The sequence below is a fragment of the Hordeum vulgare genome, chromosome 1H (assembly GCF_904849725.1).
Source record: "Hordeum vulgare subsp. vulgare chromosome 1H, MorexV3_pseudomolecules_assembly, whole genome shotgun sequence".
NCBI classification, from domain to species: Eukaryota; Viridiplantae; Streptophyta; class Magnoliopsida; order Poales; family Poaceae; genus Hordeum; species Hordeum vulgare.
Window position 1 is genome coordinate 27,714,909 of NC_058518.1, and position 72,089 is coordinate 27,786,997.

A 72,089-nucleotide genomic window follows, 5' to 3' on the forward strand; every position below is an offset into this window, starting at 1 on the left:
AGCAGAAGAGCTTTCCACCGCTTTTCCATTGGAGTCCTTTTCTCTCGAGTTCTGCTCAACACTCAGATGGCCGATGATGTCCTCTACTGAGAACTCACGCCTCTGATGTTTCAGAGTAGTAGCAAAGTTCCTCCAGGAATTAGGGAGCTTAGCAATTATACAGCCTGCGACAAACTTGCCCGGCAAATTGCACTTAAGAACCTCAAGTTCCTTAGCTATGCATATTATCTCATGAGCTTGTTCCAATACAGAACGGTTGTCAACCATCTTGTAATCATGGAACTGCTCCATAACATACATCTCACTCCCAGCATCGGTGGCCCCGAATTTAGATTCGAGCGCCTCCCACAAGTCCTTGGCAACATGCATATGTAAATATGCATCAACCAGCTTATCTCCGATCACGCTAATGACTGCTCCAAGGAATAGGACGGTGGCCTCCTTAAACATCTTCTCTTGTTCAGGAGTGATAGTTTCCGTAGGAGTGACACTGGCTATCCAGAACACGTTCATAGCCGTGAGCCATAAGGTGGTTCTCGTTTGCCAACTCTTGAAAAAAGTACCGGCAAACTTATCCGGTTTCAGTGCAGCAGCAAAACCATTACTCGAAAAATTCCTACAGATATTAGGTTTTTGGATTGTTGAGTAAATAGGCAATTTTCCGAATACATTAATCCACAAAATAATAACTAGCATGGCATTGACTAGACTAATGACATACTGATCTTGAGCTAACCTAGCACATACTATGCATATAGTGGATGCATCTATGCAAACAAGTAGTACTGCTAGGATAAATACGAACATGAGGATAAACGAGTCATACCCTCCAATCGGCCAGTTGGCCGTAGCAGCGGCGGCGGCGGCGGCAGTATCCTCTGCCGTCTTCTTCTCGGCTTCCTCGCGGAGACGATCAGCTTCGCTTGGTGAAGACATGGCGATGACGAGGGCGACGTGGACGTAGACGAAGCAGACGGACGGAGGCGAGCAGTCGCGTGATCGCTCCCTAAAAACCTAATCGCCCCTCTCCCGTACAGAAACTGGAGAGGCGAGGTTTCGGAGGCCTGCTCTCCCGTCGACCGTGTACGCGGTAAACGGGACGGAGTCGCCGGCGGCAGCAGCAGTAGTCAAGGAACGAAGGCGTGAGGCAGATGTGATCTGATTCTCGTGACGGCTAGGGTAGGCGATCGCGTGCTTATAAAGGCGGCTGGGTGGAGAGACGTGGGCTTGGCCCACGTCCGAGTCGGTGACAGCCACGATCCGACGTCTCGGATCGTTCCTTGTCCGTTACGTATTCTCCGTTCTTGACCGGCAAAAATAAGCGCGTAGGTATGAGCTCGGCTCGGCTCATTCCCGCAACCCGCGTCGCGTCGCGTCGCGTCGGGACGAGGCGGGCGGCGGAGGAGGAGTGCGCGAGGGCACCTTCTCTTCTCACTCTCCAATAGCATGTGGAAGAGAGACCCTTATAAAGGGGTCCAAACTCTCCTCCACTAGCGGGGTGGGACTAAACTCCCACCACCTTGTCATGCCACCACCTACATGGGCCCTTGTAGATTTTTCTGAAATTCTCTAATGGGCCTAAGGCCCACCTCCAAATTTCAACAATCCCCCACCAGATCTCAAGGGCACATCGTGTTCCCTCGTTCCAATCACTGTTTTAATATACCAGTATTTCTGTGAAGACCTATTAAGGTTGAGCTTCACCTAGAACAAGTAGCTACACTCCTTTACAACTGAACAATGGACTATGCCTTGAATTGTCAGCTTGGCGTAAAAGAGCTTCACCACAAGTCTTACTAGTACTAGACTGCCGAAGGTGACCCCTCGGGTGGAGCATATTAGTCACACTCCTGGCCTATTCATGAGTTTACTAGAGATCACCCAAACCTCATAGACTGTGACCAGCAGTCAAGCTCATATAGGTGTGTTCCTCCAAAGATCGCTCTGTAGGACAGCATCTTGCTTACATGTAAGCTTTAGAACACATTAATACAGTAGTCATCCTACCATACAGTATCCGAGAGTATTGCATCTCCAACGGAGTGGGTTAGTAAAGTTACTCTCCTCAGTTCACCACTGGCTTGTTTTCCCAGGTCCTACTTCACGGGATCTCCGATCATATAGGTTGGGTTACTACCATGGCAACTCATGTGGGTCTCATACCCATCTCCCTCGATGCACTATCTATCACAACACGTGATAGCCCTTTAATAAAGGGATCTGCCAGATTCTTAGCCGTTTGGATATAATCCAACGCTATCACTCCGGAGTTTCTCAAACGTCTGACAGACTTCAATCTCATTCTTATATGTTTGTTGGACTTCATATTGTCCTTTGAACTCTTCACTTTAACAATAACCATCTGATTATCGCAGTTCATAAGGATAGCCGGAACCGGCTTCTCAACCACAGGCAAGTCCATCAAAAGATCTCGAAGAAATTCTGCTTCGACACCAGATGTGTCTAATGCTGTTAATTCTGCTTCCATTGTCGATCTTGTTAAGATCGTTTGCTTGCAAGACTTCCAGGAAACAGCACCACCCCCAAGAGTAAACATATACCCAGTAGTGGCCTTCATCTCATCAGCATCAGAGATCCAATTCGCATCACTATACCCTTCAAGTACCGATGGGAATCCCGTATAGTGAAGCCCGTGGTTGACAGTACCTTTCAAGTAGCGCATAATTCTTTCAACAGCACGCCAATGAACATCGCCCGGGTTTGCAACAAACCGGCTAAGTTTGCTCATAGCAAACGCGATGTCAGGCCTCGTTGCGCTAGCTAGGTACATAAGTGAACCGATAATTTGAGAGAATCTCAATTGATCTATAGCTGTGCCTTTAAACTTTCGAATAAGCACACTAGGATCATATGGTGTTTGACAAATTTTGCAGTCTGAATATCCAAAGCGACTCAAAATCTTATCAACATAGTGGGATTGCAGAAGTGTAATCCCACCCTCATCATCTCTCAACAGCTTGATGTTCAAGATAACATCAGCCACCCCAAGGTCCTTCATCTCAAAGTTTTGAGACAGAAAAGACTTAACCTCCTCAATTACTTTGAGGTTGGTTCCAAATATCAGTATGTCATCAACATACAAGCACAATATAACTCCTTCGCCCCCACCATGGCGATAGTATACACATTTGTCAGCTTCATTAACAACGAAGCCAACAGATGTCAGAGTTGTATTAAACTTCTCATGCCATTGCTTAGGTGCTTGTCTCACACCATATAAAGATTTCAGCAACTTACACACCTTTCCTTCCTGACCTTCTATCACAAAGCCATCTGGCTGTTGCATATAGATTTCCTCATTTAGCTCTCCATTCAGGAAAGCCGTCTTAACGTCCATTTGATGAACGAGAAGACCATGAGAGGCCGCCAATGAGAGTAGTACTCTAATGGTGGTCAGTCTAGCCACAGGTGAATAAGTATCGAAGAAATCTTCCTCTTCTTTCTGGGCATAGCCCTTGGCCACAAGCCTAGCCTTGTACTTTTCAATCGTACCATCGGGCCTAAGCTTCTTTTTGAACACCCACTTGCATCCCAATGGTTTGCAACCATAGGGACGATCAGTGATTTCCCATGTCCCGTTAGCCATGATGGAATCCATCTCGCTACGGACCGCAGCTTTCCAGTAATCAGCATCTGGAGAAGCATACGCTTCTGAAATAGAAGTGGGATTATCATCCACGAGGTATACGAAGAAATCATCACCAAAGGTCTTTGCAGTCCTTTGTCTCTTGCCCCTACCACGGGCTTCCTCGTCATCCTCCTCAGGATTTTCATCATGTGTTTGTTCATAATATTTCATAGGAATGGCAGGCTCAGGAGTTATCTCAGATTCCTGTCTAGAAGTGCTTTGCATATCTTTCATGGGAAATATATCCTCAAAGAATGTAGCATCCCTCGACTCCATTATTGTACCGACCTTCACGTCAGGTACCTCAGATTTCACTACTAGAAATCTATAGCCTACGCTATTCTTAGCGTATCCCAAATTAACGCAATCCACAGTCTTTGGTCCAAGCTTACGCTTCTTGGGGATCGGTACATTGACTTTCGCCAAGCAGCCCCAAGTACGTAAGTACGAGAGTGTCGTCCTTCTCTTCGACCACTCCTCGTAGGGAGTGACCTCATTATCTTTTGTAGGAACTTTATTCAGGACATGACACGCGGTCAATATAGCCTCCCCCCACCATGCCTTGGATAAACCCGATGTATCTAACATGGCGTTAACCAAATCAGTTAGAGTACAGTTTTTCCGCTCGGCAACCCCGTTTGACTGGGGTGAATAGGGAGGCGTCCTCTCATGAATAATGCCGTGTTCCGCACAAAATGAATCAAATTCGTTTGAGAAGTACTCTCCACCACGATCAGACCGGACTCGTTTAATTTTCTTTTCAAGTTGATTCTCAACTTCTGCCTTATAGATTTTAAAGTAGTGTAGAGCCTCATCTTTAGTATTTAACAAATACACATAGCAAAATCTAGTGGAATCATCTATCAATGTCATGAAGTATTTCTTTCCACCTTTAGTCAACACACCATTCATCTCACAAAGATCAGAATGTATGAGTTCTAATGGTGCCAAGTGTCTCTCCTCTGCAGCCTTGTGAGGCTTGCGAGGTTGCTTTGCTTGCACACACGAGTGGCACTTAGAACCTTTGGCTAAAGTGAAAGTTGGGATTAAATTCAGTTTTGCTAGCCGCGACATAACACCGAAACTTATGTGACAAAGACGTGAATGCCAAACTTCAGATTCATTAACACTCGAATGAATATTGTTCACGACTTTATTACAAAAATCTGCTAGAGAAAGGCGGAACAGACCTCCGCATTCATAACCTTTTCCAACGAAAAGTCCATATTTCGTAACTACTACTTTATTAGACTCGAACACCAACTTAAACCCTTCTCTACACAGAAGGGAGCCACTAACGAGATTCTTCTTGATGGCGGGGACATGCTGCACGTTCTTCAGCTGCACGATCCTTCCCGAAGTAAACTTCAGATCGACCGTGCCAACACCAAGAACAGAAGCACTCGCGCCATTCCCCATCAATACGGACCCGCGACCGGTGGCCTGATAAGAAGAGAACAATGACAAGTCAGCACACACATGAATATTTGCACCCGTGTCCACCCACCAATCGGTGGACTGACAAACTGTAAACACAGTAAGTAAATTACCGTACCCAGATGCACCACTTTCATTGTTGCCCACAATCATGTTTGCAGACTTGGAGTCCTGCGCCGGCTTCTTGTACTTGTTTGGGCATTTGTTCGCCCAATGTTCCTCTGAACCACAAGTATAGCAGCCATCTCCCTTCTTATTCTTCTTGAAGGGCTTCTTCCCCTTCTTCTTGAAGTCGGTATTCTGTTGGACAGAGTTCTTTCCCTTGGGCTTGTGAGAATTGAAGTTCCTCTGATGTACCATATTGGCAGCAGAAGAGCTTTCCACCGCTTTTCCATTGGAGTCCTTTGCTCTCGGGTTCTGCTCAACACTCAGATGGCCGATGATGTCCTCTACTGAGAACTCACGCCTCTGATGTTTCAGAGTAGTAGCAAAGTTCCTCCAGGAATTAGGGAGCTTAGCAATTATACAGCCCGCGACAAACTTGCCCGGCAAATTGCACTTAAGAACCTCAAGTTCCTTAGCTATGCATATTATCTCATGAGCTTGTTCCAATACAGAACGGTTGTCAACCATCTTGTAATCGTGGAACTGCTCCATAACATACATCTCACTCCCAGCATCGGTGGCCCCGAATTTAGATTCGAGCGCCTCCTACAAGTCCTTGGCAACATGCATATGTAAATATGCATCAACCAGCTTATCTCCGATCACGCTAATGACTGCTCCAAGGAATAGGACGGTGGCCTCCTTAAACATCTTCTCCTGTTCAGGAGTGATAGTTTCCGTAGGAGTGACACCGGCTATCCAGAACACGTTCATAGCCGTGAGCCATAAGGTGGTTCTCGTTTGCCAATGCTTGAAAAAAGTACCGGTAAACTTATCCGGTTTCAGTGCAACAGCAAAATCATTACTCGAAAAAATCCTACAGATATTAGGTTTTTGGATTGTTGAGTAAATAGGCAATTTTCCGAGTACATTAATCCACAAAATAATAACTAGCATGGCATTGACTAGACTAATGACATACTGATCTTGAGCTAACCTAGCACATACTACGCATATAGTGGATGCATCTATGCAAACAAGTAGTACTGCAAGGATAAATACGAACATGAGGATAAACGAGTCATACCCTCCAATCGGCCAGTTGGCCGTAGCAGCAGCGGCGGCGGCGGCAGTATCCTATCCCAAAAACCTAATCGCCCCTCTCCCGTACAGGAACTGGAGAGGCGAGGTTTCGGAGGCCTGCTCTCCCGTCGACTGTGTACGCGGTAAACGGAACGGAGTCGCCGGCGGCAGCAGCAGTAGTCAAGGAACGAAGGCGTGAAGCAGATGTGATCTGATTCTCGTGACGGCTAGGGTAGGCGATCGCGTGCTTATAAAGGCGGCTGGGTGGAGAGACGTGGGCTTGGCCCACGTCCGAGTCGGTGACAGCCACGATCCGACGTCTCGGATCGTTCCTTGTCCGTTACGTATTCTCCGTTCTTGACCGGCAAAAATAAGCGCGTAGGTATGAGCTCGGCTCGGCTCATTCCCGCAACCCGCGTCGCGTCGCGTCGCGTCGGGACGAGGCGGGCGGCGGAGGAGGAGTGCGCGAGGGCACCTTCTCTTCTCACTCTCCAATAGCATGTGGAAGAGAGACCCTTATAAAGGGGTCCAAACTCTCCTCCACTAGCGGGGTGGGACTAAACTCCCACCACCTTGTCATGCCACCACCTACATGGGCCCTTGTAGATTTTTCTGAAATTCTCTAATGGGCCTAAGGCCCACCTCCAAATTTCAACAATCCCCCACCAGATCTCAAGGGCACATCGTGTTCCCTCGTTCCAATCACTGTTTTAATATACCAGTATTTCTGTGAAGACCTATTAAGGTTGAGCTTCACCTAGAACAAGTAGCTACACTCCTTTACAACTGAACAATGGACTATGCCTTGAATTGTCAGCTTGGCGTAAAAGAGCTTCACCACAAGTCTTACTAGTACTAGACTGCCGAAGGTGATCCCTCGGGTGGAGCATATTAGTCACACTCCTGGCCTATTCATGAGTTTACTAGAGATCACCCAAACCTCATAGACTGTGACCAGCAGTCAAGCTCATATAGGTGTGTTCCTCCAAAGATCGCTCTGTAGGACAGCATCTTGCTTACATGTAAGCTTTAGAACACATTAATACAGTAGTCATCCTACCATACAGTATCCGAGAGTATTGCATCTCCAACGGAGTGGGTTAGTAAAGTTACTCTCCTCAGTTCACCACTGGCTTGTTTTCCCAGGTCCTACTTCACGGGATCTCCGATCATATAGGTTGGGTTACTACCATGGCAACTCATGTGGGTCTCATACCCATCTCCCTCGATGCACTATCTATCACAACACGTGATAGCCCTTTAATAAAGGGATCTGCCAGATTCTTAGCCGTTTGGATATAATCCAACGCTATCACTCCGGAGTTTCTCAAACGTCTGACAGACTTCAATCTCATTCTTATATGTTTGTTGGACTTCATATTGTCCTTTGAACTCTTCACTTTAACAATAACCATCTGATTATCGCAGTTCATAAGGATAGCCGGAACCGGCTTCTCAACCACAGGCAAGTCCATCAAAAGATCTCGAAGAAATTCTGCTTCGACACCAGATGTGTCTAATGCTGTTAATTCTGCTTCCATTGTCGATCTTGTTAAGATCGTTTGCTTGCAAGACTTCCAGGAAACAGCACCACCCCCAAGAGTAAACATATACCCAGTAGTGGCCTTCATCTCATCAGCATCAGAGATCCAATTCGCATCACTATACCCTTCAAGTACCGATGGGAATCCCGTATAGTGAAGCCCGTGGTTGACAGTACCTTTCAAGTAGCGCATAATTCTTTCAACAGCACGCCAATGAACATCGCCCGGGTTTGCAACAAACCGGCTAAGTTTGCTCATAGCAAACGCGATGTCAGGCCTCGTTGCGCTAGCTAGGTACATAAGTGAACCGATAATTTGAGAGAATCTCAATTGATCTATAGCTGTGCCTTTAAACTTTCGAATAAGCACACTAGGATCATATGGTGTTTGACAAATTTTGCAGTCTGAATATCCAAAGCGACTCAAAATCTTATCAACATAGTGGGATTGCAGAAGTGTAATCCCACCCTCATCATCTCTCAACAGCTTGATGTTCAAGATAACATCAGCCACCCCAAGGTCCTTCATCTCAAAGTTTTGAGACAGAAAAGACTTAACCTCCTCAATTACTTTGAGGTTGGTTCCAAATATCAGTATGTCATCAACATACAAGCACAATATAACTCCTTCGCCCCCACCATGGCGATAGTATACACATTTGTCAGCTTCATTAACAACGAAGCCAACAGATGTCAGAGTTGTATTAAACTTCTCATGCCATTGCTTAGGTGCTTGTCTCACACCATATAAAGATTTCAGCAACTTACACACCTTTCCTTCCTGACCTTCTATCACAAAGCCATCTGGCTGTTGCATATAGATTTCCTCATTTAGCTCTCCATTCAGGAAAGCCGTCTTAACGTCCATTTGATGAACGAGAAGACCATGAGAGGCCGCCAATGAGAGTAGTACTCTAATGGTGGTCAGTCTAGCCACAGGTGAATAAGTATCGAAGAAATCTTCCTCTTCTTTCTGGGCATAGCCCTTGGCCACAAGCCTAGCCTTGTACTTTTCAATCGTACCATCGGGCCTAAGCTTCTTTTTGAACACCCACTTGCATCCCACTCTTATAAAGGGGTCCAAACTCTCCTCCACTAGCGGGGTGGGACTAAACTCCCACCACCTTGTCATGCCACCACCTACATGGGCCCTTGTAGATTTTTCTGAAATTCTCTAATGGGCCTAAGGCCCACCTCCAAATTTCAACAGAAACTTGGAAGGTGTTCAGAATCAGAACGCCATCATCATCATCATCATCAACAGGGCAGCCGCACATGCTTGTGTCCATGTCCACCGACCCTATCAAGAAGCACAAACACAAGGAGACACATCAGCAGGTGACCAAAAGGGAGCAGAGCCAACATGAAGACAGGTCACTCAGAATTAATTTGTTCTTCTTCGTCGATGATTACAGGTGACTTGACACTCTTCTCCTCCTTTATTATGGTTTCATAGTTTTGTACTGACAGCAGAACAAGTTAAGTGTCTATCGACGGCCTCACCTGTGGGTCCAGTGGCATGTTCTTATAATTTATTTTCAAATTACTTTGCTTATGAGCTCTCACAGTACATCATCAGAGTGTTGGATCAGACAATGGCAATGCTCCTTTATGCCATGATATTATTACCTTGGGGCTAACAAAAGGCATCACCAAGCATATTGATGATGCAACCTTTTCAACTTGCCTACACTTTTACCATAAAAACTTTGCAAACTGATCCAAAATGGAGCCTTTTCAGTTCAGAAAGGAATCGATGCGAAGCACGGATGGTGGAAATTTACAAGAGCAAAAAGCAGAGCTCTCACCATGTTTGTCTTTGCCGATGCCGTGATGCTGTAGTAGCCGTTGTTCTGCTGCCCGTAGCCGTGGCCATTGTACCCGCCGCCGCCGGCGGTAATGCCTCCAGCGCCGGATGAGGTGGTGGCGTTGTCCTTTGGCAGGCGGTAGGCGAGCTCGTACACCGGCGTGCCGTCGGGCTTGAAGAGCCCGTAGTTGCGCTCCGACGAGGGGCCGGGCTTCATGTTTTCGTTGAAGAGCGCGAACATGTAGACGCGCAGCGCCCCGTCCGGACGCAGCGGCGTACCCTTGCCCTCGCCCACTAGCCGCATCACGTTGCCATTGTACCTTGCGGCGTTCCGCGGCGTCGCGCCGGTCTCGTTGCTGTCGCCGGCCGACGGCCACCCGGTCTCCGACACACGCACCTCCACCGCGCGCGCCACCACGCGGTTGGTCGCCGCGATCGCGTGGTACACGGCGTCCACCTGTGCCACCAGCATGTTGGGGTAGCGTAGCCCGGAGGATGGGTCCGGGACGCCGCCGTGGCCGGGCTCGAGCAGGGCGTACTCGAGCTCCACGCCGGCGGGGTCCTCGGCGTAGGCGAAGTAGGGGTAGGCGTTGACAAGGAACGGCGAGCCAGTGCGGGCATGGAAGTCGAGGATCGGGCAGAGCACCGGGAGGAGGTCCTTGCGGAAGTAGGCCGACGAGGGCGGGTAGGAGGTGGCGAGCACGCCGAGGTTGTGCGCGGTGGTGACTGCGACCTGCTTGTCGAGGCCGAGCTGCACGAGCGCGTCGTGGATGCACTGCATGGCCGGGAGCAGCGAGGGCGGAGCTGTTGGCGCCCGTGAGCACCTCGTTGCCGACGGCGAGGACGGCGATCTTGGTGGCCGGGAGCGCCGGCTGGATGACGGAGCGGACCCAGGAGGAGGCGCCGGAGGGGGTGGAGACGGTGGCGAGGCACTCGTCGGGGACGCCGACGACGAGCTCGATGCCCGTGTTGGCGAAGGAGCGGAGGGTGGCCGGGTCGGCGTCGTAGAGGCGGACGCGGCCGACGCCCAGGCCGGCGAGGAGCTGCAGGGCCGAGGCCGTCGGCGGGAGGTTGTTCCCCACCCGTCCATAGTTGATGCCCAGCAGCGCCGACGGCGTCGCCACGGGCGTGGCCGGCAGAAGGAGCACGAGCATTAGGAGGAGCAGCGGCATTGTCTTGTCACGGCAATGCACGTGTGCTGCGCGCGCGAGCGAGGTGGAGTACGACGGTAGAGCCGGAGTGAGTGAGATTGTGATGAGTGACTCTACTACCGGAGTGAGTTGGAGTCAGGGGTTTGGCTTGCAGTGGCTTCCTATAGAAATCATCTGCCCAGCCGGCCGTCAATCACAGCAAAAGCAGCCCGTTGTTTTTGTGCACTTGAATTCTCAGTGCCAGCATCATACCGGAGAGCCCACAATAATGCTATAAGTATTTACTAGTAAAAAAGGGCCCGTGCGTTGCAACGAGAGAAAAAAAAATACCACACGCTTTTAAACTTTTTATAATCATTTTGATTTATAAAAAAATAGTAAGCTAACTAACTAATGTAGTCTGTCCTATCCTATTTTGTTGAGAAATCAAACCGTCCGTTGTTACTTCCACCATGACTAGTAACAGTGCACGTGCAACGCACGTGTAATCATAAGTTCAATGTTTTGATTATTCAAATTGATTTGTCTATCACAACGGTTGCTACAATAACATGTCAGGTTTTTATAACATTTGGTCTAAACTGAAATTTATAACAATTTAAAAGGAATTTCTGTTTAGCAAACGCCCTTCTCTGTAGCTAGATGTTTTCACGTCGGCATCTCATTGCCTCGGAAGTGTCCCTCCCTGTTATGACCGGTACAACGTACCAACGGAGGAGACCCAATGGGCAGGGTTAATTACGGGCTTAGCCCAAGTTATCTTACCTATCTTAGAGTCCAAGTTATATTAGAGTCCAAGTTATCTAGGGTTTAGTGGAGGATGTCCTCCTATATAAACACATGTACCCCTTCGATATTAGGCAGACAATAAACAGTATATTCTGTTGTCGTCTCCCTCAGGAGACGAGAGCCCCAAACCCTAGCCGCCTCTCTCTCTCTCTCTCTCACGCCGCGACGGCGCCCAACCGCCGGCGCCGGCGTCCCCAACCTCGCAGCCCGCACTTCCACCCCTACAACCTACGTCCGAGACCTGGTAGAACCCTAGCTATACCAGTTTGGTATCAGGTAGCTTGGGTTCGATGAGTTTGTCGGACCTTCCCACCACCACCGCCGCCGCCACCACCGCCTTCCCCGCCACCTCACAGCAGCCGCCGCCGCCGCACCACTCACCACCGTCGGCCACCTCAGGTCCGGCCGCCTCCGGTCCCGCGGCCCTAGCGGCCGAACCCGCCCCCGTCCTCTCCCCGGCGGAGATGTCCTCGGCGATCCGCGACCTCAACCTGGCGGTCTCGAACCTCCGGACTTTCCTCCAGGCTCCGTACGCAACCCCGCCACCACCGCCTCCGCCGGCGGCGCCCTTCGCGCCACCGCCCCCGGCGACTGTCGTGCCCCAGGGCTTGCCGATCACCCAGGTCCGGTGGCTGCCGTCGCCGTCCCCGCTACCGACGTGGATTGACACGTCGACCTATACGACGGCGCCACTACAGCCGACGGTGTTGCAGCCACCCGCCCCCACCTTCGGGGGGTTCGGCGGATACACTGATCCGTACGCCGGGAGCTCCGTGGTGCCGCAGCACTCTCCTTCCGCCGCGCTGGGTCGTCACGAGGGCACCTACGCGGCCTCGCCACACGTGCAGCAGCCACCCCGCTTCACCAAGCTGGAGTTCGCCACCTACGACGGCACCGTCGACCCCCTGAACTGGCTCAATCAGTGCGACCCGTTTTTCAGGGGGCAGCGGACCATGGCGTCCGACCGCACGTGGATCGCCTCCTACCACCTCCGTGGCGCCGCCCAAACTTGGTACTACGCCCTCGAGCAGGACGAGGGCGGGATGCCTTCGTGGGAGCGCTTTTGCGACCTGTGTCTCCTCCGGTTCGGCCCCCCCATACGTGGGAGCCGCTTGGCCGAGCCCGGTGGCCTTCCTTTCACCACCTCGGTGCAGGACTTCGCCGACCGCTTCCAGACGTTGGCCTGCCATGCGCCTGACGTCACGGCTCGCCAACGCGCCGAGCTCTTCGTCGGCGGCCTTCCCGACCACAGCCGCATCGACGTCGAGATGCGCGACCCCGGCCAGGACCTGCAGATGGCCATGTATTACGCACGCGCGTACGAGCAGTGCGCCAACGCCCTGCAGCAGGCGTTCCCGGGCCGCGGCACGCGTCCCCCGACCCGCCCCGCCCCGGCGGCCGCCACCCCGACACGCCCCGCCCTACCGGCCGCTACTGCGGCTGCCCCCGCGCCGACACGCACCTTCCGGCGCTTGACGTCGGCCGAGCAGCTTGAGCGGCGCCACAAGGGCCTGTGCTTCAACTGCGACGAGCCGTATGCGTCGGGTCATACGTGCGCCCGCTTGTTCTACTTGGAGACCGTCGACGACGCGGAGGTGGAGGCCCTCACCGCGGAGCTCGACGCCACCACACACTCCGAGGCCGGCGTCACGACCTACGGGCCGGTCGACGCGACTGCCTTCGTCGTCTCCCTTCATGCCATGGCTGGCATCAAGACGGCAAAGACGATGCTGCTTCCGGTGACGATCAACGGGCCACGCTCGTGGACACGGGTTCGACGCACAACTTCCTGTCCGGGCACGCCATGCGCCGCCTCGCACTCCAACCGGCGGGCTCGGAGAAGTTCAGCGTCATCGTCGCCAACGGGGACCGCCTTGCTTGCCAGGGTGTGGCGCGGCAGGTTCCCGTGCTCATCGGCGACGAGCCGTTCTCCATCGACTACGTCAGCATCGACCTGGGCTGCTACGACTTCATCCTCGGCATCGACTTCCTGTCCACTCTCGGCCCCATCCTTTGGGACCTCGATGTGGTGTCCCTCATCTTCTGGCGCGAGGGCGGCCGTCGCGTTCAGTGGACAGGCATCGGTGGCTCCGGCGCCGTGACTCCACAGCTCCAGTTGATGGCGTCCGCACTGGACGAGGCGCATTCCCTCCTGGCCGACCTCCTGCAGCAGCACAGCGACATCTCCGACGAGCCACAGGGCCTCCCTCCCGTGCGGCCCTGTGACCACCGCATCCACCTGCTGCCGGACACGACACCTGTAGCCGTGCGTCCGTACCGGTATCCTCAGCTGCAGAAAGACGAGCTCGAGCGTCAGGTGGCGGTCATGCTCGCGCAGGGCATCATACGGATTTCGACATCGCCGTTCTCCGCCCCGGTGCTCCTTGTGCGCAAGCCCGACGGCACATGGCGCTTCTGCATCGACTACCGCGCCCTCAACGCCCTGACGTCCAAGGACAAGTTCCCCATCCCCATCGTGGATGAGCTCTTGGACGAGCTACACGGAGCGCGCTTCTTCACCAAGCTCTACCTTCGCTCGGGCTACCATCAGGTGCGCATGCACCCTGACAACATCGAGAAGACAGCGTTCCGCACTCACCATGGCCACTTCGAGTTCCCGGTGATGTCGTTCGGCCTCTCCAATGCGCCGGCGACCTTCCAGGCCCTGATGAACGACGTGCTCAGCCCATACTTGCGCCGCTTTGTGCTTGTTTTCTTTAATGACATTCTCATCTACAGTGCATCTTGGGCGGAGCATCTACAACATGTGGCCATCATCTTCAACGAGCTTCGAGCGCATCGTCTTCACCTCAAGCGCTCGAAGTGCTCGTTCGGCACGACCTCCGTCGCGTACCTGAGGCACGTCATCTTAGCGGACGGGGTAGCGATGGACGCGGACAAGGTCGCCGCCGTCGCCGCGTGGCCGATCCCGCGGTCACCGCGGGCGCTCCGCGGCTTCTTGGGCCTCGCCGGCTACTACCGGAAGTACATCCGGGACTTCGGCCTCATCGCCGCGCCACTGACGCGTCTCCTTCGACGCGACGCCTTCTCCTCGGACGAGGAGGCGACTACGGCATTAGAGGCTCTCCAGCGGGCGCTCACGACGGGACCCGTCCTCCAGATGTCGGACTTTGATATGCCGTTCATCGTGGACTGCGACGCCTCTGGCATCGGCTTCGGCGCCGTCCTTCACCAGGGCGAGGGACCGCTCGCCTTCTTCAGCCGCCCCTTCGCCGCTCGACATCACAAGCTCGCAGCCTACGAGCGCGAGCTTATTGGGCTGGTTCAGGAGGTGCGCCACTGGCGGCCTTATCTTTGGGGCCGGTCATTCCATGTGCGCACGAACCACTACAGCCTCAAGTTCTTGCTGGACCAGCGCCTCTCCACAGTTCCGCAACACCAGTGGATCAGCAAGCTCTTTGGCTTCGACTTCACCGTTGAGTACCGCCCCAGCCGTCTCAACACGGTCGCCGACGCCTTGTCCCGCCGCGACACTGAGGATGTCGCGGACGACGTCGCCATGGCTGGCACTATCATGTTCATTCGCTCCGGGCCATCTTTCGCCTTCATCAACGACATTCGTCGGGCAACTTCGACGGCCGTGGACGCCCAGGGCCTGCGCCAGCGCCTTGACGCCGGCGAGCTGGGCGCGCCCTGGCGCTTGGACGAGGGGCTACTCCTACATGGCCGCCGCATCTTCGTGCCCGACCATGGCGACCTGCGCTACCAGGTCCTGACCTTGGCGCACTCTGCAAGGCACGAGGGCGTGCAGAAGACTCTCCATCGTCTCCGTGCTGATTTTTACATCCCCGGTGATGGTGCGATGCTCCGCGACTGGGTGCGGTCGTGCGTGACGTGCCAGCGGAACAAGACGGAGACACTACGACCCGCGGGTCTACTGCAGCCGCTGGACGTACCCTCCCAGGTGTGGGCGGATATTTCCATGGACTTCATCGAGGGCCTTCCCAAGGTGGGCGGCAAGTCCGTCATCCTCACGGTGGTTGACCGCTTCTTCAAGTACGCGCACTTCATCGCCCTGGGTCATCCATATACAGCCGCCTCCGTGGCGCGGGCCTTCTTCGACGGCATCGTCCGCCTCCACGGTTTTCTGTCGTCCATCGTCAGCGATCGTGATCCCGTGTTCACGGGACATGTCTGGCGGGATCTCTTTCGACTGGCGGGCGTGAAGCTCCGCATGAGCACGGCGTTCCACCCTCAGACAGACGGCCAATCCGAGGTGGTCAACAAGGTGATCGCCATGTACCTGCGCTGTGTTACTGGTGATCGTCCACGAGCTTGGGTGGACTGGTTGGCGTGGGCAGAGTACTGCTACAACACCTCCTATCACTCCGCCCTGCGCACCACGCCTTTCGAGGTGGTCTACGGGCGCCCACCTCCGGCGATGCTCCCTTACGAGCCGGGGACGGCTCGGTCCGAGACGGCGGGCGACTTACTCCGCACCCGCGACGACATTCTGGCTGAGGCACGCGAGCATCTTCTCCAAGCACAGCAGCTGGCTCGGAAGTACTACGATGCTCATCATCGCGAGGCAGAGTTCGCGGTGGGCGATTGGGTGTGGCAGCGCCTCCTCCACAAGACCACGCAGTCTCTGGACCCGCGCTCCAAGCGCAAATTGGGACCTCGCTACGCCGATCCCTTTCGTGTGCTGGAGCGTGTCGGCACACTCGCATACCGCTTGGAGCTGCCAGCTGGTTCTCGCCTCCACGACGTCTTCCATGTCGGCTTACTGAAGGCCTACCGCGGGGACCCTCCTGCAGCGACACCGGCCCTTCCTCCTACTTCGGATGGCCGCCTCCTTCCAGCTTCCGCACAGGTGGCGAAGGTGCTACAGGCGCAGCAGCCTCGCGGCGTCTGGCATGTCTTGGTACAATAGACCGGCCTGCCAGAGGAGGAAGCGACTTGGGAGAAGCTCGACGATTTCCGCCAGCAGTTTCCAGATGTTCAGCTCGAGGACGAGCTGTTTGAGAAGGCGGGGAGAGATGTTATGACCGGTACAACATACCAACGGAGGAGGCCCAATGGGCAGGGTTAATTACGGGCTTAGCCCAAGTTATCTTACCTATCTTAGAGTCCAAGTTATATTAGAGTCCAAGTTAGAGTCCAAGTTATCTAGGGTTTAGTGAAGGTTGTCCTCCTATATAAACACATGTACCCCTTCGATATTAGGCAGACAATAAACAGTATATTCTGTTGTCGTCTCCCTCAGGAGACGAGAGCCCCAAACCCTAGCCGCCTCTCTCTCTCTCTCTCTCACGCCGCGACGGCGCCCAACCGCCGGCGCCGGCGTCCCCAACCTCGCAGCCCGCACTTCCACCCCTACAACCTACGTCCGAGACCTGGTAGAACCCTAGCTCTACCACTCCCATCATGGATCGTTTCCTATGTGGCACTCCTCTTTATGCCCCTTGCATCCCCTTTGATTTTTGGACATGTTGGTATCTTTCTTCAGTGCCACGTGGAGCTCTACCTCCCGCATCGCACCAACAACAAATTGGGTGTCACCAAGAGATTTGCTCCACCTCAATAAAGCACATGGAGAGGCAAGCTTGAATCTCCGATTTAAACACCACCTTGCCGACCGAGCTAGGTTTGGTCATGTGCAAGAAGGCCATACCAGATATGTTCTTGTTTATCAACAATGGTTAAATGTCCAGGCAAGATCGAGCTGACAGTTATTTTGCTTATGAAATACTAACGGGAAAAAATCACAAGGGAATCGGTGGTGGAATGTCCATGAGCGCCTTGTCAAACCTTGTCCCCTAAGGCAGCAACGACGATAGTCGTCCTAACTGACAGTGATTTCGGATCCGGGTACGACCATGATAGTCATCCTCAACATTGGCGGTTCTGGCCTATTGAAGAAGCATGTGCCCGTGCTACCTAGGCATGGTTAACACAGCTCAGAGTTGCAGTCTTATTTTGTTGTCGGGCAACACGATGCTTCTCGAGGAATTCCGCTTTCTTCTCATCAGACATTCTGGCATACCATGGTTGTCAACTTTTCGTTTTAAAGTCCCCGAGTATGACTACTTTCTGCATTCGCATTTATAGATGAGTTCATTTAGGTCCTTAAACATGGAACAACCTTGTGATGCAAATGGATATGCATCTGGATTATTCTTCTCCATCTGTGTTTTAAAGGCACAAATGTTAAACAACTGATAATAGATGAAGAAAAGAAAGACGAACCAGCCTCAACCCTAATCAAACATTGGAACCATGATTTTCTATTTTCTAAATATATGTCACTAAAGAACTGCAATTTCCATCTCTCTTCCTCACAACATGGTATGTTCATTTGACATGCCATGGGTACAACGTGATTAACTCCAAAAAATGATAGAATGCTCATAATCTCAAAACAGATAATCTCAAAAAGATAATCGAATGCTAGACTTCCATATATTTGGTTTTGGCATGTGGGAAATAATGTTTTTTGCTCAACAGGCTGATTATTATGTGTTTTCTTTTGTTGGGCAGAACTCATTTACTTCTCTATTAGAAAACAGAAGAAATATGTTATTCTAGCAACAAGGAGTCAGTACAGTACCCTACATTGAGTCCCTTCTACATTGAGTCCCTTCACACCATGATCACTCTAGATAGAAGAGATGACATGGATCATTTCCATCTATATCACTTGGTGCTCATGATTTGTTGGAGCCTTGGACATGCATTCGTTATTTCGTAACTTCACAAGGCACATCACATAAATAAAAGAACGTGTCTGGAAGTGATCACTTCCTTTCATAATGCATCATAAAATTTATTTCAGTAATAATGCAGTGCATAATTTTGGAACTGTGTGTTGCCCAGTTTCTGAACTCTATTACAAAATATCGCATAGTCTACTGTCAAAGTGCAGCTAAACGCTGGTGAAAACAAACCATCATAAAAATCTGTTGCTAGTATTGTGACCAATCGCCCATGCCTACCCACCGGCCTCCCATCCCTTTCGTGTGATCTTGGTCTTCTTGCTTGGATAAGATAGATGACGACGCTGTTTTTGAACGCACTTGCAGGTTGCCGTAGCCACCTGCATCGTGGAGCGCGTTGATGCCCATGTAGTTCGTGCTGGCCACCGTCGCCGGGATCCCGTGGCCGTGCACGTCCATCTCCTTTGCTATCTCTGAAGGAGAAAAGTGTTAGTAAGAACTTGTAACAAAAATACCTAACTTCTAACAAGAAAGTGGCTGAAGGATTAAGCACCGACGTCATTCTAAATCATCAATCATGACAGGGACGACGTATCAAGACAAAAGGTGGCCACTTTTACCCCAAATCAGGGATTTCATTTTGACAACGGAACCGTGAATGCCTTTTTGGCTGCCTGATGCTCTAAAGGAACCGGCAAAGGGGAATCAAGATCGGCATGATGAACTGCAAATGAAGGCCAATGAGTTGGAGAAACTATTTGCTGCACACAAGCTAACAACTTCCAGGAGAGGGAAGTCTACGGATGCACAGGTTGATGACACACCTAGGTTAAGTGAGGTAAAGCCTACACAGGTTCTTCCAGAGAAGATTTGTATGAAGCAAACTGTGACGGAGAGTAACAACTTTGATTGCAATGAACTTCTGAAGATGGTGGACAACGAAGGGCATAACAACAGCACACCAGAAAAACATGGGATGCCTAGCTTAGAAGATTCACGGGGAAAGTTTTATGATCAATATATGCAGAAGAGGGATGCAAAACTAAAGGAGGATTGGAAGCTGCAGAAAGAAGAGAAGGAAGCAATATTAAAGGCAATGCATGAAAGTCTAGAAAGGAGCAAGGCTGAGATGCAGGCCAAATTCTCTCGATCTGCTTTGCAATCAGTTTCACGAAATAAGGATCAGGTATTAGATTCTACATGGATTAGTGACGTACTTCTTCAACAGAAAATACTCCCTCCGTCCCATAATATAAGACGTTATTACTCCCTCCGTTCCTAAATATAAGCCCTTTTGGAGATTTCAATATAGACATACGGAGCAAAATGAGTGAATCTACACTCTAAAATACGTCTATATATATCCGGATGTAGTCCCTATTGAAATCAATAAAAGGGCTTACATTTAGAATCGGAGGGAGTACATCCAATTTGTGAGCGGATTGGATGTAATAACGTCTTATATTCTGGGACGGAGGGAGTAGGAGTAGTAAATAAGAAATTCTGTTATTTTGTAATGCTAGCGTCTACCCCATGCTATACTCTACTTTTTTTATACTAAAGGTATAAGGCTAGTTTAATTTTTCTGCAAAGTACTGAAAGTATGTTTTTCAGCAAGTATAGATGTATAATGAATGTTACACTCATTTGAATTATTGCAACTTGCAATAATGCGCATACGTGGATTTTGCTTGTTAATAATTTGTTATCTTTGCCTTGTACAGGGGACAGATTCTTTCCTGGTAGAAGACGAAATAAACAGTGACTACCTATCTGGTGATTGTTCTTCCAGGAGTGCTGATTCCAGGAAGCATTTTTCAAACAAAGTAGCTTACACACAAAGAAATCCATTGCTCCCATCCATAGCCATAAGCATTCGTCAAGAACTGTAAGATCCGGTTATGCAAATCGCAGGAACCCACCAGAAAATCCTCTTGCACACAGTCAGTTCCCAATTTCTCCGACTTCAGAAAGGAAAATACAAAGCCATCAGCTGGTCATAGCAGAGCTACTGCAAGGGCTCAGCCAAAAGGTTTTTCCCGTAGTAAAAGCATAATTGAAGAGTCAAAGAGTATTTTGAATCAAGACCAATCAAGGGGATCACAGTCGATGAGGAAAAACTTAAATGCTACTGAATTAAGGGACACTTCATCAGTGAACTACAACTGGGCTACCTCAGGAATTTCTAGTAACACCCATAAATCTGGCGCGCCGAAGTCTTTTGTTAGAAAAGGCAATGGGGCTCACCCTGTTGTCGGTATAACCGGATTTCGACAACCAATGTTTGCAACTGTCATACAGGATGATGATGATGATTTTCCAGATCAACAAGAGGATTCCCCCGATGAAGCCAAAGATGAAGAATATGAAAGCATTGAAGAGAATCTTAGGGAAAGTGATATTCCTGCTGATTCAGACAGCGAGACTCCAAAACTGAGTCAGGATTTTGGAAATTCAGATGATCCAGGATCAGAAAATGGCGATGTTTCTTTTCCAACGGAAGCATCCAATACCAAGTTCAATGCTTTAGCAGCAAACATGCACGATTTACCTGGTGAATTACCAGCCCCCTGGAGCTCGCGAAATCCACACCTATTGCCTTATGCAAATGATACCTCGGATGGTGATGCTTTTGTCGATTCACCAACCGGCAGTCCATCACCGTGGAACTCTCATTCGCTGGATCAAATAACAGATGCTGATATTTCCCGGAAGAGAAAAAACTGAGACTTCTTGGATCGGCGGGGGCGGGACGCGGCCGGGCACCATGGGCGGAGGCCGAGGTGGCCCTACGCCGCCGCCGTTCGCCGTGCCGTTGGCGGACCGCGGCGCCGCCACAGGGACAGGCTTGGAGGCCGGCGCGTATGCCCGGTCGCCCATTTCTTGGCCTCTGCTGCTTCTTCTAGGCTTGGGGAAGGAGAAGGGGAGAGTAAAAGAGTCTGGGGGGAAGAAACGCGAAGAAGAGGGGCGCAATAAGTGGCCGGGGGAGGCGGGCGAGCGGAGAGACCGGGACGAGGCGCGGCGACCGGCGCGAGGCGCGGCGTCCTGGGGGAGGCGGGCGAGCGGGGCAAGCGGGGGGAGGCGGGCGACCGGGGCGAGGCGGGCGAGCGAGCGGCGGCGTGAAGGGGAGGCGGCGGGCTGGGCGAGCAGGTGGAGACGGGGCAGAGCAGAGAGTGCGTGGTGGGCGGGGCGGGCGACGTGAAGGGGGGCGGGGCTGAGTGGTCGGCGAAAAGACGTGCGTAGGATTAGCGTTAGCGTTAACGAAGGCCTTCGTTAACATCTTTTTAAACCGTTGATTACATGATTAGACGGCTAAGATGACGAGTTGGATCTGCCCCTTCGTGCTTTTTACAGTAGAGATGAGATATTGAGCGGGACAAGCAAAGCAAAACAAAGAGGCTACGTGAATTGGTCAATTGACTGATATCTTATTTCACTCATGGGTAGAGAATGTGGATCAGATGACAAACTGAAGGTGGCGTTCCATTCTCTGTCTCTACAACAATACAATATTACATTCAATACATTCATTCATCAGCAAATAAATCCCCACAAAACAAAATTTCTTGTCGGTGCTTGGCACACGGTTGGAGGCATGGGTAGGGGATCTCACCAGATGATGAGTTCCTGCCGGAGGAGGGACACGATGAGGGGAGCAAGGGTTAGGCGCCTCTATCTGGCCATAAGGAGTCGCCGTTGCCGCGCCATAACCTCGGAGTTCCCTGTGTGAGCCATGGAGGCCCGCCTCCACCTGCAAGTACTTCGCTCCGCCGCGCCGCCGCCGTTCTGCATCGAGCAGACGCATCATCCCCAATAATTGTAGCTGTCGCGTTGATTTGATTCAGAAGCTGTGCTCGAGCGCCGAAACGGGGGCAGCAAGCGGGCAGAGATACGACCGCGGAGGCGGGTGGGTTGAGATCGACAACAGTGGTGGTTGAGGTCGGCTACGGCAGCTGGTGGTGTGGCAGCGGCCTGGGCACATGCCAGGGTGGACCAGGGTCGACGCGATGCGCTCGAGCGCCGCAACAGAGGCAATGAGCGGGGAGAGGTACGGCCGCGGAGGCGGGTGGGTTGAGATCGGCAGCGGTGGCGGTTGAGGTCGACCGCGGCGGCGAGTGGTGTGGCGGCGGCCTAGGGTGGCTCAGGAACGACGGGAGGGGGCGATGCGTACGGGTATAATTTTTACAGCGAATCGTTTTTTCCTTTTACGTTGCAGATAAATGATGTAGCGCGGGTTGAATAACAAAAATTACAGGGGCTTTTTTATAAAAATGTCGCGGTGGGTTTTCCGACGAAAGCAATAGCCGCTTTATTATTAGATATAGAATTGGCATCACAAGATCTGTGAATTTGACACTCTTTCTTTGATATGTCAAGGTCACATATCAATGTTTACGTGCTTCAACAATCTCCATTATTTGCAAAACTTTGTCATGGGTAGCCTCCACAGTGCAACTATATCACGAGTGGGCACAAGTATACTTGCAGATACTCCCTTCATTTTTATTTACAAGGCCATTATCAAAATTACAATTTACTGAAATACAAGGCTACTAACTCAAACCGATGCAATATTAATGATGTTTGCCTCGTAGTACTAAAAAAGAGGACATTAATTATTCCTTGCATGCATGCGAGAGTGTGCATGAGAGAAAAAATACACATTAGTTTACACGGCAAACAAGAAGACAAGTTGTCGTGCAATATTAACTAGAAGACATTAACTTTTGCCTTGATACGTGTAATATGGGTTTGCGACCTTATATACAAAAATGGAGGAAGTAGTATCTATCGTCATTGGGTGATGACTGTGAAGACTATCTTTGAGCCAGAAGATAACATGAAAAGTCTCTTTGCCCAAATGCAAAGATGGTTTTAGGAAGGTTGTGAAGAGGGCATTTGGACCATGGACTAGCAAATATGTGGATCCTGATCCATCGTGGGTTTGTGATTATGGAAAATAGAATTGTGGAGGATGAGGTTGATGATGTATGTAATGCTGATTTTGAAAACCATGGCCCAAACATCCACCTCTTAGAACAACAGGCAAACCAGGTTGCACATTTTCTTGAGATGCATTGACAATTTTCAGATTGAGAAATGCATCAACCACACCTAAATGATCTTGTGGAGCATTTGTGGATACAACATGGAAACCAGTTGTATCCTTTGTTTTTTTTTAATGTTTGAACTATCTCCTCTAAATACTATTTATGTTTTAAGTATTTATGCATTTCTAAATTTGTAGTATGTATTTACACGTTTTAACTATGTCTTTCAAGTGTTCAAGTTTGGTTGAAAGAAAAAGGGGCAAAACTGCAGACCAGGCAAATGGGGGAGGCTGAATAGGGGATGTCATTGGGCGTTGGTTTTTCACGGACAAATGAGCTATGTCGATGGACATGAAATAAGGGGATGTCATTTGATGTTTGACATTGAATATGCCCTTATCTCTTAAACTCGTACTCCATCCATTCTAAAATACAATGATTATTGTCTTTTTTTTCTTTCAAAAGTAAAATTTATCAAAGTTTGACCAAGTTTATTTAGAAAAATATTGATTACATCTACAATATCAAATATAGTATCATTAGATAAATCACTAAATGAGATTTCATATTTTATTGGTGTTATAGATTTTGATATATTTTTTTCCGCATTAATTGCTAATTCTAAAAATTTAAAATAACTTTTTTCTTAAAAAAATGATGAATCTTTCTTGTTTCTAGATAGCTTAATAATTGATCAATCAACTAGTGATCCATCTTAACAATTAGGTTTTTAAATGATCTTAGGAGTTAGGTCTATATCTATGAGGGCTGCAAATATGGCCCATTTTATTCTGTCTCGGTGATTATTATTTTCTCATAGTCATCCATTACTATGTTCTAATATGGCGGAGAAAATTACATCTACAATCTGAACTTGGCTTTAGGGTTCACTATGGTCACCGTATTAACGAAAACGCAACTCACGGTCATCGGGCTCGCTGAACCGGGTCACTGTACAGTAACCCATACCGTTTCGGCTCGTATCACGTCCACGTGGACGAATTTGACCAAAAAAATGATTTGACTCGCGAGTTGGACATGACACGTCGATAGAAAATAAAGAAGCCAACAACCACCACTTGTTTGAGACGGTTCACCTTTTCATGGGCGCGATAGAGGAGAAGAGAAAGGAAAGGGGAGGAGGCGATCGCGGTGGTTATCAGTTAGGGTTCCATCGCCGCCGACGGAGGCATCCACCGACAGAGTGACGACGCCCAGAGGGTGTTGGAAATATGCCCTAGATGGAATAATAAATTAGTTATTATTATATTTTCTTGTTCATGATAATCCTTTATTATCCATGCTAGAATTGTATTGATTGAAAACTCAAATACATGTGCGGGTACATAAACAACACTGTATCACTAGTGAGCCCGTGATGGGCTAGCTCGTTGATCAATGATGGTTAAGGTCTCGTGGCCATAGACATGAGTTGTCATTTGATAACGGATCACGTCATTAGGAGAATGATGTGATGAACAAGATCCAAATTATGAACGTAGCATATGACTGTGTCAGTTTATTGCTACTGTTTTCTGCATGCCAAGTATGTGTTCCTATAACCATGAGATTATGCAACTCCCGGACACAGGAGGAATGCCTTGTGTGTATCAATAGAGGAATTTTATTGGTGTTATAGATGTTGATATATTTATTAATAAACCAGGCAAATAGAGGAATATTTAACTTCAAAAAAAGTTCATACACCTTAGATTTAGTTGGGTGGGGGGTACTAGGGCCTAGATGGTTTAAAATACTTGGAATATCTAAATGGGCATGTTCCCTCATTAGTCTTTGCACTCCTTGATTTCAATTAGGATTTTTATGCATTAATTGCTAATTCTAAAAATTCAAAATAACCTCTTTCTTAAAAAGTTGATGTATCTTTGTTGTTTTCTAGATAGCTAATCAGACGGAGCCTGGTTAAAAATTGATGAATCAACCGGTGATCCATCTTAACCATTAGGTTTTTAAATGATCTTAAGAATTAGGTTCATATCTATGAAGGCCGCAAATAAGACCCATTTTATTCTGTGTCGGTGACTATTTTTTTCTCATAGTCATCCATTACTATGTTCTAGTATGACCTATCCAGCGCATCATCCTTCTCAGTTCAGGCTTGCTTTTCCCCCCTTCTCCTTTAGCCCTTTTCCGTGCATTCAAAAAGTAAACAAAAATGAAGTTTTTAGAAATTTGTGGAAAGGTGAACTTTAAAAAGAATGAATGAACTATCACAAATAAAAAATCAATTTCCGAAAATCCAAAAATAAGTTCTAATAAGAGAAATAAGGGAACAATGTTTGGAGAAAGGAGTCCATTTTTTCATCCTAATTGTTTTATTATTAGCAAAAGATGAAACTTTATGAATCGTTCAAACACTCGGTTTGCTGATTTTGTCACATATTTGGAAAGGAAAATGTTTAAATTCATCGTGATGATTTCTTTCCCTTCGTAAGCCGCGTCCAGTGCCCACCATGTGTCCCATGCGGGGCCACCATCTCTCCATCCCATTCTTATCTACTTGATACGAGTCTTCTTCACACGTTTTATTCTTTCCCCCTTTTCATCCTCATGCGACACTGCTAAAGACGAGGTCCTCGATCCCATGACGAGCACCACCAACCAACAAAGCATGAAACCGAAAATGGCTGCCGCCGACGGCCTTATAATGCAACTTTGCCCCAACACCGCCCTTATTGCAAACATAGGGCGAAGCAACCACGAGACTAGGGCTTCCACGCCATGGCCGACAACCGCCATTGATGCAAGTAGGCGAAGGTCGACACTGGCAATGCTACGATACAGTTGCAGCAAGGTGGGGGATGGCATCTCTGGCGAGCACGACTGTAAGGTTCCCACTTGCCACTGCCACTCCATGCTGCAGTTCATGTTTTTTTGTAGCAGCACCATTCTTGTGATTGGACATCTCCCTCAACTTCGGTTGTTGTGTCCGACGGTGCTGCCTTGCAACGTGACCGGTGTTACCAGTGGAAGAGGCTGCGATTAGCATGCCTGATGCTGCTGCTTTTTTGCAACAACAACACTGCTACTCTAGGAGGTGGGCATGTGGCTCGTCGCAACTGTGCATTGGGCCATCCCCCTCAACTCCGACGGAAGCATAAATGACACTGCAATGGAGCTTCGTCGGATTCCATCGGTATTGTGTTGGAGCTTCGCCGGAGTTGCAATGGGACTTCGCCGGACTTTGTCGGAGCTCCGCCAGCACTGCAATGGAACTTCATCGGACTCTGTCGGTGCTGCGTTGGAGCTATAGACACGCCGCACTGTGCTGCAGTGGAGCTTTGATGGGTGTGCCACTAGCGCCGCACCGAAGCTGGTCTGCCTGTCGTGGCTTTGGTGCATCGAACAGCCACCAACACGTTGATCTGATAGCTATCTAGACAGATGATTTCTACCGACTGATTTGTAGCATGCGCCATTAGAAAAACCGTGGCGCTCTCGTCTCGATTTGACCAGGTCCAAATCTTGTGCCGTGGATTTTTCGATAAGTGAGTAAATCAGTCAAAATGGATGTTCAAAGTTCAGGATAAACAGTATGTACGTAGTACTTTTTCTGTAAAGAAATATAAATCATTTTAAATCATTACATGTTTTTATAGATAAAACAACGACCGTACATAATTTAATTTATGGATAAAGCAAGGATCAATCACAGCTAGCTTAGGATACATCATAACTTTTGTTATATTCAGCGAACTCAAACAAGCAGAGTAGCATAGATTTGGACTTCAAATTAGCGTGGGACGAAGATGGGACCCACTCAAAATTCACGCCAAGTGAAGGAATCCAGCAAAACACTCATCAGTTTGGACTTCAAAAAGCTCTCCGCCTCTGATAAAAAAAACCCCCTCTCCACCGCGTACGAACTGGACGGCCGTTGCCGCCGACGATGTCGCGCATCCGCCTCTGCCGCCGCTCCTCCTGCTTCCTCTGCCCATCCTCCTTTACCTCGCCGATTCAACGCCCCTGCTTCCGCCGCCCTCACCTTCCTGGTCTCCCCGCGACGCCTTTGCCGCGGCCACAGAGCGTGTGCGCGCAGGCACGCTCAGTCGAGATGACGCACACCACATGTTCGACGAATTGTTTCGTCAGGCCACCCCGGTCCCCGGGCGCTCCCTGAACGGCTTCCTTGCCGCTCTCGCCCGTGCTACATCCTCTTCCGCGTGCATCACAGATGGCCCCGCCCTCGCCCTTGCTCTCTTCAACCGCGTGTGCAGAGAAGAAGCGGGCACGCAGGTGGCGGTGCCCACCTTTTGCACCTACAGCATCCTCATGGACTGCTGCTGCCGCGCGCGTCGCCCGGACCTAGGGCTTGCCTTATTCGGCTGTATCCTCAGGGCGGGCTTGAAGATACACCAAATCACCGCCAACACCCTCCTCAAGTGCCTCTGCTACGCCAATCGTACGGAAGAGGCTGTCAACGTGCTGCTTCATAGGATGTCCGAGCTCGGCTGTGTGCCTAATGTCTTCTCATACTCCATTGTTCTGAAGGCCTTATGCGACAATAGCATGAGACAGCGGGCGCTCGACCTCTTCCAGATGATGGCGAAACAAGGAGGTGGCTGCTCCCCTGATGTGGTGGCGTATAACACGGTCATCCATGGCTTTTTTAACGAGGGCGAAACAGGGAAGGCATGCAGTCTATTCCATGAAATGACACGGCAAGGTGTTAAGCCTGATGTGGTGACGTATAACTTGATTATTGACGCGTTGTGCAAGGCCAGAGCAATGGACAAGGCAGAGCTAGTCCTTCGGCAGATGACTACGGATGGTGCTCAACCTGATACAGTGACATATAGTTGCATGATCCATGGATATGCCACGTTAGGGCGGTTGAAAGAGGCTGCTAAAATGTTCAGAAAAATGAAAAGTCGGGGTCTTATACCAAATATTGTTACTTGCAACTCGTTAATGGCCTCCCTTTGCAAGCATGGAAGAAGCAAAGAAGCTGCAGAATTTTTTGATTCCATGACAGCCAAGGGCCACAAACCTGATACCGTCTCGTACTGTATTTTGCTTCATGGGCATGGTACTGAAGGATGCTTTGCTGATATGATTGGTCTCTTTAATTCAATGAAAAACAATGGTATTGCAGCCGACTGCCGTGTTTTCACCATATTAATCGATGCCTATGCTAAACGCGGAATGGTGGATGATGTAATGCTCATATTTACGGAAATGCAGCAACAAGGTGTGAGTCCAAATGTAGTCACATATTCCACTGTCATAGCTGTACTTTCTAGAATGGGTAGGTTGACCGATGCCATGGAGAAATTTAATCAGATGGTTGCCAGGGGAATTCAACCAAACACAGCTGTTTATAACTCCATAATTCAGAGCTTTTGTATGCACGGTGGTTTGGTTAAAGCCAAGGAACTGGTTTCTGAAATGATAAACAAAGGTATTCCTCGTCCTGACATTGTGTTCTTCAATTCGGTAATAAACAGTTTATGCAAAGATGGAAGGGTTATGGATGCACATGATATCTTTGACTTGGTTATAGACATAGGTGAGAGGCCTGATGTCATTACATTTACTTCACTGATCGACGGATATTGCTTAGTCGGCAAAATGGATAAAGCATTTGGAATGCTTGATGCAATGGAATTAGTTGGTGTTGAGCCTAATATTGTTACTTACAGTACACTTGTTAATGGCTATTGTAAAAATAGAAGGATCGATGATGGTTTGACTCTGTTTAGAGAAATGTTGTGTAAGGGAGTTAAACCTGATACTATTACATACAACATCATACTGGATGGGTTGTTCCGTTCCGGGCGAACTGTTGCTGCAAGGAAAAAGTTCCATGAGATGATCGAAAGTGGAACAACAGTGACCATTTCCACATACGGTATAATACTTGGAGGTCTTTGTAGAAATAATTGTGCAGACGAAGCGATTGTCCTGTTCCAGAAATTAGGAGCAATGAATGTAAAGTTCAGTATTACAATACTCAATACCATGATTAATGCAATGTACAAGGTTCAAAGAAAAGAAGAAGCTAAGGAGTTGTTCGCTGCAATATCAGACAGTGGGTTGCTGCCTAATGAGTCTACTTACGGAGTAATGATAAAAAATCTTCTAAAAGATGGGGCAGTGGAAGATGCTAACAATATGTTTTCATCAATGGAGAAAAGTGGTATAGTCCCCAGCTCCCGTCTTATAAATGGTATCATCAGATTGCTGTTGGACAATGGTGAGATTGCCAAGGCTGGAAATTATTTGTCTAAAGTTGATGGGAAGAGGATCTTACTTGAAGCTTCAACTACTTCACTGATGCTGTCTCTGTTTTCAAGGAAAGGGAAATATCATGAGGATATGACTTTGCTCCCTGCAAAGTATCAATTTTTTGATGGATGTAGTTGACTTTGCTCTTGATATTAACTCCTCAGATAGTAGTCTAACACAAACTAGTTGGAATTTTAGGGGTAATGATTTCTGATGGCGATTGTAAGGGTATACAATCTTTCTCTAGCAGCCACCTGAGATTTTGTAATCTCTCTGGAACAGTCACTTTCCTTCATATGAATGCATTTAGAGCACTGCCCTTCTCACTGATCTGGTACATATGCACCGGTGGATATACTTCTAATTTTTAGTGCTCATGCTGAAGTCTCCTATACTCTATGCTGCTGTGAGTTGGACTGTTGGAGCTTGTTGCATGCAGGCGAAAGAAGTATTTCCGGTATGATTGTCTTTCTGCTTTACTTCATTGAAGGTTCAACTATTTTTCCTCGTGTAGGTAAAGATATGGCAAAGAATTTACCGTTGTGAGCTTTCTCTTTAGTTTGCAGGTCAGGTGACAGAGGGGAAGGAATCAAAGCATTTGATTGACGAAAGCTTCTTGCTCTCGTACAGTTCTGTCTTCCTCAGTTCTCGGCACTACTCTGTAACAGTAATGGCTCCAAGAGTTCAGCCTGCAACCTTTACCTTCGCTATTCATTTCTTGGCCCTGCACTACCCGACGTGCTATTGCAGATCACAACTGCACTCTCACGGTCACGGGGAGGCGGCGCCACTGCTGTTGAGTTCAGCTTGATTTTACCTCGCGCTATCTGAAAATAGTTGAAGGCGAACCACTCTTATGTTCTTGTATGTTACTGAAACTTTGGTTATCTAGAAAGCTAGGTTCAGCCGCAGAGCTGGCTAAGCATTCAGCCAAATTCCTGTTTGTATGCAGCCTGTAAAAGTTAAGATTTATCAATTTTTTAGTGGAGTTTTATGTCTAGTCCAGTGCATCTTTCATTTAGTTCTGCCCATGGTTATGCAATAAATGTTTCTTTGCTGTTATTTGGTGTACTGTTGGTAGTGTTCAGTTGTAATCTGCATTAAAATAGAAGTATTCCCACAACATTTGCATACGAATAGTTGCAGGAGAAACATGATAGCAGCCAGGTTTCTGTTGCTAACCGGTACTCCCTCTGTATCCAAATATAAGAGTCTAGACCAAAAAATGGCTTATATTTGGATACAGAGGGAGAATTTACCAATTAATTGTACATATGCTTTGTTCGCTAGTTTTAGAGGTGTACATACATGTCTCTCTCTCTATCTCTGTCGCTGTGTCTTTTTGAGCAAACTAATTCAGCGAGACCGAGTTTTAGTTATTTATTTTCCCTCGCTTGATTTTCCCTCCACAAGATTCTATTCAAGAAAAACTACTACTAATTTGGTTTGGCAAAGAGGAACTGTAGGAGCAAAACAAGTTATCTTAACATACATACAGATGTACTCCCTTCGTTCCTAAGTATAAGACCTTTTAAAGATTTTACTATGGACTACATACTGATATATATAGACATATATTAGAGTGTAGATTCACTCATTTTGTTCCGTATGTAGTCTATAGTGAAATCTCTAAAATGTATTATATTTAGGAACGGAGGAAGTATAAGCCAACTCATGATCATCATAAAACCAAATAACTAACACTCAACATTTGTCGTGGGTATAAGCCTGACAGTAGATGTATGGGGTACGAAAAGGACGGACAGAGTCCTAACTACGGCGAGGATGTATGAGTTCAGGCCCTTCTGCGGTGGAGGTAATAGCCCTACGTCTCAGTGCTCAGGGAGCTTTGTTGTCGAGTGGAATAGAGAATACAATGAATTGCTAACCCCTTTACCAGTGGGGGAGGGTGGCTTATATAGAGTGCGCTGCCCTCCACAACGGTTCCGGTACAGGGGTGGAGTAGTGGCGATTGAATGTGTACGTTACAGGTAACGTACGCCCTTAATGCTAATAAATGCACCCGGAAACGTACGACCGTTTCCCTCCAGGGGGGTTACGATGTACCGAGTGGTATACAGTCGGTTGACTCGATGTCCTCCGAATGCTAGTCGCCGACTGGAGGACCGAAGGTACGTTACCGACTGGAAGACAGGGATTCCTTAATTCAGTCGGAGTTGACTAAGGGTCTTGTCCTCTGTGAGGGGTAGTCCCTGGGTAGGACCTATAGGGCAGGCCTATGACCCTACCCTAGGACTATAACCCCATCATTAGTCCCCGAATGGATTGAGGTTGGAACGACGAAGCGATGTTTGAAGTTGAATCCGACTGGAACAGATTCGGCTTGGCCGTTGCTTGCCTCGGTCCATTTTGACTTTTCTGATCGTCGATCCGAGTGGAAGTACTCGCGGAACAGACTGTCGGGAGCCGAGTGCTTCGGCGGCATCTTCTGACGCGACCGGTCAACTGACAGCGGTGGATTTTCCGAGATCCTCAAATTTCGGTTTCCACGCGCCCAACGGGGATGACGCCAGCGCGCTCGAGTAGCGCCTGACGCCTCGATTCTCGCGCCTTCAACCTCTCCACTAATATCGCCGCGGTGGGTCGGGGGGATAAGGTTTCGGGGCCACCTGCCAGCGACCCAGTCGGAACCCTATTTAAATCTCGGCGGCGAGGCTTCTCCGTTACTCTCACCGAATCCCTTGCTCTCGCCTGCTCCGCCTTCCTTGCCACCTCCAGCACTCCTATACTCCTCCCTTCTCCTTCCTCCCGAGGGCTCGCAACCGCCGCCATGACCTAGGGCCAGACCAGCAAGATGGAGGCGAGGAAGAAGAAGGGGAAGACGGCGGCGCCTGCTCAGCGGCGGCAGCGGCCGCTGCCAACGGGATGGATCCAGGGCGACTTCCTCCCCTCCACGGTGACGGAGGGGGATCTGCTGCAGCTGGTGGAGCACGGTATGATCGTGCACAAGTCCTGGAGGCTGCCGGCGGAGAACGAGGTCGAGCCAGCGCCTCGGGAGGGGGAACGCGTCCTGCTGCTCAGCCACGTCCACCGAGGTTTTTCTTTGCCCCCGCATCCTTTCTTCAAAGGCATCATGAATCACTTCGGGGCCCAACTTCACCATTTTCCTCCGAATGCCATCGCCCATCTTTCTGCCTTTATAGTTTTGTGCGAGTGTTTCATCGGCTGCCCCCCCCATGGGGGTTTGTTCAAACACATCTTTTCCGCTAGATCCCAAACCATCAAACGACTTAGCCAGTCGGATGATAAGACGCATCTCCTCCAGCTCTGCGGGGGCTTAGGTTTCCAGAAAAAGAGTCGGAGTAGCTATCCTGCTCTCCAGTTAAGTGAGTCGGTTAGGAACTGGCAGTCGACGTGGTTCTACTGCCAGGATATCGCGTGTCCGAATGCGTCGACTAGGCTGCCTCCTTTTAGTCTAGATCGGCCCGCCCCGCCTAAGCAGCTCGCGCTCTCGAAGGCGGAGAAGAACGACATCTCGCCCTTGGTTGAGGCACTCGTGGACGTCGTCAGGAGGGGGGTCACCGGCATAGACTTGCTGGAAGTCTTCCTTGGTCGGCGGATCCAGCCTCTGCAGGCTCGCGACGATGCCATGTGGCATTAGACGGGGCCCGAAGACTCCACTCGGACCAACGTGGTGGGCATGACTGAGGAGAGGGTGACCTCGTGGGTGCTCCAAATCACGGCCCCCTGCGAGAATCCCAAAGGAGCTCGGCGAGTGAAGCCTTACAGCGCGGACCATCCTCCACCGAATGAGGTGAGTGGCACTTGTCGAGTGCACTGAACTGTCTTAATTCCTGTCGTTTGTCTATACCTCCGTGTGATGTCTGATGTTTCCGACTGAAATTTATGCAGGCGTGGACCAACTGGTTCTCCCCCGTCTCGAATGGGAATCCGGCGGAGGAAGAGGAGGAAGGCAGCCAGGAGGGCAGTGTGGAGAGCGCCGAGTACGTCTCCGACAGCGGGGAATCGGAGGAGGAGAGCAGCGAGGAAGAGGAAGAAGACGAGGAGCAGGACTCGCCACCTCCGCAACTAGAGCATCGGACCAAGCGCCGATACGAGCCCGTCGTCCCCTCGGCTCCTCCCGCGTCTTCGAGTGCTCCGCCTACTGCTCCAGTGGTCCCGAGTGTTCGAAGCACTAAGAGGACCACGGATGCCGCTGCTGAGCCCGCGGGCCAATCTTCTAAGGCGCCCAAGCCGAGTGGCCCTAAACCTCGAAAGGCTCTGCCGCGAATGAGGGTTGCCGTCCCCGTCACCTCCACGTAAGTGTATCCAACTTTCAATTATTTCTGATATCCGAATGAACTTCTGTTTACCGGCCGAATGGATTTCACTCGACAGGGTCACTACCTCTGCCACCTCTCCGGCGCGCCAAGGAGACAATCCCATGGACACAGACAACGTCGTTTCGTCTCAGCCAGGTGCGTTGTAGGAGCGTCGAGTGTTTTATCCCATCGCGTCTCAAATTCTATCATAGGTCCTGCTTCTTTCTTTTTCTGAGACTTCGTGTCGTTCGGCCTGTCAGGGGCGATCTGCCTGGACGAGGACGACCAGGGGAGAGCCGACCCAGCTGTGGAGCCTGCTCTTGAGGTTGCTCCTCCTGCTGCCGCTCTCGCCGCCGACGTCCTGCCGACTGAGGCGCTGCCACAGACTGAACCGGTGCTGGTGGATGAGGAGCCGACTGGGGCGGACCTTGGGATGCCTCAGGAACCTCCGACGATTCCAGGCTCGTCGGCTGCTGCATTCAGCATTCAACGTCTTCCGGAGGAGCAGGTGGGAGCGGCCAAGGGGGCTATGGTGCAGGCGGAGCTGATGGCTGGAGAAGTCAAGAGGGCCTACGACTCCGTTGCGTCCTTGTACCAGCGGAGCTTGGAGCTGCGAGATGACATCCGAGTAAGTGGTCTAGTAAGTAATTACTTTTCTCTTGTAACCCACTGGGTGGTCTTGAATAACAGCTGTCTTTTGGAATGGGTTCACTCCGAGTGAACCCAGTGGGTGTAGTCCCCGAGACTTCTGTCGAGTGCTTGCACCGACAGTTGTCTTTATACATATTGCCTTTACTTTGGTTGTGTCTGTAAATAGTATGACTGAGTACGAGTAGTTGTTGCAGTGGGATTGCATTTACTGTAAGAGTCTCCGAGAGTAAGTTGTACTCAGGTCGGGTAGTATTGGCCTCGTAGGCGTAAGTTATGACATGCATCTCAATAGGGCATGCCTGCTTGAGCTGCATGCCAGTGGGGTCACTCTGAGTGAACCCACTGGGTGTAGTCCCCGAGACCGCTGTCGACTGCTTGCGTCGGCAGGGGTCTAAAGAACTTAGACCTTTAACCGTTGAACTTTCTGATTGTCCCTTGGTGCTTGGTGGCAGAAAACTTGTGCAATGGGGACGGCCTATGAGGCGCTCAGAGCGGAGAGGAACCAATTCGCTGGTGAGCTTGATGCGGCTATGCTCGCCATGGCCGGCATGAAGGATGCTCTGGAGGGACGAGAGAAGTCCTTGGAGGAGGCTCGGGAGGCGAACAAGGTGTTGACTGAGGAGGTGGAAAGAATGAAGAAACAGAGGACTGCTCTCAATAATCAGATGGCCGTCCTAAATAGACGATGCATAGCTCAGGAGAAGTATGTCAACGACTGGGCTGGGCAGATGATGACGCATCTGGCTGGTAAGTCGTATGTTATGCTGAGTGCTTGTACCGTGTGCGTTACACTCGATGTTTATTGTATGCTTGCCCTTTTGTTGCAGACTTTTGCATTGATGCTGAAGCTGAAGCAGCGGACGTGGAACGGTCCATGCGCGACAACGTGCCACTCAGCGAGGACGCCAATCGGGATCTGCTCCGGGCGCATATCCGCGTAGGCAAAGTGGGTCCTTTCATCGGTTGACTGAGAGAGGTCGTCGGCCGAATTGACAAGGAACTTTAGCCAGAAGATGAGTCGCGGCAGGAGATGGAGAGCCTAATGGCGCGACTGGAGGAGATTCCGAACCGCGTGCAATCGTGGAAGAAATCGGCAGCGCGTTGCGGTGCAGATGTTGCCCTGTCCTTGGTCCGAGTCCATTGCAAGGAGATGCGGGAAGAGAAGCTGAAGACACTGAAGGTCGCCAACACGAAGAAGCTTCGATTCGAAGACTTCATGGAGACGTTCCTTGAGAGTGCTACCTGCATCGCCGACGGAATCGACTTGGACACCTTCGTGGAGCCCTCCAGTCCTGGCGCTGACCCAGCTGACGCGTAATAAAACTTTATCCTCGGTATGCCGAGTGTTTATCTGTAAGGTACTTTGGCCACTTCTGTTGGCCGTCACATTCTTAAATCGGTGCGGGTAATCTTGATCCGCACCGAGTTAACTATCATTGCAAGGATTTTGGAATCCGAACCAAAGTGTTTACTCTTGTGTTTGAATGTTGTTTCGAGTGCGACGTTTAGTGCACACTTCGGGGAAAGTGATTACTTAGGTGACTCTGGATCACAGCAAAGTCCCGAGTGCGACGTTTAGTGCACACTCGGAGAAAGTTTTAACTTAGGTGATTCGTGATCACAGCTAAGTCCCCGAGTGCGACGAGTAGCGCGCACTCGGAGAAAGTTAATACTTAGGTGATTTGTGATCACAACTAAGTCCCCGAGTGCGACGATTAGCGCACACTCGGAGAAAGTTAGTACTTAGGTGATTCTTGATCACAGCTAAGTCCCCGAGTGCGACGATTAGCGCGCACTCGGAGAAAGCTAGTACTTAGGTGATTCGTAATCACAGCTAAGTCCCCGAGTGCGACGATTAGTGCGCACTCGAAGAAAGTTAGTACTTAGGTGATTCTTGATCACAGCTAAGTCCCCGAGTGTGACTTTTAGTGCACACTCGGAGGAAGTTAGTACTTAGGTGATTCTTGATCACAGCTAAGTCCCCGAGTGCGACATTTAGTGCACACTCGTAGAAAGTTAGTACTTAGGTGATTCTTGATCACAGCTAAGTCCCCGTGTGCGACTTTAGTGCACACTCGAAGGAAGTTAGTACTTAGGTGATTCTTGATCACATCTAAGTCCCCGAGTGCGACGTTTAGTGCACACTCATAGAAAGTTAGTACTTAGGTGATTCTTGATCACAGCTAAGTTTTTTTTGTGACCATAGTTTGCAACTGTGGAAAAATTCTGAGACTGCAAAAACTGAATCCGCTTTATATTATTCCATCAATGCTAGTTCTTTACACTGCTTCAGTCGACGATCACGTGTAGAAGCGCTTCAAGAGGTCTCCATTCCATGCGCGTGGCTCGTCTGTCTCCCTCTCGATGTTGTAGAGTCTGTATGCTCTGTTTTTCAGCACATTGGAAATGATGAAGGGTCCTTCCCAGGCCGGGGCCAACTTGTGAGGTCTTTGCTGATCCACTCGGAGCACCAGGTCGCCTGCTTGGAACGTGCGACTCCTGACGTGGCGTGCATGAAAACGCCGTAGATCTTGTTGATAAATGGTTGAGCGAGTCAGTGCCATCTCGCGCTCCTCCTCTAGAAGGTCCACTCCATCTTGCCTTGCTTGTTCTGCTTCAGCTTCGGAGAAGAGTTCGACTCGTGGAGCATTATGAAGCAAGTCACTCGAAAGGACCGCTTCTGCTCCGTAAATGAGGAAAAACGGCGATCACCCTGTAGATCTGTTCGGGGTTGTGCGAAGACCCCAAAATACTGAAGGTAACTCGGTGACCCAAGCGCTAGCGGCATGTCCCACCTCTCGCAGAAGTCGGGGCTTTAAACCCTGAAGAATAAGTCCATTTGCCCGCTCTGCTTGTCCATTGGATTGAGGATGTGCTACGGAAGCAAAATCCACTCGGATACCTTGGCTTGCACAAAAACCTTTGAATCTGTCCGAGTCAAAGTTTGTCCCGTTATCCGTGATTATGCTGTGAGGTACACCGAATCTGGAGATGATTTCCCTAACAAACTTGATGGCTCTTGAGGCGTCGAGTTTCTTGATGGGCTTGGCTTCTATCCATTTTGTGAACTTGTCGACTGCCACCAACAGATGAGTGTAGCCTCCTTGACCTGTCTTGAAGGGACCGACTGTATCTAATCCCCAAACTGCAAACGGCCACACAAGCGGGATAGTCTTCAATGCAGAAGTTGGCTTGTGGGACTTGTTGGAGTAGAACTGACATCCCTCGCATCGGTCGACCATGTCTTTAGCCATCTCATTCGCCTGCAGCCAGAAAAAACCAGCCCTGAATGCTTTGGCGACGATTGCTCTTGAAGAAGCGTGATGACCGCAGGTTCCCGAGTGAATCTCTTCCAGGATCAACTGCCCCTCCTCTGGGGAAATGCAGCGTTGAAGAACGCCTGAAACGCTCTCCTTGTACAATTGGCCATCAATGACAGTGAATGCCTTTGACCTGCAGACTATCTGCCTGGTCTGAGCTTCGTCTTCTGGTAGTTCCTGTCTCAGAATATATGCAATGATCGGCACAGTCCACTCGGGGATGGCAGCGAGGATCTCCATGACCAGATCAACCAGAGCAGGTACGTCGACTTCAGTCGGATCTGTTGTGCTCTTGGGTTGCACTGGTTCCTCTGTGAATGGGTCTTCTTTGACTGATGGAAGGTGGAGGTGCTCAAGGCAGACGTCACTCGGGACTAGTCTCCGGGTGGATCCGAGTTTTGCCAACTCATCAGCTGCCTGGTTCTTCAGTCTCGGAACATGGTGGAGCTCTAGACCTTCAGACTTCTTCTCCAGCTTCCTTACTGCATTGCAGTATGTGGTCATGGTGGGGTTCCTGATGTCCCACTCTTTCATCACTTGATTGACCACCAAATCTGAATCGCCGTAGACCATCAGGCGACGGACGCCGAGTGAGATGGCCATGCGCAATCTGTAGAGGAGAGCTTCATACTCTGCCTCGTTGTTGGAGGAATCGAAGTGTATCTATAGTACGTACTTGAGCTTGTCGCCCTTTGGTGAAATGATCACAACCCCAGCGCCGGAGCCATTCAACATCTTACACCCATTGAAGAACATTGTCCAATGAGCCGAGCAGATGTGGGTCGGTTGCTGTTGTTCTACCCATTCTGCTATAAAGTCAGCCAGGGCTTGAGACTTAATAGCTTTCTTGGCCTCGAACTTGATATCGCAGTACAACATCTCCATTGCCCACTTTGCCACTCGGCCTGACGCGTCCCGATTGTGGAGAATTTCCGACAACGGAGCATCAGAAACGACAGACACCGAGTGGTCTTGGAAATAATGAGCCACCTTCTTCGCAGTCATGTAAATCCCATAGATAAGTTTTTGATAGTGGGGATACCTCTGCTTGGAAGGAGTCAGGACTTCGGAGATGTAGTACACTGGCCGCTGAACTTTGTATGCTTTGCCTTCTTCTTCTCGTTCGACTGTAAGAACAATGCCGACGACTTGATTTGTAGCCGCGATATACAGAAGAAGGGGCTCTTTACTGAGCGGAGCAGTAAGAATCGGCTGGGTGGAAAGTAAGACTTTGAGATCATCGAAAGCGACTTGGGCTTCGTCTGTCCACTCGAAAGTATCTGATTTCTTCATGAGTCGGTACAGAGGAAGTGCTTTCTCGCCGAGTCGACTGATGAACCTGCTCAAAGCCGCTAGGCAACCTGTGAGCCGTTGAACATCGTGTATTCTGACCGGCCTCTCCATTCGGACAATGGTCCCGATCTTTTCGGGGTTGACGTCGATCCCTCGTTCGGAAACGAAGAAACCGAGTAACTTTCCCCTGGGAACACCGAATGAACATTTGGCTGGGTTGAACTTGATATCGTATCTACGAAGGTTGGCGAATGTTTCTGCCAAGTCTGTCAGCAGGTCGGAACCTTTGCGTGACTTGACTACGATATCATCCATATATTCCTCCACATTCCGACCGATCTGGTCGAGGAGACATTTTTGGATCATGCGCATAAAGGTAGCTCCTGCATTCTTCAGACCGAAAGGCATAGTGATGTAGCAGAAGCACCCGAATGGGGTGATGAAGGCTGTTTTTAACTCATCGGGACCATACAGACGGATCTTATTGAGATGCTTGAAGTCGATGCACATTCGGAGCGACTTGTCCTTCTTGGGCACCATGACAACATTGGCGAGCCACTCGGAGTGGTGAACCTCGCGAATGAAGTTGGCGGCCAGCAGCTTGGCACCTCTTCCCCGATTGCCTTCCTCTTGTGCGCGGCAGACCGGCGCAGGCGCTCTCGGACGGGCCGAGCGGCGGGATCCACATGCAGTCGGTGCTCAGCCAACTCCCTGGGTACACCTGGCATGTCAGAGGGTTTCCATGCGAAGATGTCCCAGTTCTCACGGAGGAATTGGGTGAGCTCGGCTTCCTATTTAGGATCGAGGGTGGTGGAGATGTTCGTCGGGGCAGCAGAGTCGTCCGTCGGGTGGATGCTGACCTTCTTCATCTCTCCCGCCGACTGGAATGCGGACTCAGAAGCTGGTTTCTTTGAGCGCATCAGGTCGGCAGGGTCGGCTGTCTTCTTGTACTCGTCGAGCTCGAGAACAGCCATCTGCTGGTCGGCGATTCTTGATCCCTGCTGCAGACACTCTTCGGCTCGCCGACGATTGCCCGTGATGTGATCACGCCTTTTGGGCCTGGCATCTTCAACTTCAAGTATACATAGCATGGACGGGCCATGAAGCTCACATATGCTGGGCGGCCCAGAATCGCGTGGTAAGCGCTCTGGAAATCCACCACCTCAAATGTGAGCTTCTCCTTGCGAAAGTTCTTGTCGGAGCCGAAAACGACGTCCAACGCGATCTGGCCGAGTGACTTGGCCTTCCGTCCAGGGACGACTCCGTGGAACTGCATACTGCTCTCGCTGAGTTTGGACATCGGAATGCCCATTCCCTTGAGAGTGTCAGCGTATACGATGTTCAACCCGCTGCCGCCGTCCATGAGGACTTTGCGCAGTCGGACCCCTTCCACCACCGGGTCGACGACCAGAGCCTGTCTTCCTGGGGTGGGGACATGCGCTGGATGATCCGACTGGTCAAAGGTGATCGTAGTTTGAGACCATTTAAGGAACTTGGGGCTGGTCGAAACGGCCATGTTGACCTTCCTGTTCACCAGCTTCAGTCGACTCTTGCTTTCGACGTTAGCAAAAATCATGAGTGTCGCATGGACTTGGGGGAACGGATCCTCCTTATCCTGTTCGCTGACCTTCTCACTCGGTTGTCCTTCGCCGAATCCCTGGATCAGGAGTCGGCATTGCCGAGTGGTATTCTTGGGATATATGGGGTTGCCCTCTTCGTCCATCTTCGTATGAACCGGGCATGGTTGGTCCAGGATGGGATTATTGAACGGCTTCTTCTTGGGGGTATACTGTGCCTTCCCTTTGCCTTTGAACTTGGCATTGGTCACGACTGCAGCTTCTGCCTGCGGAGTGGATGGAGCTTTTTGCTTTTGCTTCCGAGTGTTGCTTCCTTCTCCGTCGCCGACTGTCTTGTGCTTGCTGCTTCGGATACAGTCCTCTTCTTCGCCATTTGCGTAGCGAGCTGCTATCTCCATCATCTTGCTCATGGAGATGTCGCCTGTTCGGCCAAACTTCAGGTACAGCTCCCTGTACCTCACGCCTGCCTTGAATGCGCAGACTTCTTGATGTTCGGTGACGTTCTCCACCGTGTGGTAGAGAGTCGTCCAGCGCTGGATGAAGTCACGTAGGGGCTCATTCGGCTTCTGGACGCAGTGCTGGAGCTCCACGAGGCCCGCAGGGCGCTTGCATGTCCCTTTGAAGGTCCGGATGAACACTCGGGCCAGATCCGCCCAACTGTAAATGCTCGAGGGGGCTAGTTGATTCAGCCACGCTCGCGCCGAGCCGTCGAGCAGCAGAGGGAGGTGCTTCATGGCGACGTGGTCGTCCCCTCCTCCGATCTGGACTGCCACTCGGTAGTCGTCTAGCCATGTTTCTGGCTTGGACTCTCCCGTAAATTTACCGTTTCCCGCTGCCAATCGGAAGTTGGGCGGGATGTCAGCCGAGCGGATGGATCGACTAAAACACTCGGGACCGGACACGATGGTCCTGCTCCCACTTGGACGGTCCATATCGTGACCATCGCGGTGGGCTCGACCCCTGTCGACTCTTCGCTGGGCGATACGTCCCCTTGCGTCGGGTCTTGGGTCGTAAGTGTCGCTGACTGAACGCCGATCATCATGATGTCAGGACCCATAGGGCCCACCCCGCGGAGGGGTGCGCGAACGGTGGCGATCTTCATGAATCATGGAACGGCTGCCTCCTCTGTGGAGCTGATGGGAACCAGGGCTGTGAACCGACCGATGTGTATTCGCGTGGATGGAACTATTATAGATCTGGTTGTGTGACTGGGAGACCGCCGAATTCTGCTGCTGCGCCGTGTGCAACAGGGCTCGGATCTGCTCGATCCCCCTTCCTGCCTCTGAATCAGTCGGCTGGAGGGAATCGACAATCTTGGCAGCCGCAGCCAAGTTGAGGAGAGGTGTGCGGAACAACTCCACGTTGCTCCGCCGAGTGTGCCGACTGGCAGAACGGTGAGGTGGACGGCGCGCACCGGATGCTTCACCGACCTCGCGCTCGCTTCGGCCAACTTGACGGGGATCTTCATGGGAGTTGGCCATGTGTACTTCTGCTGCAGGCCCGCGATCTGCATACTCGGAAGGATACTCAGTCGGAACTGAGTCCGAGTGCTGGGACGGCGGGGCAACCACAACGGACTCAAGAACCGCCACTTGCGAAGACGCATTCTGGCGCGCTTGGGCATGCTGCACCCAACGCTGGAGCCGCGGACGGCGGGACCGCTTGCTACGGCGCATGGCGGCAGTGCAGGTCGACACCGGAGTCGACTGTTGGAGAAGAAGGATGCCGCGAGCGCCGACACGGAAGTGCATAGCCCGGCGACTGGGAAGCGCCTCGACGTTGAGAGGGGCATCCCGAAGCCACGCCGAATCGTCGACGACGAAGGAGAGAGCGCCGAAGAAGATCTGGCGACCCATGCTCGAACCTCCGTCGGACGACATGACGAAAGGAAGTAGTCGCAAACTCGCCGGAAGTCGCTTAGACGCCTGCCCCACGGTGGGCGCCAACTGTCGTGGGTATAAGCCTGACAGTAGATGTATGGGGTACGAAAAGGACAGGCAGAGTCCTAGCTACGGCGAGGATGTATGAGTTCAGGCCCCTCTGCGGTGGAGGTAATAGCCCTACGTCTCAGTGCCCAGGGAGCTTTGTTGTCGAGTGGAATAGAGAATACAATGAATTGCTAACCCCTTTACCAGTGGGGGAGGGTGGCTTATATAGAGTGCGCTGCCCTCCACAACGGTTCCGGTACAGGGGTGGAGTAGTGGCGATTGAATGTGTACGTTACAGGTAACGTACGCCCTTAATGCTAATAAATGCATCCGGAAACGTACGACCGTTTCCCTCCACGGGGGTTACGATGTACCGAGTGGTATACAGTCGGTTGACTCGATGTCCTCCGAATGCTAGTCGCCGACTGGAGGACCGAAGGTACGTTACCGACTGGAAGACAGGGATTCCTTAATTCAGTCGGAGTTGACTAAGGGTCTTGTCCTCTGTGAGGGGTAGTCCCTGGGTAGGACCTATAGGGCAGGCCTATGACCCTACCCTAGGACTATAACCCCATCAACATTAATCCAGCATATAATATAGGTACATTTATATTTTTCATACTACTAGTTAACTGCCCGTGCGTTGCCACGGTCCCTTTAAGGTTTTCATCATCTCATATAGTATGGACATAATGGATGTCGAAAATCACAAGTGTCATAGTAATATTAAAAAAGAATACAATTTGAGAAAAACTAAAGGAGGACACATTCCTGAAGCAAAAAAGTGCGAGTGGATTTGAATATGGCACTTAGTTTGTCTGCGAACGCATTTTGGCTAAATTTTAGCATACAAATGTCGTTGCTTCTGAAATGGAGATAAAAGATGTATGCATTTTTGTATGATGAATGGAAAAGATTGCACACATGTGTGACTTTAGCCATATGCAAGATAGAAGTAAATCATGAATGAGCGATCTTTGGCTACAACACTGTAACCGCAAGGATATATAATCATGATAATTTCAGAAAACAATGTATCATATGAATGTCTTCTTCGTTTATTTGTGAGAATTTTAAACTTGTACGTTCTATTCCTATCCAATTTTTAACTTATTCAGACAATAGCTTGGACCTAATATGTCATTTGCAGAACAAAATAAGAAGAAAGCAAGGAGAGCCTTACAGGATAAAATGCACAAAATAGAGTCGTACACAATCAAGTCATTATTGTGCAGCTAATTAGCAATACATGTAGCACATGAATGCTTTATTTTTTTTCTTAAAACAAATCGTTTGATGAAACGTAAGGGCCTTCACACGAGAAACGTGTCATCAAGAAGTTACGCCACTGAAAAATAACAAAGGGTGTAATAAATTGTTATTAAGCTTTGACATACAAGAATAGGACAGAAGTAACACGATATGTCCCTTTGCCACAAAGCAGAGTATCAAAGAGTATCTCCCCTCGGTGTAAAACAACAGAGTCTGTATGTTTGCTACAAATCAGCTCATGCCTGGATGTACTTTCAGCCTGTATTTCACCCTCTAAGTGCACCACATACCTCCACTCCACTCACCTCTATCAATGGGGCATGATCTCTTTGGTTTGTCAACTTCATTAATGTTAATGAAAAAATTATCATTGATCATGTTTTATAGTTTGAGACAACACATATATACCGGTACATAAAACGTGTACATACAATTTCCCCTTCATCAGATACGTACCTTGGATTATGTTACAAACAAATGCTCCACATACATCAAGCAACTCGAGGCAATGCTCGTGGATGGCAACCTTTGTTGTATGTATTACTACTTAGTTAAAAAAAAGTGCGCATAGTTGAACAAACTTTGACCCTCTTCTTACATTAGATAAAGCAAGATTTGCCTACAACATGATGAAATCCAAAGTCACCTACTGCCTGCTAGTTGAGTAGAACATAAAAAATAATATATAAGCCAGGACCATTGTGTTTAGTGAGATCATGATCTTTTGACTATATTTCGGTCATCTTAAAAAAACTCGTGATGTCCTTGATGCTTATTATAATTACCTTCCTTGGTGAGAAACACTTTTTTAATACCACCTAGCTTAGAAGATCAATCATAATCCCTTTAGGCTAGTTCTATATGACACAACGTGTGGGAATGTTTACATGTGGATCTTAATCTGAACAAATATGACTACTGATAAAGAAAAAAATATATCATCCTCACCTGTGCTATTAATTAGTTAATGCGCAAACAGTTGTTGGCATAGTCGTCCCTGCGAGGGTAACCGTGACGTCCACCCTTCCATGTGCATGCATTCCCCGCGGTTGCACAATTCAACTCGCCCTTACTTCTGCCACCCCAAAATTCAGAAGTAGTTGTTCCCTACAATGCAAAATTCTTTAAAAAAATTGAGAAGTACAACAACCCTACATACATCAAAAGCTGATGGGACAGTCTTATGCAGTAGTTTGCAATGACAAAATGAGACGCGTCAAGAATGCTCCTAGTCAGCTCAAAACTCCGAACACCAGCAAGGCAACGACCATTTTCTCCAACCTGAGAATTAAGAACTCACCAAGACTGTTTCCTATCCCCATCTCAAATTCCAACAAACTTCAGCCCAAAAGTCCATCCATTTTATGGGTAATGATAGACAAGCCTGATTAGAGCAGTATTACATCAACCGGTATTCGGAGTTGCTTTTTGGTTTGGGAAAAAATTGAAGATCTCAAGCTAAATACGTTGAGTACTAAAAGAATGAAGGTACATGGTAGTGCTGTAACTCCTTGTATACCAAATATTTCATGGTTTTTTCTTCAAGATGTAGATCTCAAAGTACACAAAAATAATCAAGTTCCGTGGTAGTTATAATAGCTCATTTCATTTCCAATGAAAATTCAGAGGTGTTCTTTAAACTAAAATATAAGACCTTAAAATAAATAAAAAATAGGTGTCCCCTTAAAAAAATGTGGAGACAACAAACTATCAAGTTCTTCTATCTATATGTAACCATGCATCACTAAGCTCAATATAACTCACTTCTAGCCGAAGTCAAGATGGATTGTAGATCAATGCAAGCAGCTTCAATATTGCACCTTCCATATGGAACTCGTTCCCATGTCTATGCAATATTTCTATGAGTATCTCTACAGTTGCAATATCATTAGCTTCCGAGTTCTGGCAGTTGCTCCCCTGATATAGTTCCAGCAAGAAAAAATATTTAGTAAACTGAAATGAAAACATCCTAGGGAGTAGAGGGGCTCAGTGTCAAGTAATGGTTTTAGTAACTATCTGGTTCAACCAGGTATGCCAATGCGTATGTGTCTCCCATATTTTTACCTTCTAATAATCATGGAAAATGATTCACTTCTCATTACATGATATAATTAATTGTATTGTGGTCAGCAGCAAGAGGAATGTCTAAATGAGCAGCAATTCAAATAAAATTAACGTCTCTAGGTTTGTGTTCTGAAAATTTAGAAATGGAAGACGAGGTAAATTTTCTAACATCCACTACACTTTTTATGATGAGTGGACTGGCAATCATAATTTATTGATGGGCTATGAGTATTATATTCAGCAACCAAAATGACATACTAATTGTGGATTGCCAGAAAGAATCTCTGTGTGTGAACTATTTTCCTGCTTGCAAACATGCGGCAACGCATATTCATTTTCATTTTGTCAGTGTATTGTTACTAATTGGTGTCCAAACAAAGTATTTTAATTGTATTATTCTATTATTCACTTAGAAGTGTGATGTAGTTCGAACATAACATGTGGCAGGCTACATAAATCACAAGAAGAAAGTAACAACTGACCAAGCATGCGTGTGCATGATTTGAAACTACAACATCTCTCCCGTTTCTTTTTTCATTGGTCATTGACAAGTGTCAGCATTACAAGTGTTGAGGCCACTTTCCCAATTTGCAACCTCCAATTAAACATGAACCGAATTAAGATTCGTTCTGGACTACTGAAAATATTAGTTATGTGCAAAGAATAAATATTATATCAGTACAAAATAATTTTGCTTTCAGTGGATGTGTGTATGTTGATGAAAAAAGAACAAGAAGAGAAATTAGAAGAGATGGGTGGATAACATACCTCAGAGGCGAGGATGACCCAGCCATGGTGCAGGAAGAACACAAAGTGGCTTGTTAGATTGAAGCTCCCCGTGAGCCACCTCCCTGTCGGCACCTCCAGCCTCACGGCGCCGCTACCACCCTTCTCCTCCAGCGCAACCATTGCTTACTGAAACACTGATGGGCTGGAGGTGAAGCCGTCTCCCATGGTCCGAACTCCTCCCAGAGTCAATTACATATATCTACAACCAGTCAACATGGTGTATAGAGGTTAGTGACAACAACTAAACTGACGGTCAGATCCGAGCAGCTAGCAGAATGGTCCGTTACCTTGGTGCGATCAAAGAGGTAACCAAGCCAAAAACATGTGAAACAAGATAGATAAAATTCATACCGTTGACCAAAGTATCTGCAGTTCTTGGCTTTAGGACTTTAATCACAACATCTTTCTCTGAGCTCATCAACCTAGCCCCATGAACCCGGAAAACAATTTTTTCACCTCGTTACTTGGATGCAAGATTGAAGTAGGCTATACAAAGGCTCTCAACGGAAACATGTGCTACTGAAGAATAAGTCATTCGCACTGGATCAATGTAAGCAACATGTCATGCTCGGCGCTGCATGAAAGAAAGTTGATGCTGATAGCATGAACTGCAGAATCATATAGACATGAGTATGAGAATACCACCTTGCTGATCATGACGCTGCCAACATGCTCATCTCCCGTGTCCTACACGCGCAGCTGGGGCACAACCGAACCAGAGGACGGCGATCTGCACGAGAGAAAGGGAAGAAGTCAACCTCCCTTGCAGAAATAGAAAGGCGGGGATGGGTGCGGACGGCGAAGACGAGGGCGCCGTCGACCAAGAGGACGACGACGGCACCCAACCCTGCTTCGACCAGGAGGACGGCGGCGATGCACAACCCTACTTCGACCAGGAAGACGGCGGCAGCGCCCAACCCTACTTCGACTAGGGAGACGGCGGCGCGGAGGGCGTCCCGCTGCGCGAGCGAGGCGGGGAAGGCTGTGGCTCTGGTTGCGGCCTGGGCGCGGGGGAGGAGGGGGCGGCGTCGGGCCAGGATGCGGGGGACGGGGAGGCGGGCGGGGAGGGCGCGAGGGGCCAGTCGGCACCGGGTCCCTCAGGCTCCGCGGCGGGGCGCTCGATCCTGCGGCGCTTCCGTTGGTTGGGGTGATCGCGGGTGGGGCGGGAGCCTCCGGCGGGTGGCGCGGGAGCCGAGGCGGGGGCAAGGGCAGGGGCGGGCGGGCCGCTGCGCTAGAGGGAGTGCAGGTAGAGCACCTCCTCGGCGAGGCGGCGCTCCTCGTAGGCGTCATAATGCGGGGGGACGGCGGCGGGGCGCGGTGGCTTCGACGCATCATCGGGGGCGGCGAGCGAGGGATTTGGGGGGCGGTTGCGCTTAGGGAGGGAGAGGAAGAGAAAGGGGCGCAGGTTGAATCGCCAGGCCGTGCTAGCGAGGGGGGGGGGGGTGGTGGATCCCCAGGTTATGCGTGCGTGCGTTAGTAGATTTCATATTTTTTTATTGAACCCTTATTTTTGACTGTGCTAGCGACGAGTTTTTATTTTAATTGGCTGGTTTATCGACTGGTTTGTGGAGGGATTGAAAAAAATTGGTGGAAAGGCTAGCGGTAGGAGGGGAATTGCTGGAAGTCGAACGATCACGACGGCAGATCCCCTTTAATAGTAGAGAAAATTATAGTTTAGAATCAACTATTCTCGGGGACCTCTCTTATTTTCCTTTTTACTTGAGTCCTCATTTTCACTATCACATCCCTCCTGCACTTTCTGTTCATTTCTTTGTTTCTTTTCTTCATTATAATTCAGAACATATAAGAAGAAAATTAGGAATCAAAATTGGGAGCATCATAAGAAGAAAAATAGCTAAAGCATCAGAGCACATACTGTGTGTGCATTTCTTGCGCACATTTGCTGGTCAGTTCAATAAACTTTGCCGAAGCCTGCAAAACACTTTAAAGAAAAACATGCAGGCCGTCAACACCAAATATTGCAAAGAAACTGAAAGAATGTAGATATTAGTAAACTGAGCACATGTTTCCCTATGGCTACTCTGGTAGAGGCTAGAGTTCTACCAGGTTTCGGACGTAGGTTGTAGGGGTGGAAGTGCGGGCTGCGAGGTTGGGGACGCCGGCGCTGACAGTTGGGCGCCGTCGTGGCGTGAGAGAGAGAGAGAGAGAGCGGCTAGGGTTTGGGGCTCCCGTCTCCTGAGGGAGACGACAACAGAATACTGTTTATTGTCTGCTTAATATCGAAGGGGTACATGTGTTTATAAAGGAGGACATCCTCCACTAAACCCTAGATAACTTGGACTCTAATATAACTTGGACTCTAAGATAGCTAAGATAACTTGGGCTAAGCCCGTAACTAACCCTGCCCATTGGGACTCCTCCGTTGGTACGTTGTACCGGTCATAACATCTCTCCCCGCCTTCTCAAACAGCTCGTCCTCGAGCTGAACATCTCGAAACTGCTGGCGGAAATCGTCGAGCTTCTTCCAAGTGGCTTCCTCCTCTGGCAGGCCGGTTCACTGTACCAAGACATGCCAGACGCCTTGACGCTGCTACGCCTGCAGCACCTTTGCCACCTGTGTGGAAGCTGGAAGGTGGCGGCCATACGAAGTAGGAGGAAGGGCCAGCGTCGCTGCAGGAGGGTCCCCGCGGTAGGCCTTCAGTAAGTAGACATGGAAGACGTCGTGGAGGCGAGAACCAGCTGGCATCTCCAAGCGGTATGCGAATGTGCCGACACGCTCCAACACATGAAAAGGACCGGCGTAGCGAGGTACCAATTTGCGCTTGGAGCGCGGGTCCCTGGCTCGTAAGGGAGCATCATCGGAGGTGGGCGCCCGTAGACCACCTCGAAAGGTGTGGTGCGCATGGCGGAGTGATAGGAGGTGTTGTAGCAGTACTCCGCCCACGCCAACCAGTCCACCCAAGCTCGTGGACGATCACCAGTAACACATCGCAGGTACATGGCGATCACCTTGTTGACCACCTTGGATTTGCCGTATGTCTGAGGGTGGAACGCCGTGCTCATGCGGAGCTTCACACCCGTCAGTCGAAAAAGATCCCCCCAGACATGTCCCGTGAACACGGGATCACGATCACTGACGATAGACGAAGGAAAACCATGGAGGCGGACAATGCCGTCGAAGAAGGCCCGCGCCACGGAGGCGGCTGTATATGGATGGCCCAGGGCAATGAAGTGTGCGTACTTGGAGAAGCGTTCAACCATCGTGAGGATGACGGACTTGCCGCCCACCTTGGGAAGGCCCTCGATGAAGTCCATGGAAATATCCGCCCACACCTGGGAGGGTACGTCCAGCGACTGCAGTAGACCCGCGGGAGGTAGTGTCTCCGTCTTGTTTTGCTGGCACGTCACGCACGACCGCACCCAGTCGCGGACCATTGCGCCATCACCGGGGATGTAAAAATCAGCACGGAGACGATGGAGAGTCTTCTGCACGCCCTTGTGCCCTGCAGAGTGCGCCAAGTTCAGGACCTGGTGGCGCAGGTCGCCATGGTCGGGCACGAAGATGCGGTGGCCATGTAGGAGCAGCCCCTCGTCCAGGCGCCAAGGTGCGTCCAGCTCGCCGGTGTCAAGGCGCTAGCGCAGGCCCTGCGCGTCCACGGCCTTCGAAGTTGCCCGACGAATGTCGTCGATGAAGGCGAAAGATGGCCCGGAGCGGATGCACATGATAGTGCCAACCATGGCAACGTCATCCGCGACATCCTCAGTGTCGCGGCGGGACAAGGCGTCGGCGACTGCGTTGAGACGGCCGGGGCGATACTCGACGGTGAAGTCGAAGCCGAAGAGCTTGCTGATCCACTGGTGCTGTGGAACCGTGGAGAGGCGCTGGTCTAGCAAGAACTTGAGGCTGTAGTGGTCCGTGCGCACACGGAAGGACCGGCCCCAAAGATAAGGCCGCCAGTGGCGCACCACCTGAACCAACCCAATAGGCTCGCACTCATAGGCCGCGAGCTTGTGATGGCGAGCGGCGAAGGCGCGGCTGAAGAAGGCGAGCGGTCCCTCACCCTGGTGTAGGACGGTACCAAAGCCGATGCCAGAGGCATCGCAGTCCACCACGAACGACATATCAAACTCCAGCATCTGGAGGACGGGTCCCGTCGTGAGCGCCCGCTGGAGAGCCTCGAATGTCGTAGTCACCTCCTCGTCCCAAGAGAAGGAGTCTCATGTCAGCTGTGCTTCCCTTGCAACGGCGCCAAGAATAGTCGTGTCGACGGCACCAGGAATCCTTCAGCTACGGCTACGCCTTAAGGGACTTCCTAGGCAAGTATGCAAAGGATTTCCCCCGTGGCCTTGGAGCCTTGCGTTGGTGTTCCCTCGAAGCGGAAAGGGTGATGTAACACAGTGGTGGTAAGTATTTCCCTCAGTTTGAGAACCAAGGTATCAATCCGGTGGAGGAGTATCACAAGATCCTGCACAAACACAAAAGCTTGCTCCCAACGCTATGAAGGGGTTGTCAATCCCTTATAGATTGTTTGCCAAGTGAGAACTGAAAGCAACAAAGTAACAAAGCAAAGTAAAAGCGGAGGTGTAAACGATGGATGTGAATAGACCCGGGGGCCGTACTGTTTACTAGCGGCTTCTCTCATGAAAGCAAGTAGACGTGGGTGAACAAATTACTGTCGAGCAATTGATAGAACCGCGCAAAGTCGTGACGATATCTATGCAATGATTATATCTATAGGCATCACGTCCAAAACAAGTAGACCGATACTTTCTGCATCTACTACTATTACTCCACATGTCGACCGCTATCCAGCATGCATCTAGTCTATTAAGTCCATAAGAACAGAGTAACGCCTTAAGCAAGATGACATGATGTAGAGGGATAATCTCAAACGAATGATTAAAACCCCATCTTTTTACCCTTGATGGCAACTACTTGATGTGTGCCTTGCTGCCCCTACTGTCACTGGGAAAGGTCACCACATGGTAGAACCCAAAACCAAGCACTTCTCCCATTGCAAGAATCATAGATCTAGTTGGCCAAACAAAACCCAAGACTCGGGGAGACTTACAAGGATATCAAATCATGATATAAGAAATCAACAAAGACTCAAATATATATCATAGATAATCTGATCACAAATCCACAATTCATCGGATCTTGACAAACACACCGCCAAAGAAGATTACATCGGATAGATCTCCATGAAGATCATGGAGAACTTTGTATTGAAGATCCAAGAGAGAGAAGAAGCCATCTAGCTACTAACTACGGACCCGTAGGTCTGAAGTGAACTACTCACGAGTCATTGGAGGGGTGATGATGATGATGAAGAAGCCCTCCAACTCCAAAGTCCCCTCCGGCAGGGTACCGGGAAGGGTCTCCAGATGAGATCTCGCAGAAACGGAAGCTTGCGGCGGCGGAAAAGTATTTTTGAGGCTCCCCTGATTTTTTGCTGAATATTTGGGAATATATAGGCCAAGGATCTAGGTCAGGGGGCGGCTAGGGAGGCCACAAGCCCTGACACCGCCGCCTCCCCCTGGTGGTGTAGTGGGGGCTTGTGGGCTCCCTGGAGCCCACCTGCCTTGGCCCAAAAGCCCCCCTGATCTTCTTCCGTTCGGGAAAAAATCATTTCGGGATTTTTATTCCGTTTGGACTCCGTTCCAAAATCAGATCTGAAAAGAGTCAAAAACACAGAAAAAACAGGAACTGGCACTTGGCACTGAATTAATAAGTTAGTCCCAAAAAAGATATAAAAGGTACATAAAACATCCAAAGAAGACAAGATAACAGTGTGAAACCATAAAAAAATATAGATACGTTTGAGACGTATCAGCGTCGCGTTGAAGGAGACACGTCAGTGGCGCGGCGATGAGGCCGAAGTCCCGGATGTACTTCCGATAGTAGTCGGCGAGGCCCAAGAAGCCGTGGAGCGCCCGCGGTGACCTTGTCCGCGTCCATCGCTACCCCGTCTGCCGAGATGACGTGCCCCAGGTATGCAACAAAGGTCGTGCCGAACGAGCACTTCGAGCGCTTGAGGTGAAGACGATGCGCTCAAAGCTCGTTGAAGATGATGGCCACGTGCTGTAGGTGCTACGCTCAAGATGCACTGTAGATAAGAATGTCATCAAAGAAAACAAGCACAAAGCAGCGCAAGTATGGGCTGAGCACGTCGTTCATCAGGGCCTGGAAGGTCGCCGCCGCGTTGGAGAGGCCGAACGGCATCACAAGGAACTCGAAGTGGCCATGGTGAGTGCGGAACACCGTCTTCTCGATGTCGTCAGGGTGCATGCGCACCTGATGGTAGCCCGAGCAAAGGTCGAGCTTGGTGAAGAAGCGCACTCCGTGTAGCTCGTCCAAGAGCTCATCCACGACGGGGATGGGGAACTTGTCCTTGGACGTCAGGGCGTTGAGGGCGCGGTAGTCGATGCAGAAGCGCCATGTGCCGTCGGGCTTGCGCACAAGGAGCACCGGGGAGGAGAACGGCGATGTAGAAATCCGGATGATGCCCTGCGCGAGCATGACCGCCACCTGACGCTCGAGCTCGTCTTTCTGCTGCTGAGGGTACCGGTACGGGCGCATGGCGACAGGTACCATGTCCGGCAGTAGGTGGATGCGGTGGTCACAGGGCCGCTTGGGAGGGAGGCCCTGTGGCTCGTCGAAGATGTCGTTGTGTTGCTACAGTAGGTCGGCCAGTAGGGGATGCACCTCGTCCAGTGCGGCTGCCATCAACTGGAGCTGCTGGGTCGCGGCGCCGGAGCCGCCGATCCCTGTCCACTGAACGCGACGACTGCCCTCACGCCAGAAGATGAGGGACAACACATCGAGGTCCCAAAGGATGGGGCCGAGAGTGGACAGGAAGTCGATGCCGAGGATGAAGTCGTAGCAGCCTAGGTCGATACCGATGCAGTCAATGGAGAACGGCTCATCGCTGATGAGGACGGGAACCTGCCGCGCCACCCCCTGGCAAGCAAGGCGGTCCCCGTTGGCGAGGGTGACGCTGAACTTCTCCGAGCCCGTCGGTTGGAGTGCGAGGCGACGCATGGCGTCCACGGACAGGAAGTTGTGCGTCGAACCCGTGTCCACGAGCGTGGTGAGACGCTCCCCGTTGATCGTCACCAGAAGCAGAATCGTCTTTGCCGTCTTGATGCCAGCCATGGCATGAAGGGAGACGACAAGGCGGTCACGTCGACCGTCCTCTAGGTCATGACGCCGGCCTCAGAGAGTGTGGTGGCGTCGAGCTCCGCGGTGAGGGCCTCCACCTCCGCGTCGTCGACGGTCTCCAAGTAGAACAGGCGGCGCACGTATGACCCGGCGCATACGGCTCGTCGCAGTTGAAGCACAGGCCCTTGCGGCACCGCTCGAGCTGCTCTGCTAACGTCAAGAGCCGGAAGGTGCATGTCGGCGCAGGGGCAGCCGCAGTAGTGGCCGACAGGGCGGGGCGTGTCGGGGTGGCCGCCACTGGGGCGGGGCAGGTCGGGAGACGCGTGCCGCTGCCTGGGAACGCCTGCTGCAGGGCGTTGGCGCGCTGCTCGTACGCTCGTGCGTAACACATGGCCGTCTGTAGGTCCTGGGGGTCGCGCATCTCGATGTCGATGCAGATGTGGTCGGGAAGGCCGCCGATGAAGAGCTCGATGCATTGGCGAGCCGTGACGTCAGGCGCATGGCAGGCCAAAGTCTGGAAGCGGTCAGCAAAGTCTTGCACCGAGGTGGTGAAGGGAAGGCGACTGAACTCGGCGAAGCGGCACCCATGTATGGGGGGGGGGGGGCGAACCGGAGGAGACACAGGTCGTGAAAGCGCTCCCACGGAGGCATCCCGCCCTCGTCCTGCTCGAGGGCGCAGTACCACGTCTGGGCGGCGCCATGGAGGTGGTAGGAGGCGACCCACGTGCGGTCGGACGCCATGGTCCGCTTGTTGGAAATATGCCCTAGAGGCAATAATAAATTAGTTATTATTATATTTCTTAGTTCATGATAATCGTTTATTATCCATGCTATAATTGTATTGATTGGAAACATAATACTTGTGTGGATACATAGACAAAACACTGTCCCTAGTAAGCCTCTAGTTGACTAGCTCGTTGATCAAAGATGCCCAAGGTTTCCTGGCCATAGGCAAGTGTTGTCACTTGATAACGGGATCACATCATTAGGAAAATCATGTGATGGACTAGACCCAAACAAATAGACGTAACATGTTGATCGTGTCATTTTGTTGCTACTGTTTTCTGTGTGTCAAGTATTTGTTCCTATGACCATGAGATCATATAACTCACGGACACCGGAGGAATGCTTTGTGTGTATCAAACGTCGCAACGTAACTGGGTGACTATAAAGATGCTCTACAGGTATCTCCGAAGGTGATCGTTGAGTTAGTATGGATCGAGACTGGGATTTGTCACTCCGTGTGACGGAGAGGTATCTCGGGGCCCACTCGGTAATACAACATCACACACAAGCCTTGCAAGCAATGTGACTTAGTGTAAGTTGCGGGATCTTGTATTACGGAACGAGTAAAGAGACTTGCCGGTAAACGAGATTGAAATAGGTATGCGGATAGTGACGATCGAATCTCGGGCAAGTAACATACCGAAGGACAAAGGGAATGACATACGGGATTATATGAATCCTTGGCACTGAGGTTCAAACGATAAGATTTTCGTAGAATATGTAGGATCCAATATGGGCATCCAGGTCCCGCTTTTGGATATTGACCGAGGAGTCTCTCGGGTCATGTCTACATAGTTCTCGAACCCGCAGGGTCTGCACACTTAAGGTTCGACGTTGTTTTATGCGTATTTGAGTTATATGGTTGGTTACCGAATGTTGTTCGGAGTCCCGATGAGATCACGGACATCACGAGGGTTTCCGGAATGGTCCGGAAACGAAGATTGATATATAGGATGACCTCATTTGATTACCGGAAGGTTTTCGGAGTTACCGGGAATGTACAGTAATGACGAATGGGTTCCAGGAGTTCACCGGGGGGGGGGGGGGGAACCCACCCCGGGGAAGCCCATAGGCATTGAGGGTGGCGCGCCAGCCCTTAGTGGGCTGGTGGGACAGCCCAAAAGAGCCCTATGCACATTGGAAGAAAAATCAAAGAGAAAAAAAAGAGGAGGTGGAAAAGGGAAGAAGGACTCCACCTTCCAAACCAAGTAGGACTCGGTTTGCGAGGGGAGACCTTCCCCCTTAGGTTCGGCCGACCCCCTTGGGAGTCCTTGGACCCCAAGGTAAGGCTCCCCCCTCCTCCTCCTATATATAGTGGGGTTTTAGGGCTGATTTGAGACAACTTTGCCACGGCAGCCCGACCACATATCTCCACGGTTTTACCTCTAAATCGCGTTTCTGCGGAGCTCGGGCGGAGCCCTGCTGAGACAAGATCATCACCAACCTCCGGAGCGCCGTCACGCTGCCGGAGAACTCTTCTACCTCTCCATCTCTCTTTCAGGATCAAGAAGGCCGAGATCATCGTCGAGCTGTACGTGTGCGGAACGCAGAGGTGCCGTCCGTTTGGCACTAGATCGTGGGACTGTTCGCAGGATAGTTCGCGGGGCAGATCGAGGGAAGTGAGGACGTTCCACTACATCAACCGCGTTTCTTAACACTTCTGCTGTACGGTCTACAAGGATACGTAGATCACACATCCCCTCTCGTAGATGGACATCACCATGATAGGTCTTCGTGCGCGTAGGAAATTTTTTGTTTCCCATGCGACGTTCTCCAACAGTGGCATCATGAGCTAGGTTCATGCATAGATGTCTTCTCGAGTAGAACACAAAAGTTTTTGTGGGCGGTGATGTGCGTTTTTCTGCCCTCCTTAGTCTTTTCTTGATTCCGCAGTATTGTTGGATCGAAGCGGCTCGGACCGACATTACTCGTACGCTTACCAGAGACTGGTTTCGTCGCTACGAGTAACTCCGTTGCTCAAAGATGACTGGCGGGTGTCAGTTTCTCCAACTTTAGTTGAATCGGATTTGACCGAGGAGGTCCTTGGATGAGGTTAAATAGCAACTCATATATCTCCGTTGCGGTGTTTGCGTAAGTAAGATGCGATCCTACTAGATACCCATGGTCACCACGTAAAACATGCAACAACAAAATTAGAGGACGTCTAACTTGTTTTTGCAGGGTATGCTTGTGATGTGATATGGCCAATGATGTGATGTGATATATTGGATGTATGAGATGATCATGTTGTAATAGTTAATATCGACTTGCACGTCGATGGTACGGCAACCGGCAGGAGCCATAGGGTTGTCTTTAAACTAACGTTTGTGCTTGCAGATGCGTTTACTATTTTGCTAGGATGTAGCTTTAGTAGTAATAGCATGAGTAGCACGACAACCCCGATGGCGACACGTTGATGGAGATCATGATGATGGAGATCATGGTGTGACACCGGTGACAATAAGATCGTGCCGGTGCTTTGGTGATGGAGATCAAGAAGCACATGATGATGGCCATATCATGTCACTTATGAATTGCATGTGATGTTAATCCTTTTATGCACCTTATTTTGCTTAGAACGACGGTAGCATTATGAGGTGATCTCTCACTAAACTTTCAAGACGAAATTGTGTTCTCCCCGACTGTGCACCGTTGTGATAGTTCTTCGTTTCGAGACACCACGTGATGATCGGGTGTGATAGACTCAACGTTCACATACAACGGGTGCAAAACAGTTGCACACGCGGAACACTCGGGTTAAGCTTGACGATCCTAGCATGTGCAGACATGGCCTCGGAGCACATGAGACCGAAAGGTCGAGCATGAATCGTATAGTAGATATGATTAGCATAGAGATGCTTACCACTGAATCTATTCTCGACTCACATGATGATCGGACTTGAGATAGTGGATTTGGATCATGTACCACTCAAATGACTAGAGAGATGTACTTTTTGAGTGGGAGTTCTTAAGTAATATGATTAATTGAACTAATTGTCATGAGCATAGTCTAATGGTCTTCGTGAATCACGATGTAGCTTGCTCTATAGCTCTACTGTTTTTATATGTTCCTAGAGAAAATTTAGTTGAAAGTTGATAGTAGCAAACTTTGCAGACTAAGTATGTAAAACCAAGGATTGTCCTCATTGTTGCGCAGAAGGCTTATGTCCTTAATGCACCACTCGGTGTGCTGCACCTCAAGCATCGTCTGTGGATGCTGTGAACATCCGACATACACGTTTCTGATGACTACACGATAGTTCAGTGCAAAATACTTAATGGCTTAGAAGCAAGGCGCCGAAAACGTTTTAAAACGTCACGGAACATAAGTGATGTTCTAAAGAGATGAAATTGTGATTTCATGCTTGTGCCCTTGTTAAGAGGTATGAGACCTCCAACAAGATTCTTTGTCCACAAAGTAAAGGAGAAAAGCTCAATCGTTGAGCGTGTGCTCAGATTGTCTGAGTACGACAATCACTTGAATCAAGTGGGAGTTAATCTTCCAGGTGAGATAGTGATGGTTCTCCAAAGTCACTGCCACCAAGCTGTGAGAGCTTCGTGATGAACTATAACATATCAAGGATAGATACAATGATCCTTGAGCGATTCGCGATGTTTGGCACTGCAAAAGTAGAAATCAAGAAGGAGCATCAATAGTTGATGGTTAGTAAAACCACTAAGTTTCAAGAAAGGCGAGGGCTAGAAGGGATACTTCGTGAAACGGCAAAACAGTTGCTGCACTAATGAAGAGACCCAAGATTTAACCCAAACCCGAGACTAAGTGCTTCTGTAATGAGGGGAACAGTCACTGAGGCGGAGCAACCCTAGATACTTGGTAGATAAGAAGGCTGGCAAAAGTCGAAAGAAGTATATTTGATATACATGATGTTGATGTGTACTTTACTAGTACTCCTAGTAGCATGAGGGTATTGGATACCGGTTCGGTTGCTAAGTGATTAGTAAACACGAAATGAAAGCTACGACATAAACAGAGACTAGCTAAAGGCGAGGTGACGATACGTGTTGGAAGTATTTCCAAGGTTTATATGATCAAACTTTTGGAAATATGCCCTAGAGGCAATAATAAAATGGTTATTATCATATTTCCTTGTTCATGATAATCGTCTATTGTTCATGCTATAATTGTATTAACAGGAAACAGTAATACATGTGTGGATAAATGGATCGCAATGTGTCCCTAGCAAGCCTCTAGTTGGCTAGCTCGTTAGTCAATAGATGATCATGGTTTCCTGATCATGGACATAGGATGTCATTGATAACGGGATCACATCATTGGGAGAATGATGTGGTGGACAAGACCCAATCCTAAGCCTAGCACTAGATCGTATTGTTCGTATGCTAAAGCTTTTCTAATGTCAAGTATCTTTTCCTTCGACCGTGAGATTGTGCAACTCCCGGATACCGTAGGAGTGCTTTGGGTGTATCAAACGTCACAACGTAACTGGGTGACTATAAAGGTGCACTACGGGTACCTCCGAAAGTGTCTGTTGGGTTGGTACGAATCGAGATCGGGATTTGTCACTCCGTGTGACGGAGAGGTATCTCTGGACCCACTCGGTAGAACATCATCATGAGCTCAATGTGATTAAGGAGTTAGTCACACAATGACGTGCTACGGAATGAGTAAAGAGACTTACCGGTAACGAGATTGAACAAGGTATAGGTATACCGACGATCGAATCTCGGGCAAGTTCTATACCGACAGACAAAGGGAATCGTATACGGGATTGATTGAATCCTTGACATTGTGGTTCATCCGATGAGATGATCGTGGAGCTAGTGGGAGCCACCATGGCTATCCAGACCCCGCTGATGGTTATTGGCCAGAGAGGTGTCTCGGTCATGTCTGCGTGTCTCCCGAACCCGTAGGGTCTACACACTTAAGGTTCGATGATGCTAGGGTTATAGGGAATTGTTGTACGAGGTTACCGAAAGTTGTTCGGAGTCCCGGATGAGATCCCGGACGTCACGAGGAGCTCCGGAATGGTCCAGAGGTAAAGATTGATATATAGGACGGATGGTTTTGGACACCGGAAGTGTTTCGGGCGTCACCGGTAACGTACCGGGACCACCGGAGGTGGCCCCGGGGGACCACCGAAAGGGGGCAACGACCCCAAGAGGCTAGATGGGCTAAGTGCGGGAGGAAACCAGCCCCTAGGTGGGCTGGTGCACCTCCCACACCCAGCCCAATGCGCAAGTGGTGGGGAGATGGGGCAACCCTAGGTGCAGGTGGGCCTTAGGCCCACCAGGTGGTGCGCCACACCCCCTCCCACCCTAGCCGCCGCCCCCCTCTCCCATCTGGTGGCCCCCGGCCCCTAGGGAGGGAACCCTAGGGGTGGCGCAGCCCTCCCCTCCTATAAATAGAGAGGGGTTTTGGCCATTGAGGGACACCGTTTTCCCTCTCTCTCGGCGCAGCCCTGCTCCTCTTCCTCCTCCTCTCTGCCGGCGCTTGGCGAAGCCCTGCCGGGAGACCTCGTCTCTCCATCGACACCACGCCGTCGTGTTGCTGGAGTTCTTCCCCAACCTCTCCCTCCTCCTTGCTGGATCAAGGTGCGGGAGACGTCACCGGGCTGCACGTGTGTTGAACGCGGATGTGCCGTAGTTCGGCACTAGATCGGAATCGCTGCGAGTACGACTCCATCAACCGCGTTCTAGCAACGCTTCCGCTTAGCGATCTTCAAAGGTATGAAGATGCTCTTACCACTCTCTCGTTGCTGGTCTCTCCATAGGAAGATCTGAATATGCGTAGGAAAATTTTGAATTTATGCTACGTTCCCCATCAGTGGCATCCGAGCCAGGTTTTCTATGCGTAGATTCTATGCACGAGTAGAACACAAAAGTTGTGGGCGATGATTTGTCAATTTGCTTGCCGTTACTAGTCTTATTCTTTTCCGGCGGTATTGTGGGATGAAGCGGCCCGGACCGACTTTACACGTACACTTACGTGAGACTGGTTCCACCGACAGACATGCACACCATGCATAAAGGTGGCTAGCGGGTGTTTGTCTCTCCTACTCTAGTCGGATTGGATTTGATGAAAAGGGTCCTTATGAAGGGTAAATAGCTTTGGCATATCATCGTTGTGGCTGTCACGTAGGTAAGAAGGCATTCTTGCTAGAAACCCAAATCAGCCACGTAAAACTTGCAACAACAATTAGAGGACGTCTAACTTGTTTTTGCAGGGTTTGACATGTGATGTGATATGGCCAAAGTTGTGATGTTGCATGTATGATGTATGAGATGATCATGTTATTGTAATAGGTTTCACGACTTGCATGTCAATGAGTATGACAACCGGCAGGAGCCATAGGAGTTGTCTTAAATTTATTGTATGAGATGCAACGCCATGTGCTTACTACTTTTACTTCATTGCTAACGGTTAGCTATAGTAGTAGTGATAGTAGTAGTTGGCGTGACGACTTCACGGAGACACGATGATGAAGATCATGATGATGGAGATCATGGTGTCACGCCGGTGATGATGATGATCATGCGATGCCTGAAGATGGAGATCGAAAGAGCAAAGATGATAATGGCCATATCATGTCACTATATGATTGCATTGTGATGTTTATCATGTTTTACATCTTATTGCTTAAAACGACGGTAGCATAATAAGATGATCCCTCTTAAAATTTCGAGAACGTATTCCCCTAAGTGTGCACCGTTGCGAAGGATCGTTGTCTCGAAGCACCACGTGATGATCGGGTGTGATAGATTCTAACGTTCGCATACAACGGGTGTAAGCCAGATTTACACACGCAAAACACCTAGGTTGACTCGACGAGCTTAGCATGTACAGACATGACCTCGTATACAAGAGACCGAAAGGTCAAACATGAGTCGTATGGTTGAATACGATCAGCATGGAGTTGCTCACCATGGTGACTAGTCCGTCTCACGTGATGATCGGACACGGGTTAGTCAACATGGATCATGTATCACTTAGATGACTAGAGGGATGTCGATTTTGTTGGGGAACGTCGCATGGGAAACAAAAATTTTCCTACGCGCACGAAGACCTATCATGGTGATGTCCATCTACGAGAGGGGATGAGTGATCTACGTACCCTTGTAGATCGTACAACAGAAGCGTTAGAGAACGCGGTTGATGTAGTGGAACGTCCTCACGTCCCTCGATCCGCCCCGCAAACAATCCCGCGATCAGTCCCACGATCTAGTACCGAACGGACGGCACCTCCGCGTTCAGCACACGTACAGCTCGACGATGATCTCGGCCTTCTTGATCCAGCAAGAGAGACGGAGAGGTAGAAGAGTTCTCCGGCAGCGTGACGGCGCTCCGGAGGTTGGTGATGATCTTGTCTCAGCAGGGCTCCGCCCGAGCTCCGCAGAAACGCGATCTAGAGGAAAAACTATGGAGATATGTGGTCGGGCAGCCGTGAGAAAGTCGTGTCAAATCAGCCCTAATTGCTCCATATATATAGGAGGAGGGAGGGGGGCCTTGCCTTGGGGGTCCAAGGGACCCTCAAGGTGTCGGCCGAGCCAAGGGGGGGAGGACTCCCCCCCCAAACCGAGTTGGACTTGGTTTGGTGGGAGGAGTCCCCCTCCCTTCCCACTTCCTCCCTCTTTTTTTTTTCTTTTCCTTTGATTTCTTATTCTTGGCGCATAGGCCCCCTTGGGGCTGTCCCACCAGCCCACTAAGGGCTGGTGTGTCTCCCCAAAGCCTATGGGCTTCCCCGGGGTGGGTTGCCCCCCCGGTGAACTCCCGGAACCCATTCGTCATTCCCGGTACATTCCCGGTAACTCCGAAAACCTTCCGGTAATCAAATGAGGTCATCCTATATATCAATCTTCGTTTCCGGACCATTCCGGAAACCCTCGTGACGTCCGTGATCTCATCCGGGACTCCGAACAACATTCGGTAACCAACCATATAACTCAAATACGCATAAAACAACGTCGAACCTTAAGTGTGCAGACCCTGCGGGTTCGAGAACTATGTAGACATGACCCGAGAGACTCCTCGGTCAATATCCAATAGCGGGACATGGATGCCCATATTGGATCCTACATATTCTACGAAGATCTTATCGTTTGAACCTCAGTGCCAAGGATTCGTATAATCCCGTATGTCATTCCCTTTGTCCTTCGGTATGTTACTTGCCCGAGATTCGATCGTCAGTATCCGCATACCTATTTCAATCTCGTTTACCGGCAAGTCTCTTTACTCGTTCCGTAATACAAGATCCCGCAACTTACACTAAGTTACATTGCTTGCAAGGCTTGTGTGTGATGTTGTATTACCGAGTGGGCCCCGAGATACCTCTCCTTCATACGGAGTGACAAATCCCAGTCTTGATCCATACTAACTCAACTAACACCTTCGGAGATACCTGTAGAGCATCTTTATAGTCACCCAGTTACGTTGCGACGTTTGATACACACAAAGCATTCCTCCGGTGTCAGTGAGTTATATGATCTCATGGTCATAGGAATAAATACTTGACACGCAGAAAACAGTAGAAACAAAATGACACGATCAACATGCTACGTCTATTAGTTTGGGTCTAGTCCATCACGTGATTCTCCCAATGACGTGATCCAGTTATCAAGCAACAACACCTTGTTCATAATCAGAAGACACTGACTATCATTGATAAACTGGCTAGCCAACTAGAGGCATGCTAGGGACGGTGTTTTGTCTATGTATCCACACATGTAAATGAGTCTTCATGCAATACAATTATAGCATGGATAATAAACTATTATCTTGATACAGGAATTATAATAACAACTATACATTTATTATTGCCTCTAGGGCATAATTCCAACAGTCTCCCACTTGCACTAGATTCAATAATCTAGCCCTCACATCATCATGTGAATTACATTGTAATAAATCTAACACCCATACAGTTCTGGTGTCGACCATGTTTTGGCCGTGGAAGAGGTTTAGTCAGCGGGTCTGCTACATTCAGATCCGTGTGCACTTTGCATATATTTACGTCCTCCTCCTCGACGTAGTCGCGGATGAGGTTGAAGCGTCGTTTGATGTGTCTGGTCTTCTTGTGAAACCTTGGTTCCTTTGCTAAGGCAATGGCACCAGTGTTGTCACAGAACAAGGTTATTGGATCCAGTGCACTTGGCACCACTCCAAGATCCGTCATGAACTGTTTCATCCACACACCCTCCTTAGCCGCCTCCGAGGCAGCCATGTACTCTGCTTCACATGTAGAATCTGCTACGACGCTTTGCTTGGAACTGCACCAGCTTACTGCACCCCCATTAAGAATAAATACGTATCCGGTTTGCGACTTAGAGTCGTCCGGATCTGTGTCAAAGCTTGCATCGACGTAACCTTTTACGGCGAGCTCTTCGTCACCTCCATACACGAGAAACATCTCCTTAGTCCTTTTCAGGTACTTCAGGATATTCTTGACCGCTGTCTAGTGATCCACTCCAGGATTACTCTCGAACCTACCTGCCATACTTATGGCCAGGCTAATATCCGGTCTAGTGCACAACATCGCATACATGATAGAACCTATGGCTGAAGCATAGGGGACGGAGCGCATATGCTCTCTATCTTCATCAGTTGCTGGGCACTGAGTCTTACTCAATCTCGTACCTTGTAAAACTGGCAAGAGCCCTTTCTTGGACTGTTCCATTTTGAACCTTTTCAAAACTTTATCAAGGTATGTGCTTTGTGAAAGTCCTATCAGGCGTTTTGATCTATCCCTATAGATCTTAATGCCTAGTATGTAAGCAGCTTCTCCTAGGTCCTTCATAGAGAAACTTTTATTCAAGTAACCTTTTATGCTCTCCAAAAGCTCTACGTTGTTTCCAATCAGTAATATGTCATCCACATATAATATTAGAAACGCCACAGAGCTCCAACTCACTTTCTTGTAAATACAAGATTCTCCAACCACTTGTATAAACCCAAATGCTTTGATCACCTCATCAAAGCGTTTGTTCCAACTCCGAGATGCTTGCACCAGTCCATAAATGGATCGCTGGAGCTTGCACACCTTGTCAGCATTTTTAGGATCGACAAAACCTTTGGGTTGCATCATATACAACTCTTCCTTAAGGAAACCGTTTAGGAACGCCGTTTTGACATCCATCTGTCAGATTTGATAATCGAAAAATGCAGCTATCGCTAACATGATTCTGACGGACTTAAGCATCGCTACGGGAGAGAAAGTCTCATCGTAGTCAATTCCTGGAACTTGTGAAAAACCCTTGGCCACAAGTTGAGCTTTGTAAACGGTCACATTACCGTCAGCGTCCATGTTCTTCTTAAAGATCCATTTGTTCTGAATAGCCTTGCGGTCCTCAGGCAGTATCTCCAAAGTCTACACTTTGTTCTCATACATGGATCCTATCTCGGATTTCATGGCTTCTAGCCATTTGTTGGAATCTGGGCCCACCATCGCTTCTTCATAATTTGCAGGTTCATTGTTGTCTAACAACATGATTGATAAGACGGGATTACCGTACCACTCTGGAGCAGCGCGTGATCTCGTCGACCTGCGTGGTTCAACAGAAACTTGAACTGGAGTTTCATGATCATCATCATTAACTTCCTCCTCAACCGGCGTCGCAACGACAGAGGTTTCCCCTTGCCCTGCGCCACCATCTAGAGGGATGAGATGTTCGACAACCTCGTCAAGTTCTATCTTCCTCCCACTCAATTCTCTCGAGAGAAACTCTTTCTCGAGAAAAGTTCCGTTCTTAGCAACAAACACTTTGCCCTCGGACTTGAGATAGAAGGTGTACCCAACTATCTCTTTTGGGTAACCTATGAAGACGCATTTTTCCGCTTTGGGTTCCAGCTTTTCAGGCTGAAGCTTTTTGACATAAGCATCACATCCCCAAACTTTAAGAAATGACAACTTTGGCCTTTTGCCATACCACAGTTCGTATGGTGTCGTCTCAACGGATTTTGATGGTGCCCTATTTAAAGTGAATGCAGCTGTTTCTAATGCATAACCCCAAAATGATAACGGCAAATCAGTAAGAGACATCATAGATCGCACCATCTCTAACAAAGTACGATTACGACGTTCGGACACACCATTATGCTGTGGTGTTCCAGGCGGTGTTAACTGCGAAACAATTCCACATTGTCTTAAGTGAGCACCAAACTCGAAACTCGGATATTCACCCCCACGATCAGACCGTAGGAACTTGATCTTCTTGTTACGATGATTTTCCACTTCACTCTGAAATTGCTTGAACTTTTCAAATGTTTCAGACTTGTGCTTCATCAAGTAGACATAACCATATCTACTTAAATCGTCAGTGAAGGTGAGGAAATAACGATATCCGCCGCGTGCCTCCACGCTCATTGGACCACACACATCGGTATGTATGATTTCCAACAAGTCACTTGCATGCTCCATTGTTCCGGAGAACGGAGTCTTAGTCATCTTGCCCATGAGGCATGGTTCGCACGTGTCAAGTGAATCAAAGTCAAGTGACTCCAAAAGTCCATCAGCATGGAGTTTCTTCATGCGCTTTACACCAATATGACCTAAACGGCAGTGCCACAAAAATATGGTGCTATCATTGTTTACTCTAACTCTTTTGGTCTCAATGTTATGTATATGCGTATCGCTATCAAGATTCAATATGAACAATCCTCTCACATTCGGTGCATGACCATAAAAGATGTTACTCATAGAAATAGAACAACCATTATTCTCAGACTTAAAAGAGTAACCGTCTCGCAATAAACAAGATCCAGATATAACGTTCATGCTCAACGCAGGCACTAAGTAACAATGATTTTAAGTTCATCACTAATCCTGATGGTAGCTGAAGTGACACTGTGCCGACGGCGATTGCATCAACCTTGGAACCATTTCCTACGCGCATCGTCACTTCGTCTTTCGCCAGCCTTCGCCTATTCCGCAGTTCCTGTTTCGAGTTGCAAATATGAGCAACAGAACCGGTATCAAATACCCAGGCACTACTACGAGAGCTAGTTAAGTACACATCAATAACATGTATATCAAATATACCTGATTTTTCTTTGCCCGCCTTCTTATCTGCCAGATACTTGGGGCAATTGCGCTTCCAGTGACCCATACCCTTGCAATAGAAGCACTCTGTTTCAAGCTTAGGTCCAGCCTTGGGTTTCTTCGGCGGATTGGCAACAGGCTTGCCGCTCTTCTTCGAATTGCCCTTCTTGCCTTTGCCGTTTCTCTTGAAACTAGTGGTCTTGCTCACCATCAACACTTGATGCTCTTTACGGAGTTCAGACTCTGCGACTTTCAACATCGCAAACAACTCGCCGGGAGACTTGTTCATCCCTTGCATGTTGTAGTTCAACACAAAGCCTTTATAGCTTGGCGGCAGTGATTGAAGGATTCTGTCAGTGATAGCCTCTTGCGGGAGTTCAATCCCCAGCTCAGCTAGACGGTTTGAGTACCCAGACATTTTGAGCACATGTTCACTGACAGACGAGTTTTCCTCCATCTTGCAAGCATAGAATTTATCGGAGGTCTCATACCTCTCGATCCGGGCGTTCTTCTGAAAGATAAACTTCAACTCCTGGAACATCTCAAATGCTCCATGACGCTCAAAGCGACGTTGAAGTCCCGGTTCTAAGCCATACAAGACTGCACATTGAACTATTGAGTAGTCCTCCTTACGTGCTAACCAAGCGTTCTTAACATCCTGATCAGCCGTAGCGGGTGGTTCATCTCCTAGCGCAGCATTAAGGACATAATCCTTCTTCCCAGCTTGTAAGATTAGCTTAAGATTACGAGCCCAGTCTACAAAGTTGCTTCCATCATCTTTCAACTTAGCTTTCTCTAGGAACGTATTAAAATTCAGGATGACACTCGCGTGAGCCATGATCTACAACACAAATATATTCAAAGTGGACTTAGACTATGTTCAAGATAATTAGAGTTTAACTTAATCAAATTATATGCTAAACTCCCACTCAAAAAGTACATCTCTCTAGTCATTTGAGTGGTTCATGATCCACTTACACTATCCCAAGTCCGATCATCACGTGAGTTGAGTATAGTTTCAGTGGTAAGCATCCCTATGCTAATCATATCAACTATATGATTCATGATCGACCTTTCGGTCTCATGTGTGCCGAGGCCATGTCTGCACATGCTAGGCTCGTCAAGCTTAACCCGAGTGTTCCGCGTGCGCAACTGTTTTGCACCCGTTGTATGTGAACGTTGAGTCTATCACACCCGATCATCACGTGGTGTCTCGAAACGACGAACTGTAGCAACGGTGCACAGTCGGGGAGAACACAATTTCGTCTTGAAATTTTAGTGAGAGATCACCTCATAATGCTACCGTCGTTCTAAGCAAAATAAGGTGCATAAAAGGATTAACATCACATGCAATTCATAAGTGACATGATATGGCCATCATCACGTGCTTCTTGATCTCCATCACCAAAGCACCGGCACGATCTTCTTGTCACCGGCGCCACACCATGATCATCCATCAACGTGTTGCCATCGGGGTCGTCGTGCTACTTATGCTATTACTACTAAAGCTACATCCTAGCAAAATAGTAAACGCATCTGCAAGCACATATGTTAGTATAAAGACAACCCTATGGCTCCTGCCGGTTGCTGTACCATCGACGTGCAAGTCGATATTTCTATTACAACATGATCATCTCATACATCCAATATATCACATCACATCGTTGGCCATATCACATCACAATCATACCCTGCAAAAACAAGTTAGACGTCCTCTAATTTTGTTGTTGCATGTTTTACGTGGTGACCAAGGGTATCTAGTAGGATCGCATCTTACTTACGCAAACACCACAACAGAGATATATGAGTTGCTATTTAACCTCATCCAAGGACCTCCTCGGTCAAATCCGATTAAACTAAAGTTGGAGAAACCGTCACTTGCCAGTCATCTTTGAGCAAAGGGGGTTACTCGTAACGATGAAACCAGTCTCTCGTAAGCGTACGAGTAATGTCGGTCCAAGCCGCTTCAATCCAACAATACCGCGGAATCAAGAAAAGACTAAGGAGGGCAGCAAAACGCACATCACCGCCCACAAAAACTTTTGTGTTCTACTCGAGAAGACATCTACGCATGAACCTAGCTCATGATGCCACTGTTGGTGAACGTCGCATGGGAAACAAAAATTTTCCTACGCGCACGAAGACCTATCATGGTGATGTCCATCTACGAGAGGGGATGAGTGATCTACGTACCCTTGTAGATCGTACAGCAGAAGCGTTAGAGAACGCGGTTGATGTAGTGGAACGTCCTCACGTCCCTCGATCCGCCCCGCGAACAATCCCGCGATCAGTCCCACGATCTAGTACCGAACGGACGGCACCTCCGCGTTCAGCACACGTACAGCTCGACGATGATCTCGGCCTTCTTGATCCAGCAAGAGAGACAGAGAGGTAGAAGAGTTCTCCGGCAGCGTGACGGCGCTCCGGAGGTTGGTGATGATCTTGTCTCAGCAGGGCTCCGCCCGAGCTCCGCAGAAACGCGATCTAGAGGAAAAACTATGGAGATATGTTGTCGGGCAGCCGTGAGAAAGTCGTCTCAAATCAGCCCTAATTGCTCCATATATATAGGAGGAGGGAGGGGGGCCTTGCCTTGGGGTCCAAGGGACCCTCAAGGGGTCGGCCGAGCCAAGGGGGGAGGACTCCCCCCCCCAAACCGAGTTGGACTTGGTTTGGTGGGAGGAGTCCCCCTCCCTTCCCACTTCCTCCCTCTTTTTTTTTTCTTTTCCTTTGATTTCTTATTCTTGGCGCATAGGCCCCCTTGGGGCTGTCCCACCAGCCCACTAAGGGCTGGTGTGTCTCCCCAAAGCCTATGGGCTTCCCCGGGGTGGGTTGCCCCCCCCGGTGAACTCCCAGAACCCATTCGTCATTCCCGGTACATTCCCGGTAACTCTGAAAACCTTCCGGTAATCAAATGAGGTCATCCTATATATCAATCTTCGTTTCCGGACCATTCCGGAAACCCTCGTGACGTCCGTGATCTCATCCGGGACTCCGAACAACATTCGGTAACCAACCATATAACTCAAATACGCATAAAACAACGTCGAACCTTAAGTGTGCAGACCCTGCGGGTTCGAGAACTACGTAGACATGACCCGAGAGACTCCTCGGTCAATATCCAATAGCTGGACCTGGATGCCCATATTGGATCCTACATATTCTACGAAGATCTTATCGTTTGAACCTCAGTGCCAAGGATTCGTATAATCCCGTATGTCATTCCCTTTGTCCTTCGGTATGTTACTTGCCCGAGATTCGATCGTCAGTATCCGCATACCTATTTCAATCTCGTTTACCGGCAAGTCTCTTTACTCGTTCCGTAATACAAGATCCCGCAACTTACACTAAGTTACATTGCTTGCAAGGCTTGTGTGTGATGTTGTATTACCGAGTGGGCCCCGTGATACCTCTCCGTCATACGGAGTGACAAATCCCAGTCTTGATCCAGACTAACTCAACTAACACCTTCGGAGATACCTGTAGAGCATCTTTATAGTCACCCAATTATGTTGCGACGTTTGATACACATAAAGCATTCCTCCGGTGTCAGTGAGTTATATGATCTCATGGTCATAGGAATAAATACTTGACACGCAGAAAACAGTAGCAACAAAATGACACGATCAACATGCTACGTCTATTAGTTTGGGTCTAGTCCATCACGTGATTCTCCCAATGACGTGATCCAGTTATCAAGCAACAACACCTTGTTCATAATCAGAAGACACTGACTATCATTGATAAACTGGCTAGCCAACTAGAGGCATGCTAGGGACGGTGTTTTGTCTATGTATCCACACATGTAAATGAGTCTTCATTCAATACAATTATAGCATGGATAATAAACTATTATCTTGATACAGGAATTATAATAACAACTATACATTTATTATTGCCTCTAGGGCATAATTCCAACAGATTTAAGTGGGAGTTCATAATTAATTTGATTAAATGAACTTTATTGTCATGAACTTAGTCTAAAAGTTGTCTCTATAAATATTGTAGATGTCCAATGTCAACCTCAATTTCAACGCATTCCTCGAGAAAAACAAGCTGAAAGATGATGGTAGCAACTATGCGGACTGGGTTCGCAACTTGAAGCTCATCCTTGAAGAAGCTAAAAAGGCTTATGTCCTTAATGCGCCGCTAGGTGATCCTCCCGCTCCCGCATCAGCCCAGGACATTCTGAACGTCTGGCAAACGCGGAGTGATGACTACTCTGTGGTTAGGTGTGGCATGTTATACAGTTTAGAAACGGGGCTCCAAAGGCGTTTTGAGCAACACGGGGCATATGAGATGTTCCAGGAGCTGAAGCTAGTTTTTCAAGCTCATGCCCGTGTCGAGAGATATGAAGTCTCCGACTAGTTATTTAGCTGTAAGGTGGAGGAGAACAGTTCTGTCAGTGAGCACATACTCAAAATGTCTGGGTTACACGGTCGTCTGACTTCACTTGGAGTCGAACTTCCAGATGATGCTATAATTGACAGAATCCTCCAGTCTCTCCCACCAAGCTACAAAGGCTTTGTGCTTAACTACAACATGCAAGGGATTGAGAAGACCATTCCCGAGTTGTACTCGATGCTCAAGTCTGCAGAAGTAGAAATCAAGAAAGAGCATCAAGTGTTGATGGTCAACAAGACCACTAGTTTCAAGAAAGGCAAGGGTAAGAAGAACTTCAAGAAGGACGGCAAAGCTGTTGCCGCGCCCGGTAAGCCAGATGCCGGGAAGAAGAAAAAGAACGGACCCAAACCTGAGACTGAGTGCTTCTATTGCAAGGGAAAGGGTCACTGGAAGCGGAACTGCCACAAATACTTAGCGGACAAGAAGGCCGGCAACGTTAAAGGTATATGTGATATACATGTTATTGATGTGTACCTTACCAGCGCTCATAGTAGCTCCTGGGTATTTGATACCGGTGCTGTTGCTCACATTTGCAACTCAAAGCAGGAACTGCGGAATAAGCGGAGACTGGCCAAGGACGAGGTGACGATGCGCGTCGGGAATGGTTCAAAAGTCGATGTGATCGCCGTCGGCACGCTACCTCTACATCTACCGTCGGGATTAGTTTTAAACCTTAATAATTGTTATTTAGTACCAGTTTTAAGCATGAACATTGTATCAGGGTCTTGCTTAATGCGAGACGGCTACTCATTTAAGTCAGAGAATAATGGTTGTTCTATTTATATGAGTGATATGTTTTATGGTCATGCTGCGCTGGTGAATGGTTTATTCTTGATGAATCTCGATCGTGATGTTACACATATTCATAGTGTGAGTACCAAAAGATGCAAAGTTGATAATGATAGTCCCACATACTTGTGGCACTGCCGCCTTGGTCATATCGGTGTTAAGCGCATGAAGAAGCTCCATACTGATGGACTATTAGAGTCTCTTGACTTTGAATCATTTGACACATGCGAACCGTGCCTCATGGGCAAGATGACTAAG

General features: G+C 49.3%; 1 protein-coding gene, 2 long non-coding RNA genes and 2 pseudogenes across 11 annotated transcripts; 2 read left to right on the forward strand and 3 right to left on the reverse strand.

Annotated features, from left to right (window-relative positions):
* Positions 1-8,954: 8,954 nt before the first annotated feature.
* On the reverse strand, positions 8,955-10,944 carry LOC123399716 (annotated as a pseudogene).
* Positions 10,945-18,335: 7,391 nt separating this feature from the next.
* LOC123399908 lies at positions 18,336-20,882 on the reverse strand. Its single transcript, XR_006610457.1, has 2 exons — positions 20,793-20,882; positions 18,336-18,714 (listed from the first exon to the last, which is right to left on the reverse strand). It is a non-coding gene; the product is annotated as an uncharacterized LOC123399908 (long non-coding RNA).
* Positions 18,721-21,022, forward strand: LOC123399814 (lisH domain-containing protein C1711.05-like). Its single transcript, XM_045094226.1, is given in 4 exon segments — positions 18,721-19,427; positions 19,966-20,077; positions 20,080-20,180; positions 20,183-21,022. Coding segments are annotated over 4 exon segments (1,527 nt in total). The 5' UTR covers positions 18,721-18,899; the 3' UTR covers positions 20,969-21,022.
* A 5,907-nt stretch (positions 21,023-26,929) lies between these two features.
* On the forward strand, positions 26,930-30,603 carry LOC123399974 (annotated as a pseudogene).
* On the reverse strand, positions 29,135-48,131 carry LOC123400064. Of its 9 annotated transcripts, none has more exons than XR_006610511.1 (6): positions 47,364-47,699; positions 47,070-47,258; positions 46,698-46,917; positions 45,630-45,782; positions 44,814-44,972; positions 29,135-29,217 (listed from the first exon to the last, which is right to left on the reverse strand). It is a non-coding gene; the product is annotated as an uncharacterized LOC123400064 (long non-coding RNA). The 9 variants fall into 9 exon arrangements; XR_006610537.1 differs by lacking the exon at positions 29,135-29,217 and adding an exon at positions 43,773-43,941; XR_006610484.1 differs by lacking the exon at positions 29,135-29,217 and adding an exon at positions 47,974-48,131 and having other exon boundaries at positions 44,007-44,972; positions 47,364-47,448.
* Positions 48,132-72,089: the final 23,958 nt, after the last annotated feature.